The 72089-nt window shown below is 40.3% G+C and overlaps 1 long non-coding RNA gene across 2 annotated transcripts; it reads right to left on the bottom strand.

Annotated features, from left to right (window-relative positions):
• Window positions 1–37827: 37827 nt before the first annotated feature.
• LOC120309706 lies at window positions 37828–70438 on the bottom strand. Of its 2 annotated transcripts, none has more exons than XR_005557161.1 (3): window positions 69765–70438; window positions 39420–39503; window positions 37828–39011 (listed from the first exon to the last, which is right to left on the bottom strand). It is a non-coding gene; the product is annotated as an uncharacterized LOC120309706 (long non-coding RNA). The 2 variants fall into 2 exon arrangements; XR_005557160.1 differs by lacking the exon at window positions 69765–70438 and adding an exon at window positions 42661–42720.
• Between the last annotated feature and the right edge of the window lie 1651 nt (window positions 70439–72089).

Here is a 72089-nt window from a genome sequence, read left to right as displayed (position 1 = left end):
GCTGCGCAAGATGTTATAATCTTAAAGGAGATTCCATCTAAAATTTTAAGAAGAAGAAAAGAGTTTGCCTTCTTAGCTGATGAACTTAAAAAAAGGTTGATGCCATTCAGATGGGAGATTCCAATTGGCATAGTGGTGAGTCATGCGGGGACCCGTTATAGACTCAATACTGTTTCTAAAGCTAAGGAGTTTTATATGTCGGTCCTGGGAGCACGCTCATCACCACCTATGATGATGAAAGTTTTGGATGGCAAGGAGGTAGAACAGCAGTCCGAAGAAGTAGTATTGATGGAAGCTGGAAAACTACAGGCTGAGTGGTTGCAACAAGCAGGGATGAAAGAGCAAAGAATGACCTGGGCAGCCCACACAGACGCAAGGAAAAAGAACAACAGAAGAAAGATGTTAAAGAAGTTTTACAAGAATCTGTTTCTGAGCCTGTGGGAGGAGCAAGACCCAAGAGTTCTGTGGTACATTCTTCAATGGCAGATCTTCAAGCAGTCTTCTCTAGGCTTTTGGTCAAGGGAGATGGTAAAGCTCCTGACATGGAATGCTAATGGTCTCAATTTCCCTCAAAAGAGAAAGAAAATATTTCATTATTTAAAGCAACATAACAATGACATTATTTGTTTGCAGGAAACACATATTATCTCTAAGGATCAAAAATATTTAGTTAATACCCGACTGGGATCTCATTTTGCATCCTTTGATCTTGGAAAAAAAGGGGGTATAGTTATTTATGTTAAGCAAAATTTATCAGCTTGTTTAGTAGATTCTGATCCTCAAGGGAGATATGTTATGATTGAAGTGGGACTGTATGACAAGAAAGTTCTTATAGTAGGTTTGTATGCACCAAACCAACAACAGGAACAATTTTATAGACTGTTACATCAAAAATTAATTTTGCTGGACTATAGATCTGTTATATTAATGGGAGACTGGAATGGTGTTTTAGATACACAAAGAGATAAAAAAGGATCTTCTACTTCTTTCAAACAGGCTAAATTACCTAAGGCCTTTTTTGATTTGAAAGAGGACTGGGAGTTGCGAGACTATTGGCGTGAACATAATTTGGAGGAGAGAGACTTCACCTTCTTCTCGGACAGACATCAATCTTTTTCAAGAATTGATTTTTTTTTTTATTACAACGGATTTATATTTTAGGGTAAAGAATGTTAAGATTTTTTCTAGAACACTGACGGATCATAGTCCAGAATTGGTTAATGAAAAAGAGGAGAGGAGATCCTGGAGGATGAATAAAAATTTATTTAGACAAGAAAAGAATGTTCAGAAATTAAAGGAGCAATTAAAGGAATATTTTGCTTTAAATATGTATAAGGGAACTTCAATGCCAATGGTTTGGGATGCAGGTAAAGCTTACATGCGCGGGGTCTTGATACAAATGAATAAGGTTTATAGACAGAAGCAGGTGCAGAAATGTAAGGAGTTGGAAGATGAGATTAAATTAAAAGAAAAAGCTTTAATTTTGAATCCTACAGATGAGAAGATTAAAGAATCTATAAAATTGTTTAAATTACAATTTAATATGTTGATGGCTGATCAAACTGCAATTAACTTATTGTATATGAAACATAATACATTTTGCAATGCTAATAAACCAGGGAGATGGTTGGCTTATCAATTGCGAAAGAAGCAGAGGTTGAGAATTATAGATAAAATAAATTATAATGGTAAATTGGTATATCAGAAGGAGCTGATTAAGAAATCTTTTTTAGATTATTATAAAAAATTATATATGGGAATGAAAGTACAGGCTTCAGATATAGATAAATATCTGATGCTCACTTCCCTAAATTAACAGAAGATCAGAAACAAGAAATTAACGGTTTGATTACCATCGAGGAAATTGAGATAGTAATTAAAGAATTAAAATTAGGTAAAGCACCGGGTACTGATGGATTTACATCTATTTATTATAAAACTTTGGTAGAAGAGTTGATACAACCTTTAAGGGAACTTTTTAATAATATATTACAGGGTTCAGAGACCCCCTTATCATGGGGCAGAGCTTTCATATCTTTGATTCCAAAAGAAGATCAAGATCTCACTTTACCAAAGAATTATAGACCCATATCTCTTTTGAATGTAGATTATAAGATTTTTTCAAAAATTTTAGCTAATAGACTTATGAGGGTGTTAAATCAATTAATACATATGGATCAAATGGGTTTTATAACTGGAAGGTAGATGAAGAATAATGTCAGACAAATTATTAACTTAATAGAATACCTGGATAAAAACAACCAAGTTTCTGCAGGATTGATATTTTTAGATGCTGAAAAAGCTTTTGATCAGTTAAATTGGCAATTTATGTTAAGATTAATTGAGGAAATGAATTTTGGAGAAAAAATTTTACAAGCTCTTCGTGTTATTTATCAAAAACAAATGGCACAACTCATAGTTAATGGAGGTTTGTCAGAGGTGTTTTCAATTGAGAAGGGGACCAGACAGGGTTGTCCACTGTCACCATTGCTGTTTGTCTTAACTTTGGAAATTTTGCTGATTAAAATTTGGGAATCACAAAAAATAAAAGGAATAGAAGTCAATAAAAAAGAATATAAATTAAGGGCTTTTGCAGATGATTTGGTAGTTACTTTATCCCAACCAACTCATTCTGTAATGGAGCTGTTACCACTGATATATCAGTATGGACAAGTTTCGGGTTTTAAAATTAATAATAATAAGACTAAGATATTGCTCAAAAACATGACCAATTTGGATAAGGAGACTTTAGTTAGGTTGACAGACTTTGAGGTTGTCAATAAGGTAAAATATCTGGGAGTTATTTTATCTGCTTCCAATGCAAAACTGTATAAAAATAATTATGAAAGGTTGTGGGTTAAAATACAAAAGGATTTGGAAAATTGGAAGAAGTTGCAATTATCCCTATTGGGGAGAATTGCAGTGATTAAAATGAATGTTTTGCCAAAGTTTCTCTTTTTGTTTCAAATGATACCTATTTTAAAGAATGAGACCAACTTAAATGAATGGCAGAAAGGTATCAATAAATTTATTTGGGCAGGGAAAAAACCAAGAGTAAAACTTAAAATTATACAAGATATTCATGAGAGAGGTGGACTCAAGGTACCGAACCTGAAATTGTATTATGATGCTGTGGTGTTAACGTTAATTAGTGATTGGGTTAACTTAACAAATGTAGATGTACTCCTCCTGGAGGGATGGGATTTACTTTTTGGATGGCATGCCTATTTAATTTTCAATAAAAAAGTTGACAGGGTTTTTAAGTCTCATATTTTAAGAACTTCTTTACTTTGGGTTTGGAAGAAATATTATAGAAGTGACTCTAGAATCCCATTATGGGCTATCCCATGGCATGCGATAGAAGGGATAAGGAGAGGAGTTAAGATGGATAGTATTTCTTATACACAACTACTTAGATGGGATGGTAAAAATTGGCAATTAAAATCTATGGAAGATTTAATACAAGAAAACATTATTTGTTCATGGTTTCAGTATAGACAATTATTGGAAAGGTGGAAGATAGATTGCAAGCTGGGTTTGCTCAGAGAGGATGAGAATTTGTTAAAACAAATAAAAGATCAAAGATGAACCCATATTAAAAGAATTTATGGGGTGTTAGTGGAATTGGATTCAGAAGCAGAATTAGTTAAAGATTGTATGGTTAAATGGGCACAAAACTTTAATGAATCAGTTCCATTAGATACTTGGGAGATTATTTGGGTGAGGAATGTTAAATTTACACAAGCCCAAAACTACGGGAAAACTTTTATAAAATGTTTTACAGATGGCACCTTGATCCACAAAAAATGTCTCGTATGTATTCAAACTTGCAGCCTAAATGTTGGAGATGTGGTTGCTTGGATGCCACTTATTATCATGTTTGGTGGTTATGCAAAAACATAAAAGCTTTTTGGATTAAGATATGGTGGAATATTCAAAGAATTTTTAAAAGAAGGATAAAATTTACTCCACAATTGTTTTTGCTGGGTATTGTTTCCGATTGTGACAGTAAAGAAACTATATTAATGTTAAATTTAATTACAGCGGCTAGGTTGTTAGTAGGGCAATGTTGGAAGAAGGAATCTTTGCCTACTTTGCAAGAATGGTTTCTTAAAGTTTCTTACTTAGCGGAGATGGCAAAGATTTCGGCTTTCTTGAAAGATCAGTCGCAAGAGAAGTACCTTTTGGTATGGAAAAGATGGATAAATTTTATACAATATAAGTATGATATAAAAAAATATTATTTAGCTTTTGAATAATTTATATTTAAAGTTTAAGATATTTTTTAGATATTATTTTCTTTTTTAATTTTCTTTTTTCTTCTTTTTCTTGTTTCTTTTTTTTTTCTCTTTCTGCTTTTCAAATATTGGTGTTAAAGTATTTTATATTTTTTTTAATTATTGTAACCAAATTTGTATATGGTTTATTTGTGTTTAAAATTTTTTCTTTTAAATCTTAATTAAGCCTGTATTCAGCTCTGGGAAGGTTGGGGGAGGGTTGGGGTGGGTTGGGAGGGTTTGGGGAAGGGAACTTTTTTGCAAAATTTTAAAAATTTTCAATAAAAAAAAATACCACTGTGATAAATTTGCTTTCTTAGGATAGCAGATCGCACAAAGCAGTGAACACAACCCAGAAATAAAATGTCAGATTGCAATGAGTTGTATAGCAATGATGAACATGAGCCAAATATGGAAAAGTAAGGACATCAGCCTGGCAACCAAATCTATGTTAATCCACACTCTATTGTGTTCCCCATAGCTACCAATGGTTGTGAAAGTTGGACCTTAAAAGACAAGATGGGAGGAAAATTGACTCGTTTGAGCTGTTGTGCTGGAGAAGGCTCCTGCATATTCCTTGGAAAGGTGATTAACAGGCAAGTATTGAAGTGCATAGCACCAGCATTCCACTGGAAGGAAAAGTCACAAAACTATATTTCACTTATTTTGGCCATGTCATGTGGGGGAATTCACTGGAGAAAGCAATTATGTTCAGAAGAGTTAGTGGTAAAAGGAAACCAGGCCACCAAACAACATGATGGCTAGACACCATCAAAGCGGACACCAGCCAAAGCATAGAACTCAAAGAAGTAGTGCAAAATCAGAAGATGTGGAGAGACCTGGCCCATAGAATGACCAAGATTAGACATGATTGAATGGGTAACATCATCACCACTATGATACTTTTACCATTCTGCTCCACTCTTTGTCCCCCATGGACCCATGATTGTGTATTCCTAGTTTCCTCTCCCCAGATTTTTTCAATTATTTCCCCAAGCATCCTATACACGTGCTCCTGTGCCCCTTTTTAATATAAGTTTGTGATTTTTTAGTTGGTTCCAAGTACTTTTCACATCCTCTTCCACTGCATACATTTTCTATTTATTTTCCCTCTTTGAGTGAAATGGGTAATTAAGAAATAAGAAATATAAATAAAATTCTATTGAGAAATTATTTTCTTTTTATACTAGTCTTAAACTTTTTCTTTCTGTAACTATTTTTCCAAGATCCAGTTTTTACTACCAAATAATAGTCTGTTCCACATTCTGAATGTATTATCACTTATAAGTGCTAATTCTTTTATTATTTTTAAAAATAAGGCAGTGAACATACCTATTGTAATAAACCCTCATGGCAACCTAGAAAACAGCAATTTATACTTCCTGTCACATGTGTTAATGCTTTCATTCATAATTAAATCTATCCTCTGACTTCCCAGCATGTATTCATTGAGTCCACATGATCAGGCTACTTTTATTCAGACGGATGATATTCCTCCTCTTTCTCCAAGTTTCATAGATAAACAACGTATCTATTTTTCTTTCCTTTCATTTCATCTCATCAGTTCATTAAATATATACTTTATTCTTCATATAGGCTGAGTCACAGTTTTTCATATGCCATGACCATCACTAGACAGGCCCCTTAATAGCTTTGGTCAATCAAGGTGTACAATAATAAAATACAAAATACAGGTTAAGTTCCACCTTTAATTCTACCTCTTCCAAATGCAGACTTTCTTCTAAAAGTAAGGACAGGACTAATCAACTTTGGCATATTTTGACCAGTATGCCATAAGGGCAACTAAATCCTACTTTTATCCCAATCATGTTCCATTCAAGCCAGGATCTTTGATCTAGACACTACCTTGCCAGCTAATTTAATTTTGTCTACATTCCACCAAACTGGAGGTACATCCAGTGTGTTGACTCCCCCCCCACCAAATGCATGCAGGACATTTTAATCATTTATACAAGCATTTACTTATTTAGGAACATTTGTATTACAGTGTCTCTGCTTTGAAACTTACCACAAGATTGAGGATTATTTAAGAAGCCTGTTTGTTTATAAAATGTTCTGCCTGCAATTGTGCAAATATGTATGCCATTGGTTTCCAACATTCTTTTGTTCAAATGAAGCTAACTCCTGTAGCCTTGCTTCCAAATATGAAGAAATGATGAACATGTAGCAATATTAATTACCTCTTTGGAATACTACTCTAACAATTTACCAAGCTTTGTTTTCATAAACTACTGTTTCCTTTCATTTAGTTCAGAAGCATTTCCTCATTAGAAGCTTCAGCAGCATTAATTGGCTCTCTTAATTTTAATTGGGACAATTTATTTTAGATGTTCTAAAATCTTGCACTAGATAACTTGACAGGTCAGAGAGACTAAAAACCTAATCACTTTCCTTTTTTCACTTTAAGCCAGTTAAAATTACTGCAGAGATCCAAATCTCTAAACAATGGGGAATATAGCACAATGGTGGAAAACTGTACAAGAAGGGATGCACTGCGTCTTCTTTAATTAAGGGCTGATTGTGAAAAGAAGTAATTAGGCTTTCTGTATATATTTTGGATGGAAAATAATTGTCACAAAGCTTGGGAACTGAAGTCATGAACTCAAAGTCTAGTTTTGTATTTTGCTGGTGAGGAGTTTGCAGATAGTAGCCAGCTTGCAAATCAGCTGATTCCTTCAGTATACATGGTTCATTGTTGCAAATGACTATTCTAGAGTTCATGAAGTAGAATTTTGACCTGTCTTTGCTGATAAACTGTAATGGGAAAATGTTGTATTTGAAAATCAAAACATTGCAGTTTACATATTTATAGTTTGTCAAATGCAAACTAGTCTCACGAGGAAATGTGGATCAATTTATTTATATCTTTAACTAAAAATAAGAATGGAGTGAAGGGGTAGGGATAAGATAATAGCATTTCAAAAATTAATGTCAAAATCATATTTTAAGATATTGCTATTAACAGTGGATGAATTTGACCATTAAATTGAATTTGAATTGAATTGAATTTGAATTAAATCATTAAATGACTTTGATCATTAAATCAAACTGGAGAGCCAGATTGGTCTAAGTGATTAAGGCACCAGGCTAGAAACTGGGATACTATGAGTTCAAATCCCACCTTAACCATGAAAGCCAGCTGGATGGCCTTGGGACAGGCATTCTCTCACAGCCCAACCTACCTAACATAGTTATTGTTGAGGGGAAAATAGGAGGAGGAAAGAGTATTAGGTATGCTCACCACCTTATTTGTAAAAAATAATAAAGGCAGAATACGAATAAATAAATAAAATTTAAAAGTCTTTGGTCTATTTACATAAAATATATCTCCATATATTTCATATACTCATAGTCTGAAAATGTTTTTCTTATTATTGGTGTCAAATTGGCAATAGTTTATTAAAATTTCAATAGATTTCTTTTTGTTCTTTTGCTTTCTGACAGTGAACACAAAAGCTAACACATTAATCAGAAATTGCCCCCTTGTCTTCTCTCTGTTTTGATTTTTCTTTGAAGCTTTTGGACCAATAGTGTCAAATACTATATCTTGGAAAAAGAAAGAGAAAGAAAGAAAGAAAAAAAGAAAGAAAGAAAGAAAGAAAGAAAGAAAGATCATTATCCTGTTGATAATTGTTTCCAATAATGATACACATTGTGATATTATAAAGATTTTTTAAATTAACTACAACTCTGAAAAAAGACAGAAACATGAGTTTCTAATCTGAAAGTCTAAAATTAAACATCTATAGTCTAGAGAAATAATGTTTTCTCCAAAACTTTTTAATTTATTCTCCAGTTATTTCTACCTAGCAAAATTCTGGTTATTACATGAGTGAATACAAATAATATATGTAAATAGCCAAGATATCAAGAGAATAAGTTGTGTTTAATAATCATTTATTCTTTCATCTTCAAATTTTGATTAATTTTATTGGTGATAAATACATACACACGCAAACACACACACACACACACACACCAATTTTTTGAATGGGACTTACTGATACATTTTTTCTTTAACATTTAATGTAGATGATAGTAATTCAGTTTGTATCAAAATGTGACAAACAGGAAATTAAATGGCAACCCAATATGCAAGTAGCAGTTTTATTTTAATGGACCTAGTACTAAAGCTCATATGAACATAGTTTAATAATGCTGCAAATTTTCTCTCAAAGCAGTATTCAGCACTGTAAATGTTGGAGCCCAGTTTTTCTAGATTCAGTTGGTTTTTCTTTGAGTTCAAAAGTCTACCTTGTTAAATGGATCAATGTCAGGAATTTTTGAGTCCATATCTATATGAAATTGGCAATCCTTGTCATACACATAAGAGGGTTACCAACCTGCAGGTGTAAATGGACTAATATTAAAATTTGCTGTGGTCTACTTATTGTACTGATTGTGTGATTTCTGAAATTAGATTTTAAGATTACAAGTGTGATGATTGAAAAATTGCTATTGTTCCTATAAAAGGAGAGGTAAGTGAATGTAAAAATTATAGAGGATTAATTTGTTAAGTGTGCCTAAGAAGATATATGGTTGACTTTTGATTGAAAACATATGATAGGTGAATAACATTTAGGAAATGTGGTGCACTAAGAGTTATAGAGCAGACTTTTATTCTTTTTGCTGGTCAATAACAATGTATGATAATAACAAATAAGTTGAACAGCTGTTAATTTAGAGAAAAAAGTATGATAATATAAGTAGGCTTGAATTATGAAAAGATTTGCACAAATGGAAGGCTGAACATTGAATGTACTAAGAACAGTATGTGAGATAAGTAAAATCTGTTTGAGAATAAATGGAATACTTAGGGACAGGTTCAATATTAAGCAGAGTGTCAAGCCCCCAAAGGCTTGCCATATGAATGGGGACGGGGGAGCACAGATACCAACCCACCAGCCCGGCCGGCAGCTGCGCAGTGTACCGCCACACCCCACGGCCGCACCGGGCGAGCCTCCACCGCACGGCCGTTTTCACAGGATATACGACTGACACCAACAACATCGGGGGTGTTACCGAACTCGGGAGCGCCCGAGGGCCGCCTGCTGTCGACGAACCTGGAAGTCTGTGAGTTGCGACGGCTGCCTGCAAACGGAATACCGGCGGGCGGACCACCTGCGGACCAGAGGGCCATACTCCGGCGGGCAGACCCAGCGTGGGAAAGCAGGGGGTTGTTCCCTAGCAGCCAGGACGTTCGGCAGGGCGAGTTTAGCGGTGGGCAGCTGGCGCGCGGACCGGACGCTCGGGCGACGGGGTGTGGGGGCGATGCTCCGTCGGGGAAAGGGAGAGCACAGGGAAAGGGTGGAGCATTTATGCATATCGACCGGATGTTGGTTTGGGATCGGGGCCGGGTCCACAGGGTGGAGCACGTCGATATATTGCGTTGGGAGGAGACCACTCCCACTGCTGACTTTGCCTTACTTGCATAATAAAGTGCTTGTTGGATGTCAGTGTGTGCCGGTCTTCTTTGTTCCCGCTCTACCGGCGACGGCGGATACACTGATATAAAGTCAGCAGTCATCACTAACTTTTCTCCAGCCTCCAGCTCCCACGTGCAGTAAACGGCTAAGGTATGGCGGAGGGGACGCAGGGGGCCGCCTTGGTTGAGGGAGAGGTGGCGGCTGACGGGGCGGCGGATGGCGTTCCAGTGCCAGAGCCGGCAGCAAGCCAGCCAGTGGTACGGCCAAAGCTGCTACTGCCTGCAGTTCCGGGACTTGATGTGGGGGAGGCAGGGGCCACTAAGCCACAGGAGGAGTGGTGGCAAAGCCCAGCGGTGACTGGAATGCAAACCGAACAGCTCCTAACACCCAAGCCCAAGCTCGGTCATTTGGGGTGGAGAGAGAGGCGTGCCACCATGGAGGACGACGAGGACTGGAGCTATTCGACGGCTCCGGGCCAGGACACCATGGAGATCTTGCGTCATCGGTTTGGCGAGGCAAGCTACCAGGGCGCTACCAATATGTGGCAGGCGGAAGGGGATGCTTCGGGACGCACCCCCTCGTCTAGGTTTCGCCTCAGTAGTCCGCGGCTGCGGTTACCTAAGCCCACAAGTGGCCCTGGCGTCATGGGTCTCCCTTCGGACGGACCGCCGGGTCAGTCGCATCCAACCCAGCCGGGCGGGCCAAGGAATGTGGCGAGAGGTCCGGCGAGGACAGGGAGTGTGGAGAAACAGAGCTTTACGGCCGGATGTCCTAACATCGTGCCAGGCCAACCCCAGGGGCTGTGGGGGCCAGGATATCCGTGGGGGGTTCCCCCTATTCCCGTCACGTTTGATGGTAACCCCGACCAGCTGGCAATGTTCCTGGGACAGGCCATAAGCCACTTGGACCAATTTGCACAACTATATGTCTCCCAATGGGCTATGGTCGCTGTTATTACCGCCGCCTTGCGCGGAGAGGCGGCCGCGTGGGCGGCCGACCTGTACAGTGACCATGCCCGGGAGCTGGGGAGTGCGGGCCTGTTTTTGGACGCCCTGCATGGGCGGTTTGAGGATCCTACCCGGGCACAGAGGGCCGAGGCAGACCTGCTAGTGCTCCAGCAAGGGAACCGCCCGGCCATCGAGTACGTGCGGGAGTTCCGGAAGTTAGCCGGCCGTTTGCAGTCTTCATGGCCGGAGCGGATGTTGGTACATCAATTTAGGGCAGGCTTAGACACTGACCTACGGCAAGCCTGCGTATACCGGGGTGTGCCCAACAGATTGAGAGACTGGTTCAGGGTGGTGGTCGAACTTGAGACAGGCCTTAAAGAAGTATATCGGGGGGCCCGGGGACGTCCTGCGGCCGCGGCGTCCAGGAGATAGGCCCCGTGAGGGAAGCCAGGACCAGCAGCGGGCAACGCCAAAGCCACCAGGGTTGTCAGGAGAAGCCGGTTTCCGTTGCTTCCGCTGCAACCAGCCGGGCCACCGAGCAGCCAACTGTCCAGCGCCCAGCCCCCGTAAAGGCACAACAATTGGTAGAGCCACGCCCATAAAGAAAGCCACGGAAAGCTCGAGGGCTGTTGCTCAGCAGCCACCCCTCGGGTCGAGGAGAGGGTCTCCGGCCACGCCGGAGTCTACCGCCATGGCACGCTACCAGACGGGGGATGAGGAGGACAGCCCTGACGACGGAGAAGCCGATCCAATGGTGAATGACCCCATTAGCCCATTCGTCCTCCCTATAGTCCTCACGAGCCCGGTGACAGGCGCACAGAGGGCATGTCAGGCCCTGATTGACACCGGATGCACGCGATGCCTGATGAGTAGAAAGGTAGCAGGGGATTGTGGGTTTCGGATATATCCATTACCACAACCGATACGGTTCGAACAGGTGGATGGGTCGTTGTTGGGAGGAGTCCCCGCGACCCATGTGACGGAACGGGTACGCATGGACCTGGGGGATCATTGGGAGGTGTTACGGTTCATAGTGATGCCCGTTATGACGGAAACTGTCATATTGGGGTTGTCCTGGTTGGACAAATGGACCCCAACTATATGGTGGGAAGGGGGGTACCGCAAAGTGCGTCTTGGGATGGGTCCAATACCAGCGGCCGATGGTAATGGCGGTCAGGTCCCTGAGGTCCCAGAGATCACGGCGCAACTCCGGGAGGGGGCAGGGGAAGTGTCGTACCCCGAAGAATACAGGGATTTAGCGACTGTTTTCAGCGAGGAGGAGTGTAATCACCTGCCTCCTCACCGGTCAACGGATTGTGCTATAGAGCTGTTGCCGGGGGTGAAGCTTCCGAAACCCCGGATGTACGCTATGACCTCGCCGGAAGTGCAGGAACTCCGTAGATACATTGACCAAAATTTGGCACGAGGGTTCATCCAGCCTGCTAGGTCCCGGATAGCGGCTCCCGTGCTCTTTAAAGAAAAGAAAGATGGTTCATTGCGCTTATGTGTCGACTTTCGGGGGTTGAACGCCGTATGCGTCGAGCATGTATACCCCCTCCCCCTTATGAAGGACTTGTTGGCACATTTGGGGACGGGCCGCATATTCACCAAATTGGACCTACGGGAGGCGTACTATCGGGTACGGATCAAGGCTGGCGACGAGTGGAAAACGGCGTTCAACTGTCCGTTGGGCAGTTTCCAGTTTCGCGTCATGCCATTCGGGTTACAAGGGGCCCCTGCGGTGTTCATGCAGTTAATCAACCAGGTGCTGCATGAACACCTATCCCGCGGGGTACTTGTGTACCTAGATGATATTCTAATATACACTGCAACGAGGGAGGAGCATGTCAGTCTGGTGAGGCAGGTGCTGCAGAAATTGCTAGAGGCCCAGCTTTATGTGAAATTATCTAAGTGCGAGTTCCACCGGGAGCGACTGGATTATCTAGGCTATCGTATCTCGGGGAGTGGGGTGGAAATGGATCCGAGCAAGGTGCAAGCAATCCAAGAGTGGCAAGCGCCCCAGACTAGACGTCAGCTGCAAAGTTTTCTCGGATTCGCGAACTTTTATCGCCAGTTCATTCCATCATTTGCCACCGTGGTGCATCCCCTTACGGAACTGTTGCGGACGAAGCACCTTACGGGGAGGCCTCGCCCAAGCCAACGGCTAGAGTGGACCATGAGTTGCCAAAAGGCGTTTGAGTCATTAAAAGCGTTATTCGCTAAAGAGCCCGTGTTACGCCACCCAGACCAGAGTTCCCCCTTTGTGGTACAAGTGGACGCAAGCGATGTGGCAGTGGGGGCAGTGCTGTTGCAAAAGAACAATGGGGGAGCGTTACAGCCATGTGCCTATACTTCGCGTAAATTCACGACGGCCGAACGTAGCTGGACCGTCTGGGAGAAGGAGGCCTTCGCGATTCGTTGGGCTCTGGCGACATGGCGGCAGTTATTGGAAGGGGCCCAGGTGCCTTTCGAGGTGTGGACAGACCATAAGAACCTGGAGGCGCTTCAGACCCCAAGACGTTTAGCCCCCAAGCATGTCCGCTGGGCCCAAGATTTCAACCGGTTTAAGTTCACACTGAGGTATGTGCCGGGGGGGAAAAACTTTCTGGCCGATGCGTTGTCGCGGATGCCGCAGTACCGTAGCAAACGGGAGGAGGTCATACAGGCACTAATGCCTCCTTCTCGGCATGAGATCGCTAACACTGTAGCTCATAGGTCTCCGGTAAGTGAACTAGAGGCCATTAAGACCGCCTTGCTGACGGATACATGGGCTAATGAACATGCAGGGAGGTTAACTACCTGGGATGGAGTGGCATGGAAAGGTGATAGGATATACGTGCCCGAGAGTCTACGCCTATCCGTTCTTCGAAAGTGTCATGACGCCAAACAAGCGGGCCATTTCGGGTATTTAAAGACCCTACATTTATTACGACGGCAATTCTGGTGGCCCAAGCTGCGAGTAGATGTGGAACGGTATGTCAAAGGGTGCCACGTGTGCGCCAGTGCAAAGCCCCGGGTGGGGAAGCCCATGGGATTATTACAACCAGTGGCTGATCCGTCCAGACCGTGGGAGAAGACCGCCATGGATTTTGTTGTAGAACTACCCGACAACCGGGGCTACAACGTAATATGGACCGTGATAGATCTATTCTCCAAACAGGCGCATTTTATCCCATGCAGAGGCCTGCCATCAGCGCGACGTTTGTCACGGTTATTTATTCAACACATTTATCGGCTTCACGGCACGCCCAGGAGAATTATATCAGATAGAGGGGTGCAATTCACCGCGAAGTTTTGGAGGGAGTTCATTCGTTCACTAGGGTCGTCCCAAGCGTTGAGTTCAGCGTATCATCCTAGCACCAACGGGGCGGCAGAAAGGGCGAACGCCATGGTGGAAAGATACCTCCGGAGCTATGTGTCATTCCAGCAAACGGACTGGGTTGACCTATTGCTGTTTGCTGAGGTGGCATATAATAACACCGTTCACAACAGTACGGGGTACACCCCGTTCAAAATAGTGTATGGTATGGAGTTTAACCCCATCCCTGAACTGTCACCGGAGGTGGCTGGTGGCCAGACTCCTCAAACATGGTACACCAAGATCACAGGGTTGTGGGACCAGGTGAAGGTAGCACGGAGAAAGGCCGAGGCAGCCATCAAACTCCAAGCTGACAAGAAGAGGGCAAAGCATAAACCATTCAAGGTGGGAGATTGGGTGTATTTGGCCACTAAATATCTACGCTTGCAAGTGCCGTGCAAGAATCTGGGTCCGAAATATGTGGGTCCCTTCCAGATCCTCAAGGTGGTCAACCCTGTTACCGTTCAATTACGATTACCTGCCTCTCTAGGCAGGGTCCATCCCGTGTTCCACAGCAGCCTGCTCAAACCAGCACATAGAAGTCCCTATGCTGACGGGGTACCAGGACCGATCTCGGGGTCCCATTATGAGGTGCAGGAGGTCCTAGACTCACGAAAGCGGTATGGTAAAATCCAATACCTCCTTCGGTGGAAAGGATACCCGCTATCAGATGCAACCTGGGTGGGGGAGGAGAATATAAACGCACCTAACCTAATCCGAGCCTTCCACTGTAAGTGTCCGGCAAAACCAGGGCAGAACAGGTGTAACACTGTGCATTCAATCCCTTCCTTTTCTTTTCCAGGGGGACCCGTGGTAGAGGGGGCCGCATGTCAAGCCTCCAAAGGCTTGCCATATGAATGGGGACGGGGGAGCACAGATACCAACCCACCAGCCCGGCCGGCAGCTGCGCAGTGTACCGCCACACCCCACGGCCGCACCAGGCGAGCCTCCACCGCACGGCCGTTTTCACAGGATATACGACTGACACCAACAACATCGGGGGTGTTACTGAACTCGGGAGCGCCCGAGGGCCGCCTGCTGTCGACGAACCCGGAAGTCTGTGAGTTGCGACGGCTGCCTGCAAACGGAATACCGGCGGGCGGACCACCTGCGGACCAGAGGGCCATCCTCCGGCGGGCAGACCCAGCGTGGGAAAGCGGGGGGTTGTTCCCTAGCAGCCAGGACGTTCGGCAGGGCGAGTTTAGCGGCGGGCAGCTGGTGCGCGGACCGGACGCTCGGGCGACGGGGTGTGGGGGCGGTGCTCCGTCGGGGAAAGGGAGAGCACAGGGAAAGGGTGGAGCATTTATGCATATCGACCGGATGTTGGTTTGGGATCGGGGCCGGGTCCACAGGGTGGAGCACGTCGATATATTGCGTAGGGAGGAGACCACTCCCACTGCTGACTCTGCCTTACTCACATAATAAAGTGCTTGTTGGATGTCAGTGTGTGCCGGTCTTCTTTGTTCCCGCTCTACCGGCGACGGCGGATACACTGATACAGAGAATAAGAAAATGATGTCTCCTTATTTATTTATGGATAAATTAATAAAGAATTCTGGTAACGTTGGTGCTATTTGGATGGAGATATGAATATGCCAATACTACTGGATTGTTCACTAAAGCCCAAAGGATTTACAGCAAACATGGGATAGAATATGTGATATATGAATATATGATACAATGAAGAGTATTGTGTGACAGAGAGATTGGAATGAATGATTCCAAAGTACACATAAATGGTGAAAAATTAAAGATAGTAGATGTATTATTGTAACAAGATACAATTTTATTACAGATAGGGAAATTGAGACATTTCAAGACACATAAATACTGGTGGAATGGTAGTCAATTGTCTACTGCAAGGAATGAATGCTTGTCAAAAAAGCATGAAAGGCTATGCATAGGATTATGCTTCTGCTCACTTTGTACTATGAAACAGACTTAATCATGCCAGGTGAAACATAAAAGTAAGTTGAAGGCAGTGGATAGAAATAGTATAGCAAAGTGGTTTGTTTGATCATATAAAAAAAAATGAATGAGGACCGAATCACAAAACAAATAAGCGAAAGACGAGTAAATACAAGAAGAGGCAGAGGAAGCTGGTAATGCAGTTAGATGAAATAGATGAGATCATCAATAAGAATTAAGTGAAAAGTTTAAAAATTTATCAAATTTAAATAGCCATCCATCTCACCAAAGGCTATTCTAGGCAGTGCATATATGAATTGCTGTATGAACATGGTGAAAACAGACAAGATTCACATGAATGACAAAATGGAATTGGGTATGTCTAGTTTAATGAAGAGAAGGACGAGGGGGGACATGATAGCAGTGTTCCAATATCTCAGGGGCTGCCACAAAGAAGAGGGAGTCAAGCTATTTTCCAAAGCACCTGAAGGCAGGACAAGAAGCAATGGGTGGAAACTAATCAAGAAGAGAAGCAACCTAAAACTAAGGAGAAACTTTTTGACAGTTAGAACAATTAACCAATGGAACAACCTGCCTCCAGAAGTGGTGAATGCTCCAACATTGGAAGTTTTTAAGAAGAGACTGGACAGCCATTTATCCAAAATGGTACAGGGTTTCCTGCCTGAGCAGGGGGTTGGACTTGGTGACCTCCAAGGTCCCTTCCAACTTTATTATTATTATTATTGATCATCGCACAGTCAGCCAGATGTTCAGACTGGATTTGGCATTTTGTCTATCTATCGAGTCCTTACCCAGAACCTGGGATAGGTAGATGTGGATGTTTGATCGTATTACAGATATCGTCGCAGGATGGAAGCATTCCTAGTAAGGCCACCTTTTGCAATTGACTAATAGTGAATTTGTCAATGCCAGTAGTGTTCAAGTGGTGCTCCAGTTGTTTTGGGATTGCACCCAAGGCGCCTATGACTATTGGTACTACTGTTGCTTGCTTTTGCCACAGTCTTTCTATTTCTATTTGTAGGTCTTTGTATTTTGTTATCTTCTCCAGTTCTTTCTCGTCTATTCTGCTGTCTCCAGGCACTGCCACGTCCACTATCCAGACTTTTTTGTCTTTCTTATCGACAATTGTTAAGTCTGGGGTGTTATGTTTCAGGTGCTTGTCTGTTTGAATTCTGAAGTCCCAGAGCAGTTTAATTTTATCATTTTCTATGACTTTCTCTATTTTATGATCCCACCAGTTTTTGCTTACAGGCAAATGTGGTGGTCTCCCATGGAGAATGAGACACGCACGCAAGTATCTTGGGATGGGAGCCCAGAGCTGACTCTTGCACCCTATTTTATTGTTACTAAGGTTTTTACATCACACAGCGTAAGCAAAAGACGTATATAGGGGTGGTTACAATGTATCAAATAACAGACACTTTCCAGATGCAAGGCTACTGCAGGTGTTCTTATCAGAGTCTGTCCAAATGGTTGATGAATGCATCCTGTGTCTAGAGCGGTTCATTTGTTATCTCAAGGACCTTGTGGGAGATGTCCATGGGCAGATGCCCATGGACATATTTGTGCAATTAATCCCACATCTCCTGCTTTTGTGTTTTTTTAATGTTACTCACTTCCAGTTCCAGAAGGGATCTTGATTCACTGATTAAGGCGTCCTTCCTAGTGGAGGGCGTAACATTTTTGCACATTTGCAGGAGGGAGGGAATACATTGAATGCAACAACATACCAATACAAATAATATCAAAATGGTTACTATAATAGAAATCAAAGATCGTAGCCAGGATCCATCCGGTAGCCAGGACCAAAGGGCACCCCAAATATCCACAGTGCCTGATCCATCGCTGTGTAAGGGATTATTTTGTAGCAGAAATTCCATTTTCCTGACTGTAGCAGAAATATTAGGTTGAAAATCATGTATATACATACAACAATGAGAATGAATTAAAGCACACACACCGCCTTTTGCTGCTAAAATAATATCTAAAACATACCGATTTTGCAAAACTACTTCCCTTATTTCCCCCATTTCTTGATTAATCATTTTAATGCTGTTGATTGTTTCATTAAACATATGAACAGTCCAATTTTTAAGCAAATGAAGGTCTCTATAGTTCATGGCAACTCCTAGATTGGGTAGAATCCCTCTGCTGATTTGAGTCTCTAAACTACCACCCAATGTTAGGGGTGGATCCGAGGAACCAGTATCACGTTTGTTCCACAGGCATCCATCAGGGAGATGAGGCAAGGCATATACAGCAGGGGTCAAAAGGCCCAGTGTACAGGTGCCTTTCCAATCCTTAGGCACCTGGCGATAGGCTCTACGGCCACATAGTAGCCACATATCGGGTAACTCATAATAACCCTGGTGAGACTCATTAGCAAATGGTATTATGGATTCCATGTCAAGGCAAGCCATGTAGGTACTGATGTTTGTCCATTGATTGCTTCGATAAGTGTCATTTATCTTAGTAAGGTTGCTTTTGATGGATATGCATTTCTTTCCTGAATTCCATATAATAACTTGTTGACAATTATTATAAGTTCCCAAATAAATGGCAGTACGGAATAGTCCTGTGCTATAAAAACAAAATCTGGCACGTTCCATTATACGAGCGCCCACAGCATATGTCTTATGCAATGTCTCTGCAGTTATGCTCCACAGCTGCTTCCATCCTGTTTCATTGAACGGAATGGCATGGAAAATAAGACCACCACGACTGTCACCAGGAATTTGCATGCAAATCCAACAGTTTGTGACGCTAAGTGTAAGAGCAGTGCGCCTGGCATCCCGTACAAAAGCATTAAAAGCCCACAGTCCCTGATCCTCATATGCCTGGCTGAGGTGGTGTATGTTGAGCCATATAAGGACGAACACAACGAGCTGGAGTCCAAATGATCTCGCCATGGTTATCTATTGCAGCATAGCCTCGACCCCAAGCAATGAGGGAGGCAGGCCCTTTCCAGGTGGGATCAGGAAAATGTCGATAGTATACCTGGGGGCGTGAAGAATCTGTGGGAGAAGCAGAAAAATGCCTACTTGCGGCAGTTGAGCCAGGGGTGCCAGAAACATTCAAAAAGTTTAAGGTAAAAAGTACAAGATTAAGAGTGTTTTGTATCCCAGGCAAGCCGGGGGTATTTTCCCCTTTCTTTTTTGCATGCATAATTTCTTTTGGATTGCCCAGGATAGAAAAGGTACGAATACAATGATTAATAACATGTTTAGCAGACTCACCCCTTTGGGGGGTGGCCATAATAAAACCTGAATAGGTGTCAATGGAAACATGCAAATATTTCCAGGGGGCAAATGGCAAATATTGAGTAACATCCATTTGCCAAAGTTGACAGCTCTGCGTCTCTCTTGGGTTGACCCCTTGAGGAACAGAGTGTGCTTGGAGGCTGCAGGTGGGACATTGTTGTATGATAGCCGCAGCCTCTGTAGCTGTTAAAGAAAATTGTTTCATTAAAGCCTTCTTATTTTGATGAAAATATGAATGGCTGTCCCGTGGAGTTATGGGAGATAAAACAAGGACAGAAACATCCTGGTGAGTGGAGGTGGCCGAAGCGGCAGCATCCGCCTTGGCGTTGCCTTCGGAGATAATACCAGGGAAAGGTTGGTGACTTCTAATATGAGCAGGAAAAAAACAAGTAGAGCAGGAATGAAGAAGGGATTGGAGTGTGAGAAATAGACTGAGGAGAGAGTCATCCAGTGAGGGTGATACATATGAATCAGATAAAGAGGTGAGAACTTTATATACATAAAGACTATCTAAAATAAGATTAAAAGGTTCAGAAGAAAAAGTTTGTAAAGCCAATATTGTAGCAGCAAGTTTAGCAGGCTGAGCAGAAGTTTGAGGAGGAGTAATTTTTGTGTGCCATTGTTCACCCTCCTTCCATACATATGAACCATAAGTCTTGCTGCCATCAACATACAGGCTGACAGCGTTAGGAATGGGAGAGGAGGAAATGGGAGAATGCAGAAAAATTGAAACATTATTAAGGAGTTGGAAGCGAGGGTCAAAGGGAATATGACAGGAAACAGATCCTGCCCAGTCAGCAAGAGAAAGTTGCAATACATCTGAAGAGTACAATTGAAGCAAGTGCCTTGGGGTTGATTCCCCTTTTGGATTGCAGCTGCAAGAGTGTCCATTTGAAAAGCATTGGTTCCCACAATGAGACAGGCTTTAAGAAAATCTGCTAAGGTGGCCGTGGGAGTGGAAACAATTGGTTTAAGAATGGACTGGCAGTCTGCATTTGCATGTTCATAAGCCAATTTTATGAGGATTTCATTTGCTGCATCTCTGTTTGAAATTTGACGCTCAATGGCAACTTGCAGGCGATTCACAGAGTCTGCATAGGATTCAGTTGCAGTTTGGCGAAAGGCAGAAAAAGATTGAATCGGGGTGCCAGACTCATCAACACGAGCCATGGCAGAAAGAACACAAGCATTAATGATAGGAAATGCAAAGGGAGTAAAAGTTTGAGCCTGAGCATTAAGGGTAGCAAAATTGCCTTCTCCAAAGAGTTGTTCTGCTGTCCATTGTAAACCTGGGTGATTAGCTCTGCTTTGTGCCTCTCTTTTATATTCAGATTCAAAAACTACGTATTGTGTTCCATTAAGAAGCATGCAGAACAGGTCTTTCCAATCTTGAGGCAACATTCGATATGCACTAGCAACTGAATGTATTAGTCCTCTAGTATAGGGACTGGTTATGCCATAATCTTTTGTAGCCTTTTTCAATTCTCTGATCATAGCCAAGGGAAGTGCTTCCCAATCAACTACTAAGCCTGTTGCAGTCTGTTGGTAAGTAACAGGGAACAACTCTGTCTCGGATAGTTCAGGAACGCTTAAATCACCATTGTTTAAAGCCTTTTGAAAAGCACCACAGATGATTCCGGGCCGGGAGAGAGGCGGCAACGTGGCAGGAACAGGAGAGGCTGTTTGTTGTTTTTCAGGATCCATAAAATTTGCAGGGGCAGAAGGAGGGTTAAAACCAGCTCCAGGGGGTAAGGGAGTGGCCAACATAACAGACGGATTTTTATACGGTGTAGGGTCTAATAAAGGCTGATGAGGCGAGTCAGCATGGGTTTAAATCAGGGTATAGGCAATTTTCCAAAGGCACAAAATCTCTACAGGGGCTCTTGGAGACTGATGGAGAACGATGCCAATTTTCCTCCATGTATCTACTTTTAAAGATCCAAACTCCGGATAGGATGAGCAGTTAGTCCATACGTAAGCAAGCAATTTAACAGCCTCAGATTTAGAAAGGTGACGGGTTAATTTCTGTTCCTGATCAGTAAAATATTTTTTCCTGCCAACTAGCCTCAGCTCTTCCACATGCTGCTTTTGAGGGTGAGACATTCCACCCCCCCATACTTACGAAGAGGAGTCAGTTGCTATCAACTTCGTCGGGTGCACCAAGCCTATTCCAGGCGATAAGTAAAGGGTCGGCAGGGACGTATCCCTCAGTGGATCACGTCGGGGTCACCAGATGTGGTGGTCTCCCATGGAGAATGAGACACGCACACAGGTATCTCGGGATGGGAGCCCAGAGCTGACTCTTGCACCCTATTTTAGTGTTACTAAGGTTTTTACATCACACAGCGTAAGCAAAAGACGTATATAGGGGTGGTTACAATGTATCAAATAACAGACACTTTCCAGATGCAAGGCTACTGCAGGTATTCTTATCAGAGTCTGTCCAAATGGTTGATTAATGCATCCTGTGTCTAGAGCGGTCCGTTTGTTATCTCAAGGACCTTGTGGGAGATGTCTATGGGTATTTGTGCAATTAATCCCATAGGCAAATGATATTTTTTGCAGATCTTCCAATGCACCATTGTTGCTACTTTGTCATGCCGCTACTTGTAGTCAGTCTGTGCAATCTTCTTGCAACAACTTACCAGGTGGTCCACTGTTTCTTCAGCTTCTTTGCATAGGCGGCACTTACTGTCTGTTGCTGTCTTCTCAATTTTGACTTTATATGCATTTGTCCTTAAGGCTTGGTCTTGTGTAGCCAGAATTAGTCCCTCGGTCTCTTTCTTCAATTTTCCTGCTCTTAGCCATTGCCAGGTCTTCTTATTATCTGCTTTCCCAGCTATTTTTTTTCATGTATTGGCCATGTAGTGCTTTGTCTTCCCATGCCTCTATTCTGTTTTTCATTTGGTCTTTCTTGTAGGCCAGTTTGGTCTCTCCAGTAGTCAGTAAGCCTTCCTGATATACTAATTTCAGTGCATCTTCATCATTGTTCTTCAGATATTCTTCCAAAGCCATTTTTTGTTCTTCAACCATCTGATGTACTTGTAGCATTCCACACCCACCTATTTCTTCTTCTTCTTCTTCTTCTTCTTCTTCTTCTTCTTCTTCTTCTTCTTCTTCTTCTTCTTCTTCTTCTTCTTCTTCTTCTTCTTCTTTCTTCTTCTTCTTCTTCTTCTTCTTCTTCTTCTTCTTCTTCTTCTTCTTCTTCTTCTTCTTCTTCTTCTTCTTCTTCTTCTTCTTCTTCTTCTTCCAGATATATAATGAATGTTGTAAAGTACATTTACATAGATTTCCTTCCTCTTATTTTCTGCCTTTTCCTTTGCTTGCTATTCTCTTCTGAGTTGTGCAAAATTTTGTTCACCCTGAAAGGGAAGTATTATGCAAAACACATTTGTACGTTTGTACGTTCACTTTCTGTTATTATACATTTTTTTCTGGCCAAATTTAAATAGTTGTTTTTAAATATTCCAAAAGATCAATATATATCCTTGATCTCAAAATGTTTGCCATGAAATTCTTGTGTTTACTATGGAAAATTTTGAAGTAAATGTTTCATAGAATTCTGTATTCATTGCAATATACTAGATTTTATTTTATTTTTCTTTGAATTGAGCAGCAAAATCCAGAGTGAAGGCAAAAATTTATCACGTGTCTGGATGAATGAATAATCAAGTTTTTTCCAGATGTCTTTCTAAGTTCTTTATTACAGAACAAGTGTTTCTATCTATTACATTGAAAATTATAATAGGATTATGGAAAGAAATATGCAAATTGGAAGTAGTTTTGAGAGAATGTGTAAAAGGCAGTGCTTTTTTTTGTCATAGAACGCACCAAAACAGAGTTCTGGCATTTTTTTTCAACAGATTTTCCAAGTTTTAAAAGTAACTTTTAAAAATTTGATGTTTGGTCCACATGGACTTGAATCACCCTGTCGAGTGTAGTAGGTCGGCGGCAAAATCATGGAAATGGTGCAAGCAAGCTGCTTGTGTGTTAAGTCTGATGGATGCATACTTCATCCACATTGGTTGTGATGGCACTGCTCAGCTTGTGGCACTGCTCGGCTTGTGATTGGTTGTGTGGTCGTTATGTTTTGTTACACAACTGACATGATTGTGTGTGTTTGTACAGTGATTGACTATGTGCGAAAGGTAAATAATTTCTTTATTTAAAAAAATTGTAGGTGAATTGAAAATCTTTCTTAAATTTTTAGTGTAAAAGTCCCAAATTTAAAAATGACAATATATTACTAATTACTTCTCAAACACCGGTCCTGCTAAGAACTGAATATATATTTTTTTAAATAAAAGATTAACAAGATCTGAGTTCTGGCACCTTTTTTCTTACAAAAAAGCACTGGTAAAAGGTAAGATCTTTTAAAGTAATTTTAAGCAACTTAAACTCCTATATTAAACAGCTCAGAAATAAACATTTAATTCCAAAGCAAATCTTTCCATTTCTCAAATCTTAAATATTGACATTAAAAAAAGTGAATACATTCAGTGGAGTGACTTAGCAGGTTTTTTTGAGCATATAATTTATTTCTCAAAGTTTTCACATATTCCCTGTTTAGCTTCAACTCTCTGAGTGTAGGTGATTACCAAGAAATAAAACTGCCGGTGGTTTATGAAAAATTGGGCCAACTCAGTATTAAAATAAACTGGTACTGTGGCAAAAGAAACCTTGGTATAGAGAGATTATCTAGCTATATTGTCTGAAATAAATGTCAGCAGAAGTGGCCTTGGTTTTGTTATAACACAATGTCGCAGTGTAATTTATTTTTCACTATTTCAATTCACAGTTGTCTTTAAAAAAAACACCCCACCCATACCCTTTTATTTTGAAAAGTTAATTACCACATTCCAATTCAGATTTATTCATTGCACACATTTTTTTAAATAATTCTAGATATAGATATGGCCCTCATGTTTATATGGATGGAGTAAATCTTTCTTAAGAGAGTATTTCGGGAATTCCTAACTTATAGTTCAAACATATTGAAAAAATCAGTATTATTTGTAGAAAAAGAAATAAAGAAATAAAAGAATGCAGATGCTTATCTTATCTTAGAAGCACGAAGCTGAAAAAACCAGCCTGAAGATGACGAATGGGACTTTGTCAAAACGTCGGCAAGACACTTCCAATTTTACGCAGAAAAAAACCCAAATAACCAAAGATCTACATACAAACACCCACGAAAAACCTCAGAATATTATATATATATATACGCGCCAAGCTTTTGCCGTCCCTGCCGGCATCATCAGGGCTAGAGCGCCAGAAAGTGAGAGAGTCTTTTATAGGCAAGTCAAAGTCTGCGCCCGGCTCTTCGATCTCGTCACCGGGCCTAATTGATTCAACTGCGCTTGGCTGGTTTGTTTCTTCCTATTCCTCTTAGTTACGTGTGTGTCGTCGTCTCTCTTCCTTTCTTTAGGTTCTGGGATGGGTGAGGTAAATCCCCTACCGTTCTGATTGTCTCTATTCTTTAACCCATCTTCCCCATCAGGTTTGAGTGGTAATATGCGTTTCCCCTTTTTTTCCCAATCCTCGTCTGCCCTGCTGTTCTTTTTGCGATAGCCTTCTCTTTTGACTTTAGTACTTTCCCTTCCTATCCAACTGTCATCCGGGTAATCCTGTAAGTTGTTCTGAGTTGGCTGCGATATGATGGTGATCTGGGATGGGTTGATGGATTGTTTGTCTACTGGGAGGGCGGTCCCCTGGCTGTAGTTACATCCAGCCATCTTACTTCTCCTCCCCCTTTCCTGAGTATCCTGCGTTCCTTTCGCACGCGCTGTAATTCGGAGGCTCGGTCTGGGAGAGGTGGTGGAATTATGGTTTTCTCGAGTATCACAGTGCTTTTCTTTCGCTCTCCTCTTCCTTCTAACGCTGCTCGTATTTGTGTGCGTATCACGGGGGTCTTCGGAGTCTATGGGTGAAGGGCGTAATGGTTCGATCTCGTGAGTCTCACCCTCTCGCGTACTCCTCCATCCAGATTCACCCCTCTCCCTACTCCCTGAGGCGTCCACGAGTCCATCATTGGCTTCGCTCCGCATTTCACACACCCTCAATCCAGCTGCCCCAGCCGAGTGGAGGGGTCGTCTCTTCCTCTCCAGGTTGGCTGCTTCGCTTCTTTCCAGACACAAGCAAGTTGCCGGGTTTAACGATCCCCCCCGCCTCTATCTGCCATGTCCTCCTGTGTGTCGGTTACAATGTCTCTGATATCCGTGATGTGGGAAATCCGGGTCCTAGTTTCTGTCACCCTCCTGTTCCTTTGGGTCCGTGCCAACGTTGTAAGAGTGGTAGGAATGCTCAGCAATTGCTCTTCCTCATCTAGACTACACCGAACCAGTTGGGGGGTTGGCACGTTCTCCTTGGTATTGCTGGAGTTGTTATTAGGTCGTCGGTAACGAGGCAGCTGGTTGGTCGCACTCCACGATCTTAACGCCACATATGCTGGGCACAGGTCAACATGTCGATTAATAGAATTACTATTAGAGAGCCACGCCTCCCTAAGTAAGCGGCCTCCCTTGGTATTGTCACTTGCCAACACGCTAACTTCACTGAAGTTGAATCTATGACCCAGTTCTGCCATGTGAGCCCATATCTGGGAGTATTGATCCCCCCTTCTTACTGCCAATTTGTGCTCGTGGACCCTGGTCTTTACTCGTTTGGCGGTCTCCCCAACATAGTTACATGGGCAGTCCATACAATCAATCTTGTATATCGCTGCCGATCTTTCCATGCTGGGGAGCGGGTCTTTGGAACGCATAATGGCTGCCCGTAGTGTTTGATTTGGTTTATGCGCTACTTGTATGTTATATGGTGCCAAGATTCTCGCTGTAGCCTCTGAAATATTATGGATATAGGGGAGGGTAACTCGTACAGTTGTCTGGGGTGTAGGTTCTTGGGGTGCGGGGTTACTCCGGGGTTCAGATGGTTTGCTGAACCGGTTAACAAATTTTGCCGGATACCCATTGCGCTTACATATTTGGAAAAGGTGGTTTCTCTCTTCCCTCTTTGCTTTGGCAGTGCTGCAATGTGACTCCACGCGCTAAAATAAGGTTCTGACACAGCTGACTTTATGGGCAGTCGGATGGTTGCTCTCAAAATGGAGAATCCTATCCGTACACGTTGGTTTTCGGTATACCTTGGTGGTCAAACATCCATCCAGTTGGCGCTGCACCAGTACATCCAAGAATGCTAATGTGCCCTGATTTTCTTCCTCCATGGTGAACTGAATGTCTGGGTATACCGAATTTAAGATGCCCATAAAGTCAGTCTTGTGCTGCTTCTTGATGACTACAAACGTGTCGTCCACATAGCGGGCCCAAAACTTTGGTTGGTATTGGCCCATCGCTATGTGTTCCAAGCGTTGGAGCACCACCTCTGCTATTACGCTGGAGATCGGCGACCCCATTGGAGTTCCCTTAATCTGCTCACATATAGTGCCCTGAAAGGTGAAGTAGGTGTTTAGGCAGACTCCCACCAGTTTTATAAGGTCTTCTGTCTGGAGGGAGTCCTGATGTTGTTCCTGGTCTCCTTGACTCAACCGGTCTCTTAAAACTGTAATCGCAAGTTCTTGCGGGATAGAAGTAAATAAAGAGACCACATCAAAGGAGACCATGAGTTCATCTTCCTCCACCCTCAGGGCCCCAATTTTGTTGAGGAACTCGTCTGCCGATCTCACAGTGGTATTGCTATTATTGGTCAAGTGGTAGATACGTACGCTCAGCCACTTGGCCAGTTCAGAGGTGGGCGTGCCCTTGAATGCGACAATGGGGCGGAGGGGGACGTTGGGTTTGTGTATTTTCGGTAAACCATAAAACCTGGCAAGAGCTGAATCGCCAGGGCGTACCCTTTTCAACACATCTTCCCCCATCTTCCCATTCCGTTTTAAGTCATCAAAAAGCTTGTTGGTACGGTTCCTTAATGTGGTGGAGGGATCTTTACTCACTACTCTATAAGCAGCACTGTCTTGAAGCAATTCCAGCGCCTTATTTATATACACCCCTTTATCCATGACAACAGTTGCCCTCCCCTTATCGGCTGGAAGTATGACAATAGTGTCATCCTTTCTAAGTTGATTCAGGGCTGCTCCTTCTTTCTCAGACAGTGTTTGATAGCATCTATGGTTCATGACCAGGCTTGTGACCTGTTGCCTAACCAAGTTCTTAACTTCTTCACCTGCTCCTCCACCATGGAGGAAGAAAATCAGGGCACATTAGCATTCTTGGATGTACTGGTGCAGCGCCAACTGGATGGATGTTTGACCACCAAGGTATACCGAAAACCAATGTGTACGGATAGGATTCTCCATTTTGAGAGCAACCATCCGACTGCCCATAAAGTCAGCTATGTCAGAACCTTATTTAAGCGCGTGGAGTCACATTGCAGCACTGCCAAAGCAAAGAGGGAAGAGAGAAACCACCTTTTCCAAATATGTAAGCGCAATGGGTATCCGGCAAAATTTGTTAACCGGTTCAGCAAACCATCTGAACCCCGGAGTAACCCCGCACCCCAAGAACCTACACCCCAGACAACTGTACGAGTTACCCTCCCCTATATCCATAATATTTCAGAGGCTACAGCGAGAATCTTGGCACCATATAACATACAAGTAGCGCATAAACCAAATCAAACGCTACGGGCAGCCATTATGCGTCCCAAAGACCCGCTCCCCAGCATGGAAAGATCGGCAGCCATATACAAGATTGATTGTATGGACTGCCCATGTAACTATGTTGGGGAGACCGCCAAACGAGTAAAGACCAGGGTCCACGAGCACAAATTGGCAGTAAGAAGGGGGGATCAATACTCCCAGATATGGGCTCACATGGCAGAACTGGGTCATAGATTCAACTTCAGTGAAGTTAGCATGTTGGCAAGTGACAATACCAAGGGAGGCCACTTACTTAGGGAGGCGTGGCTCTCTAATAGTAATTCTATTAATCGACATGTTGACCTGTGCCCAGCATATGTGGCGTTAAGATCGTGGAGTGCGACCAACCAGCTGCCTCGTTACCGACGACCTAATAACAACTCCAGCAATACCAAGGAGAACGTGCCAACCCCCCAACTGGTTCGGTGTAGTCTAGATGAGGAAGAGCAATTGCTGAGCATTCCTACCACTCTTACAACGTTGGCACGGACCCAAAGGAACAGGAGGGTGACAGAAACTAGGACCCGGATTTCCCACATCACGGATATCAGAGACATTGTAACCGACACACAGGAGGACGTGGCGGATAGAGGCGGGGGGGGGATCGTTAAACCCGGCAACTTGCTTGTGTCTGGAATGAAGCGAAGCAGCCGACCTGGAGAGGAAGAGACGACCCCTCCACTCGGCTGGGGCAGCTGGATTGAGGGTGTGTGAAATGCGGAGCGAAGCCAATGATGGACTCGCGGACGCCTCAGGGAGTAGGGAGAGGGGTGAATCTGGATGGAGGAGTACGCGAGAGGATGAGACTCACGAGATCGAACCATTACGCCCTCCACCCATAGACTCCGAAGACCCCCGCGATATGCACACAAATACGAGCAGCGTTAGAAGGAAGAGGAGAGCGAAAGAAAAGCACTGTGATACTCGAGAAGACCGTAATTCCACCACCTCTCCCAGACCGAGCCTCCGAATTACAGCGCGTGCGAAAGGAACGCAGGATACTCAGGAAAGGGGGAGGAGAAGTAAGATGGCTGGATGTAACTACAGCCAGGGGACCGCCCTCCCAGTAGACAAACGATCCATCAACCCATCCCAGATCACCATCATATCGCAGCCAACTCAGAACAACTTACAGGGTTACCCGGATGACAGTTGGATAGGAAGGGAAAGTACTAAAGTCAAAAGAGAAGGCTATCGCAAAAAGAACAGCTGGGCAGACGAGGATTGGGAAAAGAAGGGGAAACGCATATTACCACTCAAACCTGATGGGGAAGATGGGTTAAAGAATAGAGACAATCAGAACGGTAGGGGATTTACCCCACCCATCCCAGAACCTAAAGAAAGGAAGAGAGACGACGACACACACGTAACTAAGAGGAATAGGAAGAAACAAACCAGCCAAGCGCAGTTGAATCAATTAGGCCCGGTGACGAGATCGAAGAGCCGGGCGCAGACTTTGACTTGCCTATAAAAGACTCTCTCACTTTCTGGCGCTCTAGCCCTGATGATGCCAGCAGGGACGGCGAAAGCTTGGCGCTTTTTAATTAAACTTTTATAGTTTTACTACCCTGGTGTTCATTTTATTCTTTGATATGAATACTCCCAGGGTTCATATTTTTAGCATTATTAACCATGGATATAATAGAGCAGTTTTGCTCAAAGCCAGAAAGTGGGAGAAGTTTGCACGGCGCGTTTCAGCTAACTACTGTAAGCTGGCATTTCTTCATGGCTGTATTAAGGAGAACCTAATTCCAAAGTCACTGAGAAGAAGACCAACAGTTGACTCCTTAGAATGCCGGCAAGCAGTCCGCCAATTTCAACGGCGCACTTTGTACGCGCTGGTTAACGACCAACATAGGAGAATAAGGAATTTAAAAACGTGGATCCAAGACCATCGGGACCTTTGTAACACAGAGCTGACTAACCAGCATTTTTGGATGCTAGACCAGCATATTCAACGAACTATGGACCAGACAACTCGGCATATGACTGGGATATTCCTAAGGAGAACGAACTCGTTACGGGACTCCTGCAACAACACCCCATCGGGAAGAGTGGTATGCAATTTATCCTCTAAAACGTTAAGTCAGCCGCAAATCTCCCTATTACAACGGGATGTGGGTTATAACCTTACAGATGCGAGCACTCTTGACTTTGTGGCAGCGTTAGAACCTGCCTTACAGCGCACTGGAGCAGGTGAAGAAGTTAAGAACTTGGTTAGGCAACAGGTCGCAAGCCTGGTCATGAACCATAGACGCTATCAAACGCTGTCTGAGAAAGAAAGAGCAGCCCTGAATCAACTTAGAAAGGATGACACTATTGTCATACTTCCAGCCGATAAGGGGAGGGCAACTGTTGTCATGGATAAAGGGGTGTATATAAATAAGGCGCTGGAATTGCTTCAAGACAGTGCCGCTTATAGAGTAGTGAGTAAAGATCCCTCCACCACGTTAAGGAACCGTACCAACAAGCTTCTTGATGACTTAAAACGGAATAGGAAGATGGGGGAAGATGTGTTGAAAAGGGTACGCCCTGGCGATTCAGCTCTTGCCAGGTTTTATGGTTTACCGAAAATACACAAACCCAACGTCCCCCTCCACCCCATTGTCGCATTCAAGGGCACGCCCACCTCTGAACTGGCCAAGTGGCTGAGTGTACATATCTACCACTTGACCAATAATAGCAATACCACTGTGAGATCGGCAGACGAGTTCCTCAACAAAATTGGGGCCCTGAGGGTGGAGGAAGATGAACTCATGGTCTCCTTTGATGTGGTCTCTTTATTTACTTCTATCCCACAAGAACTTGCGATTACAGTTTTAAGAGACCGGTTGAGTCAAGGAGACCAGGAACAACATCAGGACTCCCTCCAGACAGAAGACCTTATAAAACTGGTGGGAGTCTGCCTAAACACCTACTTCACCTTTCAGGGCACTATATTTGAGCAGATTAAGGGAACTCCAATGGGGTCGCCGATCTCCAGCGTAATAGCAGAGGTGGTCTCCAACGCTTGGAACACATAGCGATGGGCCAATACCAACCAAAGTTTTGGGCCCGCTATGTGGACGACACGTTTGTAGTCATCAAGAAGCAGCACAAGACTGACTTTATGGGCATCTTGAATTCGGTATACCCAGACATCCAGTTCACCATGGAGGAAGAAAATCAGGGCACATTAGCATTCTTGGATGTACTGGTGCAGCGCCAACTGGATGGATGTTTGACCACCAAGGTATACCGAAAACCAATGTGTACGGATAGGATTCTCCATTTTGAGAGCAACCATCCGACTGCCCATAAAGTCAGCTATGTCAGAACCTTATTTAAGCGCGTGGAGTCACATTGCAGCACTGCCAAAGCAAAGAGGGAAGAGAGAAACCACCTTTTCCAAATATGTAAGCGCAATGGGTATCCGGCAAAATTTGTTAACCGGTTCAGCAAACCATCTGAACCCCGGAGTAACCCCGCACCCCAAGAACCTACACCCCAGACAACTGTACGAGTTACCCTCCCCTATATCCATAATATTTCAGAGGCTACAGCGAGAATCTTGGCACCATATAACATACAAGTAGCGCATAAACCAAATCAAACGCTACGGGCAGCCATTATGCGTCCCAAAGACCCGCTCCCCAGCATGGAAAGATCGGCAGCCATATACAAGATTGATTGTATGGACTGCCCATGTAACTATGTTGGGGAGACCGCCAAACGAGTAAAGACCAGGGTCCACGAGCACAAATTGGCAGTAAGAAGGGGGGATCAATACTCCCAGATATGGGCTCACATGGCAGAACTGGGTCATAGATTCAACTTCAGTGAAGTTAGCATGTTGGCAAGTGACAATACCAAGGGAGGCCACTTACTTAGGGAGGCGTGGCTCTCTAATAGTAATTCTATTAATCGACATGTTGACCTGTGCCCAGCATATGTGGCGTTAAGATCGTGGAGTGCGACCAACCAGCTGCCTCGTTACCGACGACCTAATAACAACTCCAGCAATACCAAGGAGAACGTGCCAACCCCCCAACTGGTTCGGTGTAGTCTAGATGAGGAAGAGCAATTGCTGAGCATTCCTACCACTCTTACAACGTTGGCACGGACCCAAAGGAACAGGAGGGTGACAGAAACTAGGACCCGGATTTCCCACATCACGGATATCAGAGACATTGTAACCGACACACAGGAGGACGTGGCGGATAGAGGCGGGGGGGGGATCGTTAAACCCGGCAACTTGCTTGTGTCTGGAATGAAGCGAAGCAGCCGACCTGGAGAGGAAGAGACGACCCCTCCACTCGGCTGGGGCAGCTGGATTGAGGGTGTGTGAAATGCGGAGCGAAGCCAATGATGGACTCGCGGACGCCTCAGGGAGTAGGGAGAGGGGTGAATCTGGATGGAGGAGTACGCGAGAGGATGAGACTCACGAGATCGAACCATTACGCCCTCCACCCATAGACTCCGAAGACCCCCGCGATATGCACACAAATACGAGCAGCGTTAGAAGGAAGAGGAGAGCGAAAGAAAAGCACTGTGATACTCGAGAAGACCGTAATTCCACCACCTCTCCCAGACCGAGCCTCCGAATTACAGCGCGTGCGAAAGGAACGCAGGATACTCAGGAAAGGGGGAGGAGAAGTAAGATGGCTGGATGTAACTACAGCCAGGGGACCGCCCTCCCAGTAGACAAACAATCCATCAACCCATCCCAGATCACCATCATATCGCAGCCAACTCAGAACAACTTACAGGATTACCCGGATGACAGTTGGATAGGAAGGGAAAGTACTAAAGTCAAAAGAGAAGGCTATCGCAAAAAGAACAGCCGGGCAGACGAGGATTGGGAAAAGAAGGGGAAACGCATATTACCACTCAAACCTGATGGGGAAGATGGGTTAAAGAATAGAGACAATCAGAACGGTAGGGGATTTACCCCACCCATCCCAGAACCTAAAGAAAGGAAGAGAGACGACGACACACACGTAACTAAGAGGAATAGGAAGAAACAAACCAGCCAAGCGCAGTTGAATCAATTAGGCCCGGTGACGAGATCGAAGAGCCGGGCGCAGACTTTGACTTGCCTATAAAAGACTCTCTCACTTTCTGGCGCTCTAGCCCTGATGATGCCAGCAGGGACGGCGAAAGCTTGGCGCTTTTTAATTAAACTTTTATAGTTTTACTACCCTGGTGTTCATTTTATTCTTTGATATGAATACTCCCAGGGTTCATATTTTTAGCATTATTAACCATGGATATAATAGAGCAGTTTTGCTCAAAGCCAGAAAGTGGGAGAAGTTTGCACGGCGCGTTTCAGCTAACTACTGTAAGCTGGCATTTCTTCATGGCTGTATTAAGGAGAACCTAATTCCAAAGTCACTGAGAAGAAGACCAACAGTTGACTCCTTAGAATGCCGGCAAGCAGTCCGCCAATTTCAACGGCGCACTTTGTACGCGCTGGTTAACGACCAACATAGGAGAATAAGGAATTTAAAAACGTGGATCCAAGACCATCGGGACCTTTGTAACACAGAGCTGACTAACCAGCATTTTTGGATGCTAGACCAGCATATTCAACGAACTATGGACCAGACAACTCGGCATATGACTGGGATATTCCTAAGGAGAACGAACTCGTTACGGGACTCCTGCAACAACACCCCATCGGGAAGAGTGGTATGCAATTTATCCTCTAAAACGTTAAGTCAGCCGCAAATCTCCCTATTACAACGGGATGTGGGTTATAACCTTACAGATGCGAGCACTCTTGACTTTGTGGCAGCGTTAGAACCTGCCTTACAGCGCACTGGAGCAGGTGAAGAAGTTAAGAACTTGGTTAGGCAACAGGTCGCAAGCCTGGTCATGAACCATAGACGCTATCAAACGCTGTCTGAGAAAGAAAGAGCAGTCCTGAATCAACTTAGAAAGGATGACACTATTGTCATACTTCCAGCCGATAAGGGGAGGGCAACTGTTGTCATGGATAAAGGGGTGTATATAAATAAGGCGCTGGAATTGCTTCAAGACAGTGCCGCTTATAGAGTAGTGAGTAAAGATCCCTCCACCACGTTAAGGAACCGTACCAACAAGCTTCTTGATGACTTAAAACGGAATAGGAAGATGGGGGAAGATGTGTTGAAAAGGGTACGCCCTGGCGATTCAGCTCTTGCCAGGTTTTATGGTTTACCGAAAATACACAAACCCAACGTCCCCCTCCACTCCATTGTCGCATTCAAGGGCACGCCCACCTCTGAACTGGCCAAGTGGCTGAGTGTACATATCTACCACTTGACCAATAATAGCAATACCACTGTGAGATCGGCAGACGAGTTCCTCAACAAAATTGGGGCCCTGAGGGTGGAGGAAGATGAACTCATGGTCTCCTTTGATGTGGTCTCTTTATTTACTTCTATCCCACAAGAACTTGCGATTACAGTTTTAAGAGACCGGTTGAGTCAAGGAGACCAGGAACAACATCAGGACTCCCTCCAGACAGAAGACCTTATAAAACTGGTGGGAGTCTGCCTAAACACCTACTTCACCTTTCAGGGCACTATATTTGAGCAGATTAAGGGAACTCCAATGGGGTCGCCGATCTCCAGCGTAATAGCAGAGGTGGTCTCCAACGCTTGGAACACATAGCGATGGGCCAATACCAACCAAAGTTTTGGGCCCGCTATGTGGACGACACGTTTGTAGTCATCAAGAAGCAGCACAAGACTGACTTTATGGGCATCTTGAATTCGGTATACCCAGACATCCAGTTCACCATGGAGGAAGAAAATCAGGGCACATTAGCATTCTTGGATGTACTGGTGCAGCGCCAACTGGATGGATGTTTGACCACCAAGGTATACCGAAAACCAATGTGTACGGATAGGATTCTCCATTTTGAGAGCAACCATCTGACTGCCCATAAAGTCAGCTATGTCAGAACCTTATTTAAGCGCGTGGAGTCACATTGCAGCACTGCCAAAGCAAAGAGGGAAGAGAGAAACCACCTTTTCCAAATATGTAAGCGCAATGGGTATCCGGCAAAATTTGTTAACCGGTTCAGCAAACCATCTGAACCCCGGAGTAACCCCGCACCCCAAGAACCTACACCCCAGACAACTGTACGAGTTACCCTCCCCTATATCCATAATATTTCAGAGGCTACAGCGAGAATCTTGGCACCATATAACATACAAGTAGCGCATAAACCAAATCAAACGCTACGGGCAGCCATTATGCGTCCCAAAGACCCGCTCCCCAGCATGGAAAGATCGGCAGCCATATACAAGATTGATTGTATGGACTGCCCATGTAACTATGTTGGGGAGACCGCCAAACGAGTAAAGACCAGGGTCCACGAGCACAAATTGGCAGTAAGAAGGGGGGATCAATACTCCCAGATATGGGCTCACATGGCAGAACTGGGTCATAGATTCAACTTCAGTGAAGTTAGCATGTTGGCAAGTGACAATACCAAGGGAGGCCACTTACTTAGGGAGGCGTGGCTCTCTAATAGTAATTCTATTAATCGACATGTTGACCTGTGCCCAGCATATGTGGCGTTAAGATCGTGGAGTGCGACCAACCAGCTGCCTCGTTACCGACGACCTAATAACAACTCCAGCAATACCAAGGAGAACGTGCCAACCCCCCAACTGGTTCGGTGTAGTCTAGATGAGGAAGAGCAATTGCTGAGCATTCCTACCACTCTTACAACGTTGGCACGGACCCAAAGGAACAGGAGGGTGACAGAAACTAGGACCCGGATTTCCCACATCACGGATATCAGAGACATTGTAACCGACACACAGGAGGACGTGGCGGATAGAGGCGGGGGGGGGATCGTTAAACCCGGCAACTTGCTTGTGTCTGGAATGAAGCGAAGCAGCCGACCTGGAGAGGAAGAGACGACCCCTCCACTCGGCTGGGGCAGCTGGATTGAGGGTGTGTGAAATGCGGAGCGAAGCCAATGATGGACTCGCGGACGCCTCAGGGAGTAGGGAGAGGGGTGAATCTGGATGGAGGAGTACGCGAGAGGGTGAGACTCACGAGATCGAACCATTACGCCCTCCACCCATAGACTCCGAAGACCCCCGCGATACGCACACAAATACGAGCAGCGTTAGAAGGAAGAGGAGAGCGAAAGAAAAGCACTGTAATACTCGAGAAGACCGTAATTCCACCACCTCTCCCAGACCGAGCCTCCGAATTACAGCGCGTGCGAAAGGAACGCAGGATACTCAGGAAAGGGGGAGGAGAAGTAAGACGGCTGGATGTAACTACAGCCAGGGGACCGCCCTCCCAGTAGACAAACAATCCATCAACCCATCCCAGATCACCATCATATCGCAGCCAACTCAGAACAACTTACAGGATTACCCGGATGACAGTTGGATAGGAAGGGAAAGTACTAAAGTCAAAAGAGAAGGCTATCGCAAAAAGAACAGCCGGGCAGACGAGGATTGGGAAAAGAAGGGGAAACGCATATTACCACTCAAACCTGATGGGGAAGATGGGTTAAAGAATAGAGACAATCAGAACGGTAGGGGATTTACCCCACCCATCCCAGAACCTAAAGAAAGGAAGAGAGACGACGACACACACGTAACTAAGAGGAATAGGAAGAAACAAACCAGCCAAGCGCAGTTGAATCAATTAGGCCCGGTGACGAGATCGAAGAGCCGGGCGCAGACTTTGACTTGCCTATAAAAGACTCTCTCACTTTCTGGCGCTCTAGCCCTGATGATGCCGGCAGGGACGGCGAAAGCTTGGCGCTTTTTAATTAAACTTTTATAGTTTTACTACCCTGGTGTTCATTTTATTCTTTGATATGAATACTCCCAGGGTTCATATTTTTAGCATTATTAACTATATATATATATATATATATATATATATATATATATATATATATATATATATGTAGGTCTTTGGTTGTTCGGGTTTTCTCCCACGTAAAATTGGAAGTGTCTTGGCGACGTTTCGACGAAGTCCCATTCGTCATCTTCAGGCTGGTGCTTTCAGCTTCGTGCCTCGAGCAGCAATGTGTGGTCTTAGCTGTTTCTTCCTTTTAACTGCCAGGAAGAAACAGCTAAGACCACACATTGCTGCTCGAGGCACGAAGCTGAAAGCACCAGCCTGAAGATGACGAATGGGACTTCGTCGAAACGTCGCCAAGACACTTCCAATTTTACGTGGGAGAAAACCCGAACAACCAAAGACCTACATACAGATACCCGCGAAAACCTCAGAAAACATATATATATATATATATATATATATATATATATATATATATATATATATATATATATATTCGCGATAAAGAAAGTTAAAAATGTGAACCCTGGGGGTATTCATGGTAAAAAGATAAAATGAACACCAGGGTAATAAAAACTGTAAAAGTTTTTAATTAATTAAAACTATAAAAGTTCAATTAAAAAGCGCCAAGCTTTCGCCGTCACCTGCCGGCATCCTCAGGGCTAGCGCGCCAGAGAATGAGAGAGTCCTTTATAGGCGTGTCAAGGTTTGCGCCCGGCTCCTTGATCTCGTTATCGGGCCTGATTGATTCAATTGCGTACAGTTAACCTGTTCTTCCTTGTTCTTTTTGGTTACGTGTCTATCCTCATCCATCCTTATTTCTCTTAACCTTGAGGTGGATGGATGACAACTCCAGTTGTTTCGGTTGTCTTTATATTCTAACTTCCCCCCAGGTTCAGGTGGTAATACACATTCCACATTCCTTTCACAGCCATATCCTGTCAAGTTGTTCTTTTTGAAGTAATCCCCCCTTCTGATTCCAATACTTTCATTTTTAGTGCACTTATCATCCGGGTGGGCCTGCAAGCTGTTACGAGTCAAGTACGACGTGCGTGTTGTCCGACATGGTGATAAATGGTTCGGTTGTAATATAAATATTCAAATTGTAATATAAATATTCAAATAGAGACACTGGCGTTTCATGCAGCTTACATTCCATATAAATTTATGGCAAACTTTGAAAAATACATACTATAAGTAGCAGACAACTTTACACAGTGGAATTCCAGCATCTTGATATCCTGCAGTGCTGGCTTCTGTCCTAATCCTTATTCTATTTTATTCCACATCCATAATCTCCAATTGGAATATGCTCTCTTTGCATCCTCCATTGTGATTTGATACTGATTTTTCCCAGGCTTTTAAGCATTCTGTTGCTGCAGGAAGGCGATATTTGCAGACTCCCCCTCATCTGCCATTCACTTTTTGATCCAAATATTTTCAAATGTTACATTCCAAAATCAATATAAAGCCACTTAATGCTTGGTCAAACAATATATTCATCAATCTCAGTGTTATCTGCTCAAGCAGCTGAACATCAAAGCCTCAAACAATACTTTTTTGGTCTAGCTACCTACGATCTTTTTATCTGGAGATGCCAGGATTTAACATGCAATGAAAACATTATGCCACTCAGAATTGCTTTCTTCTCATGAAACATTAGGAAATGATATTTTTAGTGAACCTCTTGTCCTTCTCTAGCCTATATTATTTGCTCATAAAGCCTTTTCAGAACAGGAGTAAATAAGGCACATCCTAGTAAACCCAATTAATTAGGATCCATCTCAGGTTTGAGACCTGAGCACCATGCAATGGGTGAGCTCCATCCTCACCCCAGCTCCTGCCAACCTAGCAGTTTGAAAGCATGCAAATGCGAGTAGATAATTAGGTACCACTTAGGTAGGGGGGGTAACAGTGCTCTGCGATGTCATGCTGACTACATGACCATGGAAATGTCTTCAGCCAGCGCTGCCTTTCAATGGCCTTTCAATGGAAATGAACACCGCCCCCTATAGTCAGCAATGGCTAGTGGAGTAAAATCCATAGGGACTCCTTTTACTTCTCTTTTTACTTCATTGAGAATGTGAGTTAATGACTATGGATCTCTGGGCAGTTTGTGCTGGAACTGTGGACTGCAGAAAAGGAGCAGGTATTTTGTAACCCTGTGTAATATTTGCTGACTATGTCCCATTGAATCTGAGGCTAGTGTGTTGGTTTTAGACATAGATTTTATTATGAATTCCAGTCCAAGAGCAGCTGGTGATCCAGGCAAAGTTGAGCAAACGGTTTCTCATGATAGTCTTCACAGGTCTCTATCCAACAGAGAGGAATCCTTAAGAAAAAAAATCAGAGTTGACTGAGAGAATAAACAGCAAGTTTGTCATGCTTAGGTTTAACTTTAGTCGGTTTCATTCCCTTTAGTCTGTCACAGTATTTAGAACAGTATTTAGAACTGGCAATCTAAACCTGATCCTTGCAAAATGTTTACTTTATTAATCACACACACACTAAAACATGCTAGATTCTATAGTAAAATATACTGGATTCTAAATAACATTACTTTTCATAAACATCTCTGTATTCACATAATTATGCTTTGTTTATCATTTTTTTTCACTTGTGCTCTCTCTATAAAGAATTTATTAGAAAATGGAAATGCAGGGGGAAAGACTTATACAATCTCTCTCTACCCCATCTTTTCTAAGCTTATGTTTTTTTTCAAGGACACAAAAAGACTCACAAGGGATGTTAAATGTTGATGTTGATATTATCGCACAGTGATCTTTTCCCATTAATCTTCATACGTCAGTATTATATTCAGATCCTGAATGTATGAATGGGATAGGATGGAGAAAAGAAGAAGAATATAAAAACATAAGTAGTGCACTGTTGGATTGGACTCTCGCTCATTCCCCCCCCCCGCTTTTAACATTTTTATTTGTTAAATGCCCAGAGTTGTTGGGAGTAAGACAGTATATACAGTACATATGGTTAATTTATATTGATTGTTTCTTTTGTTCTATATTTAATCCTATTTCTCAGAATCATATTTTGCTAGTTGGGCAGCCATATACATTGTATAAAGAAATATAAAAAACAGAGCCATTGTTGGGAGGAGTTCATGAATTTTTAAGAGTGAAATGGTTGTCTTACCCATTTAAACAATTCAAAACTCCTATTTCCCCCCTGGAATTCTCCTCTAAATCCAAGATTTTTTTTCAGCCCTCTTGTTAGACTTCATACAACCCTGAGTTCTGTTCTCTCTTTCTCTCTCTCTGTCTCTCTCTGTCTCTCTCTCTCTCTGTCTCTCTCTCTCTCTCTCTCTCTCCCTCCCTCCCTCCCTCCCTCTCTCTCTCTCTCTCTCTCTCTCTCTTTCCCTCACTCCCCTTTTATATATAGTACTCTATATAAGACAAACTTCAGGGCTGAATATTGAATATACTCTATCATTTCTATTCAAAGTATCTTCCACTGAAAATGCATTTTAATGTGCTGCTTGAACTCAGAACTGGATTAGCATATTGATAAAGTATGAAAGGTGATGGATAACTGAATTCCAGCGTGCGTGTTTGTTCTAGTCATGTGGATCAGATCAATTATTAGTGGAATTCACAACAGGGGATTCTGCAAGCATTTCTTAAGCCACTTTCACTGCTTTGCATTTAATTGGGTTTACTCCTATCTCAGTCAATATAGTTAGATCCAGTAATTGAATATAGTTGATTACTTGTGGAATATCCTGTCCAAATGATTTTTTTTTTGAAGAGGTCACATGAAATTCAAGTTGACTTCAGTTTTAGATATAAAAGGATTATTGAGCTTTTGGGGGCCAGTTGCATAGGTATCTTTAAAGGATCATGTAAACATTTCTATTATTTTTTTTAAGATATAGTAAAGGTACGTGTTTCTCAAAGCAAAACTTTTAGAGTGCTATGAATAGTTAGTAACTAGAGCAGGATATTTAGTGATGATGTTAGATTTATGTAACAATATTTGTGAAAGATGAAAAACAAGACAGCTTCCCATGAGGGAAAGAAATTGTGTTTCAAAATGTTGAAATATGGAAATCAAACAAATGCTTTTACTTTGCAAATTTATAGTTGAAGATATTTTTTAGAAGAAATTCATTTGGCTTATATTGTTATACAGCATGTATTCTCTTTGGAAATGCTATATAATCTGGTATATAACTGACATTTAGATCATAAATGCCACGGATATTAGTATTTCATTTCTTTCCTTTCAGTATGATCTACACAATCTGAATTGTTTTAAAGAAAATATTTTTTTTTAAAAAGCACACTTACACTGGATAAAGTGTTTGAACACCATAAAACAACTGACCTCATTTTTCTAAGATTCTTGGCATTATCCCACATGTATAGATGTATTAAGCTATTGTGGGAATTTACTTATAATCAACATTACCTTTGAAAAATCCAAGTATTACAAAAGCTTACTAAGACTGAAAATGATTCCCTTAAAAAAAAATTACATTGTTATTAGCCACTTAACCAATTGCTAAATTCTCAAGATTCTCATCAGGAAGTTGTCTTTTTTTAAAAAACAAAACAAAACAAAACACCCATATGTTGTTTATTTGATTCTCTAGTTTTACTGACAACATAAATAATAATCAAAGGGATATATTTATTGACGTCTGTTATAACTTGTACAAGATATTATCTGAAAACCGGTTTGTGAATTCCACTAATCTGTTTACAAATGCCATTTTTTATTTTTCTATTAATATTAACAGAAATTTAACAGTTGATGCATACTTTTCTAATTTCTCTTCTCTTGTTTTGTCTTTAACTGCCTATTTACTGGAAGAAAAATTATTCTGGCAATATCTAGTTATGCCCCCGTTTTAGATCAGAACACTGCAAATTATGATTCAAAACTAAGACATTAAATATTCTCATGCTTGCCACCCTTTATTTTTTTTATCTTTTATGTTTTATTGATGTTGCTGTAATTGTTTGATTATTGTGAGCCACTCAGAGTTGTGAGATTCTGTCAGCATACAAGAAATTATTATTGCTACTATTATGGTTGGTAGCACAGTCACCCAGATATTTAAATTGGATTTGGCATTTATATCCACTTATTAACTCCTTTCCAAAGAGCTGGGATAGGCAAATGTTTTTGTTTGATGGTGTTAAATGTATAATGAAAGGATGTAAGTAAAGCTGCCTTTTGCAACTGATTGATAAAATAAAAGATTGTTTATTGGGAAGGGAATGTATAATTTCAGAATTTGTTAATTCAAAGGGGAATAGAGTTTACTGATGATTCTTTTTCATTTGATAGCAATTGGAAACTTTTGAGATCAGAATGATCATACTACATCACCTATATCTTGACTTCCATCCACTGGCTAACTGGATTTTTGTAACCTTACTTTATATAAGGTGTTCCATGGATGGAGAGAAAATGGAACAAGGAGTCAAAACTTCAAGGAAGGAAATTAATATAGCATTATTCATTTTATCCCATTTTTTAAAAAAAAACAATTTAGGGTAGATTACATATACAACATTTTTTGTTTTAGCATTTTGCCAAGTGAGGTCATCTGGGTTTCAGAGATAAATCAATACTTTTCCCATGCCTGTCAAAATGCACATTCTGCCTCATTTTTTTATATTGGAAATATGGATGGGCATATCTGGAGGTATTGTAGATTTCTAAAATTGAAAGCAAAATTAATCCATATTCAGAACTGAAAGAAGCAGAAGTAGTTCAGATTTTAGAGCAAGGATCCTCACTGTTTTTGTCAACAATACCTTAAAGGAGCAATATTTTTCTTGGAGCTCTGTGATGGCCATATAAATGGGCTTCTACAATGGCTATGTAGTTTTAGAATAACAAAATAGCAGAGTTGGAAGGGTCCTTGGAGTTCTTCTAGTCCAACCCCCTGCTCAGGCAGGAAACCCTATACCATTTCAGACAAATAGTTGTCCAATCTCTTCTTTAAATACCTCCAATGTTGGAGCATTCACAACTTCTGGAGGCAGGTTGTTCCACTGATTAATTGTTCTCACTGTCAGGAAGTTTCTCCTTAGTTCTAGGTTGCTTCTCTCTTTGGTTAGTTTCCACCCATTGCTTCTTGTCCTGCTTTCAGGTGCTTTGGAGAATAGCTTGACTCCCTCTTCTTTGTGGCAACCCCTGAGATATTAGAACACTGTTATCATGTCACCCCTCATCCTTCACTTCATTAAACTAGACACACCCAATTCCAGCAACCATTCCTTACATGTTTTACCATCCAGTCCCCTAATCATCTTTGTTGCTCTTCTTTGCACTGTTTCTAGAGTCTCGGCATTTTTTTTTATATTGTGGCAACCTAACTAGATGCAATATTCCAAGTGTGACCTTACCAAGGCATTATAAAGTACTAACACTTCATGTGACCTTCATTCTATCCCTCTGTTAATGCAGCCTAGGACTGTGTTGGCTTATTTTCACAGCTGCAACACACTGCTGGCTCATATTCAAGTGATTGTCCACTAGGAATCAGGAAAATATTCATCGGAGTAAAGAAGGCATTAAGGAGATGGCCACATGTGGTTGATGCCAGCTGCTAGTGCTGAAATACAGCTCAAACTCAAGTACATATTTTCCTGATCCCTCACAGACAGCAGAAACAGTTATGAAGAAATTATCAGCAGGTTCACTGAGGTTGATCCTGCCAGATCCAAGGCACCATTGGTTGTTTTAGATCTTAATATTGAACACTTTTAGATGAAAGGCAAGCTTCTGTTTCAGAAATATCTTGTCTGCATTATGTCTATGGCTTCTTTTCTCCTTAAAAAGCAACTTGTAAAAACAAAAATTATGTAACAGATGTGATGATCGTTTCTCTTTCTTTATACTTATTCCTATAAAACAAATTTTTTTTTAACCATTATGCTCTTCTCCCTGGACTCATCTAAGCAAACCTTTGTGTAGGCATTGCCATCAGCAGGAGATAAATCGGGTTTTCCCACACATTTTGTTTTATCTCGAGTTATTATGCAGTGTGAAATATGTACTGTAATTGAATCATGATCCATGAAAGAACCAATCAAATTCTAAAATGTGACTGTATTCATCAATTGATTTAAAAGCTATCAGTTTATATCTGTCTATTTATTCATACATACTGCCCTAATATGATTCATATAAAACAATAAAAGAAACACTATTTAATGAAGCAAAAAAAAAGAAGAAGAGAGAAATACATTTGGCAAGCACTTGCTAAAATAAACATTTCTTCAATCCTGGAACTCAGTGGAGGAAAAACAATGCCAGAAGTTCTACAGGAGTTAATTCTTCTGGTCAATGACATTTATGACCTTTTCTGCACATTAAATACACAGACATAGTACAAAATTTGGCTTGAATAATCTATGAATTCAGATACAGAGATGTCTTACACCATCTCACAACTGAGGTCACATCTTGAACTCAGCCCCATTGTCTGGAATTTCTAACTATTCTTATTTTTTTCTACTTCACTAATCTCACCATCATTTCTTTGCTTAGCATTTTTCCCTTCAGCCCCCAGTTGGATTCTCCTTATTTCTAGAAATGAAAATAAATATAGAAAGAGAAAAATAGAACAATGTACCTTGCTATTGGCAAAGTTGAATTTCCATTTGAACAGGTACAGGTGGACAAAAGATCACAAGAGTTATTACATTCTTCTTCCATTTGAAGAAGTGTATGGCATTGTTTTGTTTCTGATGTATTTTTTCTATAAAAGTGGTTTTAAAATTCATAAACAAGAAGCCGGTGATCTCTTTTACAGATACATTGTGAAATGATATGGTATATATTCTGATGTATTGAAAGTAAAAATGCTGTTCAATTTGACAAGCAAGCCCAAACTGTTCCATGCTACAAATGCACAAATCAAATTTAATACACAAACAAATCTATTCCACTATTATGTTACAATGATTTCCAATCTTTTCTGTTTTTATTGTTCCATCTCTTTGTAATGCATCCTAAGTTTCTATACAGCTTAAGAATGGACCTTACTGGCTTTGCAGAATAAGTGGTAACTCTAAAAGCAGGATTACAGACATAACAGCTCACTGTTTAAGTAAACTTAAGTAAGCTTACTATATATTACTTATGCATTTGCCATCTTATATGTGATAGTTAAATACTATACAGAGAACAGACATATCCTTTCTTTCTTATTTTTATAAATAAATTTGGATGGCAAACATATCTAATACTCTTTCTTCCTCTTATTTTCCCTAAAACAACCACCCTGGGTAGGGTTGAGACAGATATAATATTAAAAAAAATATGTAAATACTTTTTCTGGTCTTACAATTATAGAATATAGTAATCAATTAAAATTGTGTATGAGTAAATTCAGAGAAGACTTTAAAAAATAAAAATTGGTATAATGTATTTTTGCTATATGGGGTTACCTCTACAAAATGTTTATATTAGGATATCTTGAACATCTTGATATTCATGAGTAACCAAAACCTGGTTAATAGAAATTGTTTTGTTGGTTTCATACTTCCCAGTGCAACAATTGGTAAAGCTTGGTTCCTTGGTTTGTTTTTTTAAAATACTGAACCTGATACAGAATACATAAGAATGTCTATCTGGAAAATGCTGCAGAAATCTTTGTGGAAATGTTTGGTACCTTTCACAAGGCATTTCAAGAAGAAAAAAAAAATGAAGAAAAAAAATTAATGCAAAAATCCCCCACCAAAGAATATTAAAGGCATCAGGAATATCAAAGTCATAATAACGGTGGACTATTTTTTAAATGAAAAATTCATCTAGATACAGTAAATAGTTCTGAAAAACAAGTCATCTTTGGCAATAAAGAATTGAAAGGTTGCATTGAATACATTTGTGAAAAGAGGGGCAAAATCCCCACTGAGAACTAACTTTTTAAGAGAATGGTAATAAGGAAGCATTGACAGTTTTAAGGAAAATAATTCAAGACATGTTCTGCTCTGTCTCTACCACATGGCAATTAAACTAGCAGAGAAGGAAAGCAATTTTCTTTGATTTGCAGGAGGTAAGCTCACTGGTGAACCTGATTAAAGCAAGCTGAAGAAACATTTGGCCAGCTAAAAAGGCATGGCAATGTAATGATAATTCCCTTGTAATGTAATGATAATTCCCTAACTTTTTTTGTAATGTAATGATATTTCCTTAACTTTTCTTAAAAAAGAGGAACTTGAAGTTGCATCTATAACATCTGTATGGATAACCCCATCTAAAAGAAATAATAATTACAAATATTTGTTTTAATGCTGAAACAGTAAGGGAGCAATCTAGCTGGAAAACACAATCCCATCCCATCAATAAGAATCGATCTACAGCAATCTTATACCGTAGTTGCAGAGGTTCCCTACACTATTAAGGTTAATGAGGGAACAACATCATGATGAATCCAGAAGAACATTCCTTCTGCATTGAACACTTTGTCTGGTGTTCTGGGATGACACACATCATTAAAAGATGCGTGGAGCTGAAACTCCATCTGCCACATCAGCAGAAGGCAAGTGGATAGGGTGTCATATGAAGAGAGAGAGGTAAAAAAAACCCTCACGTTACTTTTTTATTATTATTCTATAGGCACATATAGGCAAATTTCTTTCTTACAACCATTCATACCTTCAGTGAATTAAACCTACTTCTAGGGACACTTGTCAACTGCATGTTCTGTCTTTTTCTGCATGGCTGTAACCTTAAATAAGAACTAGTGATCTGATTTTTGGTAAAAATTACAGTTACATGAACATGAATATAGGAAGTATGAGTCTGTTATGGTCATTACAATATTGGTCTGCCATATAGTTTTCTTATAAGTAATACTAAGTATCCATGTGAAGTGCTATGAGTATTCAACTAATATTCACTGTTGCTTCAATAAGTTAGGACAATATAGTACTCTTCCACCCTCAGTGAATACCAAAAGTGTATGTTATCATTGCATATCATTTAACAGAGAAGATGGATATATCTGGCAATCTAAATGCATACCTTTATTTTCTCAAATCTGATAGCACAGAACGATTTACTAAGATACTTTATCTTTGCAGGTATAATATTACCCATATCACATTTGCATTCATACTGGAAGCACCTAAGGTGCTTCTGGGTTGAAAGGATAGCTGGTGACATCACCGTTGCCCAGGAGAATGCCTGGTTGGGTGCTCCTTTCATGTCCCCATTAATGTCCCCACCAAAATGGTACCTATCTTTCTACTTGCAATTACTCGCTTTCAAACTGTCAAATTGACAGGAGCTGGAGCCAATAATGGGAGCTTACTTTGCCATACAGCAACACTCAGGTCTCAAACGCAGGCTTGCTAATCATCAACCCAGCATCCTAACCATGTGAGACATTGCACTCCCTGGGTAATATGGGTTATATATTACCCATATATTAACATTTTATGCTCTGTTTCATATTTATTGCCTTTTTTTCAAAAGGAATGTTTTGCTCTTCCTTATGAAGATATATAATACAAAAGAGAAAATATGAAATGCTCAAGATATTTAATGAACTCTATTAAAAGCCATTATTTTGATACCAACATTGCTTCACATTTATTTAATCTTGATAATTGGAAATATCCTATACTCTAAAAGTATGATTACAAGTAGTCTAAGGCTCTTCCTGATTCACTTTTTTCCCATCTTGAGAAAAGTGGATATGTACACAAAGGAAGGATGAAATTGTCAGTTTTATTTTCTTTTTCTTTTCTTTTTTTGCAGGCTCTTATTTATTTCACACCAGTTAGTGATTTTTTTAAAAAAAAAAACCACTCCAAAATATATTTTCTTTAGTACTAAAAATTAGAGAAAAGATTTGCAGATAGCTCATATTATACCTTAATTTCTGTGTTTTATGTGAACTAAAGCATCAGAAATCTAAATATTGAACAAATTCATTTGACATACTGCTTTAGAAAGTGTGAATTTATTTCAGAATGTGAAATAAAATTCTGTTCCCTTCCTAATATGGGCCAATAGGTATATGGAAATTTCAATTAGTAGTGGTTTATGTCAGAAGGCTTTGACATCAAAATCCATAGATAAAAAAGTCATTTCTTGTAAACATACAATATATCCCACAAAATTGTAAATACTAATGCCAGCTTTCATATTACATATTATTTGTGTTTGATATATATGTCATTTTTTATTTTCCCTGCATTTATTATCTTTAAAATTACGTTTTCTCCCCTGTCGTTTTAAAGAAAGGTGAAAAATTGGTAAATGATTACTAAAAAAAAAGTCACAGGATTCCTGATTAATATATGAATTATAAGCTTACATATAAAGCATTTCAAAAATTTAAAAGTGAAATTATCTTTTAATTTAAATCAAGCATAGTTTAACTAGCAATTTTCTGTACAGTTTAGAAAAACAAATACAAGCCAAAGCAAACAATGCGTAAATAAACATATTTGTGAGCAAGGAGCTTACAATAATAGTTCTGTATCCTTATGTATTAACTCAGGGATACAGAGAATAGTGTTAACTCCTTAACTGTCTTTGGGGAATAATCTCATTTTATATCTTCCCTCAAATATTCTTTGCATCACTGCATGACCTAATTATACTTAATTACAATTCTTGTAATGTTTTAGGGCTACAGACATGGAGATTCTAGCACACTGAAATACATGTTTCCTCATTTTTTTAAAAGGTTATCTTAAGTGTCCTAGCCCTGGTGACACTTTTTTTACTCATCCTTTACCCTATTCTGTTCATATGTGTGGAATTACAATTCACATTCTCCTCTGTCAGCATGGCTATTTTCCAATACCACAGCATTGTCCTGCACTTTTCCTAGTATGTGGATATAAATGTGTTTTGATAATTTAAGAATGCCTTTTTCATCAAAAGTAACATTTTACTTAAACAATGGTAGCAGAATTTTTTTTCTATTAGCAACTTCTCCTATCACTTCCGAGAGACTGAAAGAAAACATAGGGTATACAACGTTAGGCTTCTTTTCGTTAGGTTGCTGATATCTATACTTAGAAGATAAGTCTGTGTGGAAGTGTGTACTCATTTCCAAGTTTCTCCCAATGAGGTACAAAATAGATAAAAAGATTTGACAAGTGCACATATAGTAGAAGTAGATATTCTCTCAGGTCCATGCTTTCATTTGTCAGGAAATAGGGTTATACCTGGTGTTATTCTGGATCTGATTTTTTTAAAAATTGACTTGAGCAATGCTAAGTACTTGTATTCTACTTGATATTCAGAGAGTATCCACTTTAAGTTATTATAGAAAGTAGAATACTGTATTTCAGCTTGACACACCTCACTTTGCTATCATCCATGCCTTATCCAGCGCTGATGAACTTTGGTTCTTGATTGCCTATTGCCTTCCTTTACAAGTAGTCCTTGACTTACAACAGTTCATTTAATGACCATTCAAAGTTGCAGTGACACTGAAAAATGTGACTTATGACTGTTTTTTTCAGTTACAACCTGTTGCAGTGTCCCCATGAGCATGTGATCAAAATTCAGATCCTTGGCAACTGGTTCATATTTATGACCGCTACTCTATCTCAGGTTTATGTGATCCCCTTATGCAACCTTCTGATGAGCAAAGTCAATGGGGAAACCAGATTCACTTAACAATTGAGTCAAGAAAGGTCCTAAAATGGGGCAAAGCTCACTTTACAAATGCCTCACTCAACAACAGAAATTTTGGGCTCAATTGTGGTCATAAGTCAAGGACTACCTGTATATGAGGAGTTATGGGACTATCACATTTCAAGCAAATAGCAACATCAGGTCTTAGTAGTCAACTTCAATATCACACAACATCATTGTGATGTCACAAAAACTATTCCATACTCTCAGGTAGGAGCATCAATACAGAGCCAGAATTTTTCATTGAAACATATAGACAGTATCAACAAGAGATTTTCATTTCATCAAGCATCATCCAACATCCAGCAAAAGGTAATGCCAATCTCTTTTTATAGGCAGATGTAACAGTGCAGATTCACAGTAAGCGTTCCTTCACAGAATTTCAAGGATGAAATTTAAATATATTTCCTTCATCATGAACAATTTTAAAACATTAAGCAAACATTGCCTTCAGTATTTTTTTTTATCTGTATCTTTTGCCAATAAAATGCCATCCAAAAGATGAGAGAGATTCCCCTTTTTCCCAACTCATTAACAAACACATACCTCAAGTTCTCAAATAATACTCTTTAGTAAGTACATCTTGATTCTAAATGTTATAGAAGGTTAATTTCTATATTATTGATGATGAGATTTTTCTCTCAGAAACCAACAAAATGCTAATCACACTTGGAGATTAATAAATTTAGGAGAAGGAAAAAAACCCTAACCAATATTTTCTGTAGAAGCAAAATTAAATCGGAAGATTATGTGCAACCATTATAATATTTTTTCATGTTTTTTTTCTGAAGCAAGCATGCCTATAATATTTAACTAATTAAAAATGTCATCCAGAATCTTTAAGAAAGGAAATATGCAAATCAGTTTATTCTTTAAAAAAAGAGAAGAAATAAACCTTAGAATATCATTCTAACCATCAAAAAATCAAGAAAATGGAGCAAATTATGGAGCACTCTTTCATATAAGAGAAGATTCACAAAGAAGATAACTTTTAAAAAATCTTGACTAAAAACATTTTTCTGTTCATTGTACAAAATACCACAGAGATGAGGTTCTATTCCAAGGTGCAAAAGTTCTTGTAAAAAGTTTGTCTTTGTAATAAGACTTCTAAAGAATATGTGAGGTGGCCACAAGGTTCTTCATTTCACAGATGTGATGCACTTTGGTGTAATAAAACTAAAGGCAAAGGAGTTTATACATCCAATGCTCTTCATGCTGCCTTAGCTACTTAATTGGAAAGACTGGGAGAAACTTCTGTGCTTCCTAGATACAGTTACTTATTCTAATTACTGGGACTTCCCAAGAAGGCCACAGAAGCAAAGTATAGAGAAGGAATGAAGCTCTTTCTCTGTAGTTTGGAAATACTGAGTTCTTTGTAAAATAAAGGAGCTAGCATAAAATTTCAGTGAAGAGAAGTATTTACATTGGTAAAGTTTTCAGTTCATTGAAATGGGAGAAATGGACATAGAAGGCATACAAAAGTAGAGTTTGTTATTTTGATAGTCCATAGTTGACAAATGCTCCATTTAATTCAAAATTCATAATTTTAAGAATGACCATCCCAATAAATCAGAGAAGTTCATCAGTTAAGCTATAAGAGCATACCCATAATCTCTAGTTGTAGTCTTATTGCTGTCTTCCATATTTCCCCCACATTTTCCTAGTGCTCCCAGTGAATAACCCAATGAACTGATAACTCCATTATGAATATCAATTTTTTTTCTCAGATTATCTAATTTTCAACAATGATGCAGATATTTTCTGACCCCAAACACCCATTTTCACATTATTGCATTTATGTTGATAACTAGAAACTTGAGTCATTTTATGTAAAGTATATGAGTAATGACTCATATATTGCCCAGTATGCAGAGATTCACTCATTTCAACATTTACTTCCTTTTTTTCTGAACTGTTCCAAAGAAACATTATTTTTTCCCAGGACATTTGACTGAATCCCTTAACTCAGGGGTCTGCATCCTTGACAACTTTAAGACTTGTGGACTTCAGCTCCCAGAATTCCTCAGCCAGCTATGCTGCCTTAACCCTTATCTCCAGATGCAATTAAACTGGATTATTCATATTCCAATCCTTTATTATTTTGGGGGATTCTGCCATATGTTCTGTTCTTAGTTCAACTAGCTTAATTGTTTTCAGAACTGAAAAACATATGGAAATTTTGCACAATTCTTTTCTATTACTTGCTTTCCATGTGTATGTGGACGTTAATACAATACTGGAAAGTAAACAGCAAAACAATATTAACAATATGTGTAAAAGGGTTAGGATTGTTAGGATTTCAGTAGAAAATAAATGCTATGTTTGTCCCAAATAGACTAGACAAACCCAAATGATCTTCCCCAAATCAGCAACAGATATTTGAGAAAGTTGCATGTATAATACTTGTGATATATTTTTTGAAATGCTTTCCATGGAGATTTACACAAAACATAGATTAATAAAATTTCAAAATGATATCAAATGTTCACTTTCCAATTATTTTTCTTAAAAAAACAGAGGCACAATTTTGATTATTGGAGTTATGATTCTGTGACTCTGACAGAAACCTATTATTCTTTTATAATTCTAATCTTAAAGTAATTCATATGCATATAATATGTTTCCCTCCATCCTGATTTTTAACAATCTAATAATGCAGAAAGGCAAGGAAAGTCATATATATGAATTAAAGGGATTAAAATCTTTTAAATGACAAATTCTGGAGGCAGAGAAAAAATGTGGAATTTAAAAAGCCAAACATTCCACCCCAGCAATGGAAGTTTTCTAACACACAAGTTTTATTTCACACAATTACAATTCAGGATTACAAAATCCATGGTGTAATCTCAAGACATCCTTAAATCAAGTTAAATGCATTTGTTCATCTTTATTCCTTGCTACACTTGACTACCCATCTCCCAGTGATTTTCGTCATCTCTTTGACAATAGGCTTTTTGGACCAAGTCACTCTTTAATGGTTTTGTTTACAAAATTCTGCAGTGCTATGGGCATGCATAGGTTTATATTTAAAACAACAAAATTAATATAACATAAGCAGTCTAAGCTTGGTGGAATATGGTATTTTGACAGATTGTATTATTTCAGTGAAAGACTGAGGCAGTTTGAGATAGCAATATTTAAAAGTGCTCATACTGCAAGTAATCCATTACAAAACAATATTCTGCAGTAATTTTTGAACATACACTGTACATGCAGAGAGGACACATCATCTAACCAAACTGGCTGTCCTCTGTGGATGAGAAGTAGCTAATATTCCATAGAGGCATTTTGAAAGATTGTTTTTCTCAAATTTTCATTAAAGTGATGAATTTATAACTGATTCTATTATTGCTCCATAAGAACAGTCTCTTCTTTTGAAAAGTATAACATTTGTCCAGAAGCTCTAGAACAGGAGTCTTCAAACTTGGCCCTTTTATGACTTGTGGACTTCAAGTCCCAGAATTCCTCAGCCAGCATAAATGGCTGAGGAATTCTGGGAGTTGAAGTCCACAAGTCATAAAAGGGCCAAGTTTGAAGATCCCTGCTCTAGAAGAAATGTTAATGAATGGACTTCCCTGAGGAACCATTTATTTCCTTGAACTTGAATTTTTTTCAAAGCATTTCTGGAAGAGTAAATGAGAAAGGCAGGGCTAGATGAATCAAAAGTTGGAATTAAGATTGCGGGGAGAAATATCAACAACCTAAGATATGCAGATGATACCACTCTAATGGTAGAAAGTGAAGAGGAACTAAAGAGCCTCTTGATGCGGGTGAAGAAGGAGAGTACAAAAGTTGGCTTGAAACTCAACATTAAGAAAACCAAAAATCATGGCATCCAGCCCTCTCAATTCCTGGCAAACAGATGGGAAAGAAATGGAGGTAGTGACAGATTTTATTTTTCTGGGCTCAAAGATCACCTCAGATGGGGACTGCAGCCAAGAAATAAAAACACGCTTGCTCCTGGGGAGGAAAGCTATGGCAAATCTAGACAGCATACTAAAAAGCAGAGACATCACCCTGCCAACAAAAGTGCATATGGTTGCAATGTATGGCAAAAGTGGCAAAAGTGCCATGGTTTTCCCAGTTGCAATGTATGGCTGAGAAAGTTGGACCATAAGAAAGGCTGAGCACCAAAGAATTGAGGCCTTTGAACTATGGTGCTGGAGAAGACTCCTGCGAGTCCCTTGGACTTCAAGGCGTTCAAACCGGTCAGTCCTAGAAGAGATCAACCCTGACTGCTCTTTAGAAAGCCAGATCCTGAAGTTGAAACTCAAATACTTTGGCCACCTAATGAGAAGGAAGGACTCACTGGAGAAGGGCCTAATGCTGGGAAAGATTGAGGGCAATAGAAGAAGGGGACGACAGAGAATGAGATGGCTGGATGGAGTCACTGAAGCAGTAGGTGTGAACTTAAATGGACTCCAGAAGATGGTAGAGGACAGGAAGACCTGGAGGAATGTTGTCCATGGGGTCGCGATGGGTCGAACACGACTTCGCAATTAACAACAACAACAAATTGTAATATCCAATTACATTCCAAGCAATTGCAACAGAAATATTTAGAGAAATACAAAACTCATATTTAGCAAGTAAGCAACTGAATAACGTACAATTGGAAACAACTGAAGATCCATAGTTTCCATAGGTAAGGTGCAATTGCCTGTAGTAAGAGGATTTCATACATAGCACTGTTTTTATGAAATTTTCCCTACATTAACATCCCTTCTTATCATGATACCTGCTCATGTTTAACTTGAACAAAAGCTACATGTTCAAGAATAGCATCCCAAAAATGTTTTTAAATTTAGTAAAGAATAACAAATCCTATTCATAGCTCCTTTCAGTTGTTCAATTCCACGTGGAAAGCCGCAAGCCTTAAATGACAATGATTTCACCAACGTATTACATGCTGGGAAAGCTGGATTATAGTAATGAGATCTGCATTATGCAGAAAAGTCAGTATATTTTATATAACCACCATTCTTTCTCAGAAAAAAATGAAACATAATCATCACTAATTAATGCATATAGTGTGTTACTCCCATTACTTCTTAAAATCAGACCACCAGCACTCTCATAGGAATCATTTCAATGTTCCTAACTGCTAAATGGACTGCTCCTCAAAGATTGCATGCTTAGCATTCTTTAAAGGCATGGCCTCATAAAATGGTGCCTTACTATCATCCCTGGCCCGAGCTAAAATTGCTTAACTTAACTTCATGTTTTCTGAGATGATGCTAAAGCAGCGGTTCTCAACCTGTGGGTCGCAACCCCATTTGGGGTCAAACGACCATTTTACGGGAGTCGCCAAACAACGTGATCCGCCATTTTTTCTGTCGGGGGCGCCGCCGCGCATGCACGCCACGCCCTTATGACCGGGGTCACCGTATAAAAAGGTTGAGAACCAATGTGCTAAAGGGTATGATCTATCATCTTCCAACACAAAATTTGCTGTAGATTCAGGCATAAATTCAGGCACTTCAGCAGTGGCTGTAATGAAGTGATCACAGACTGGAATCCACCCAGGCATTCTTCTATCTGATCATTTGGTTTGGGCTGCTAGAGTGCCATGATACTGAGAGAACAGGAGGAGAAGCAAATTTCCTGGAGGGTATGGTAGAGCTCTCTTTTAAAAGAGGTCTTTAAAGCAGTTGAAAGAAACAGCTGTAACAAGAGCTCTGTGAGAATCAAGTGCCACCTGAAAATTGGCACAGGATATTTATTTTCTTCTGCATAGAATTGTTAAGGTAGCAATTGTTAAATTAATAATTAAACTAGCAATAGTAGTTGCTGCTGGAGAAAGAGTGCCAGGTTTTCAGGTTCCCATTGCTCAAGAACTGAAATGGCTATATATACCCAGTTGATTATGGGATGCAAGAAGTCCTTGACTTAGGACCACAATTGAGCCCAAAATGTCCTTTCCTAAGCAAGAAGTTGTTAAATGAGTTTGGCCCCATTTTATGACCTTTCTTGCCACTGTTGTTAAGTTAATCTTTACTGTTAAGTTAGCAACAAGGTTGTTAAGTGAATCTGGCTTCATTTGACTTTGCTTCTCAGAAGGGCACAAAAACTGGTCACTACAACAATCATAAATACATGCCAGTTGCCAAGCATCCAAATTTTGATCACGTGACCATGGGGATGCTGCAACGGTAATAAGTGTGAAAAATGATCATTTTTTCAATGCTCGTTATAACTTCAAATGGTAACTAAACAAATGGTTATAAGTCAAGGAGTACCTGAATATTGTATCCTTATTATTAGAAGTATATTGGTACCATGTTTGTTTCTAAAGATCATTCAGAGTGGTGGTGTTAAGTATTAATGGTTTAATTCCACAATCATGAATTATTTAATATTCTCATATTATTTGATCTGAAATGTAAATAACGGAGGTATGAGATGATCTTTTTGGGATGCCTTTGTTAAGAGAGATCACCTGGCTGAACGCTTGTTTCTGGAAGGGAAAAAGAGGAAATGAAGTTGCTGTGATCATCTGAATAAAAGCATACAATTAATGTTCCATGGGTTTATATTAATTTATTTCTGTTTATTTAATTTGTCACTGTTTAGAAGTATTGCTACAATTTTGTTAGATTATGATAACATAGTAACTTTTATCATTTCCATGAGTTTTTCAAAATATTATAGTTTGTCTGCTAGATCATGGAAACAATTTTCCGGTAATATAGTCAGTTGCTACTAAGTCCTGCAAATGGATACAAAGTAAGCAGCTGAAAAATGCAGATTGCTGTTTCAGTCTCATTTTTAGAAAAAAAAGTATCATAATTCAAAGGAGAACATTGTTTTTAATGATTGCTATACTTGGTGGCAGATTTTTGGCAATAAAAGTTTCCTTATTATGTTGATATATTAATGTACTGAGAGACTTTTCACAATACATGTAGCCGTATTGTTCATCTATCCAATTATGAATTTTTCTTGACTCATTCAGCAGAGTTTCCAAATCATCAGCATACCTTCAAAATGTTCTTTGTCAGTTTTCTTCCAAAACATACTGTGGCATGGACTATGCATGAGGATTACTGGAAAGAAATCTGCAGACTCTTTGAGACATGAAGTTACACACCGCTACAGTGGTTAAATAGACTAGAATAGAGGAAGATAAATCATATGTGACTGATACAGAGGTGCACAAATTAACCAGCCTGGGACTTTACTACTGGGTGCATCTATTGGGTTGCAGGTGGTAAGAGGCCCATTAGATAAGACAGCTGCTAGACAAGCTTTGCCAAGTAGGCAGCTGTGGATAGTTAGCAGCAACACTAATTGGATGTAGTAACAGTAACATCTGGGAAATGTTACTGATTTGACAGAACTACTACATATATCCCATGGATAGTACTGGGCAAGTAACACTGCTGGAAATATGCCTACCACTGATAGAAGTCAGCTGTTCTACCAGTAACAAGTGACAGCATATAACCTGGAACAGTTGGAGGGGCATATATAGTGGCAGGGATGAGATTAATTGATGTGTAAATATTATTAGTGGTGGGACTGCAATGAAAAACCAGTGCAATATGTTTCCCGAAGAGAATTATCAATAGTTGAAAATATCAAAAAGACAAACAGAACAGATGATTTCCCATCTCTGGTAAAGATATGAAAGAAGGAGAAAACTGGGCAGAGGCAGGGGAGAGAGAAATTCCTGATTGAGACAAGCACAAATATATTATTTATATATTATAATTAATCAGATTTATATAGCCTTCCACCTCACAAAAACCCTGGGAAGCATGTGATAATTGAATAAAAATAACATCTAAACAGATATAAAAATCCAGATTAAGAGAGAAATATTATAAAAACAAATATACAGATCCTAGGCAAAGAGTTGATAAAAATGGCCACTTCAACAATGGAGTCATCTAAGCATGTCTTGGATTCTGTATCTCAAGCCTGATAACCCATGTCTTGGGTTCTCTGTCTCAAGCCTGATAACATAATTAGGTCTTGAGAGACATTAAAAGGGATGGAGCTAGAAGAGAATATTTGCAGCTCAGGGTTGAACTGCAGAGTCCTTTAATTACCGACATCATACATATATCACCTAGTTTGGTAATGAAATGTCTGCAAGAAAATAAGTAGACTCAGAGAGCAGCAAGCGCCCTGCATAGATGGTGCTCCATAAAGTGGGCACCATGCAGAGAAGACGTCTTGTGGGACCTGCCATATGTATAGCTATATCTATATTATTTTATATAAATAAAAATGTAAATGTTTGTTTGTTCAAAATCTTAAATCTCCGAAAGTTCTTCACTGATTGCTTTGAAATTTTGACACAACGTTGCATTCGAATATGCACGTGTTTTTATATACCTACTATTATATAGATGTCACACCTGTGACAGGTAAAAACATGCTTTTTTTAAAAAACAGCGCCGGCAAACCAGACAATCTCTATATCTGCACAGACAATGGAACAACAAAAAATATTGTATACTCACACGCATTGTGAAATTAAACTTTCCACAAACATGCGCGTTCTCTTTTCTTTCTTTTTCATTTAACCAGACTAAGCCACAGCAACGCATGGCTGGGTACAGCTAGTATTTTTATAAATATATAGTATTATTTCTTTATATAAATATATAAGTTTGTGCATATCTATGGGATATAAATTTTAACAACAATATCCATTAGTTTTACTTTGTTGTTCAAATACTGTGTGTTTTACATCTCTCTCTCTCTCTCTCTCTCTCTCTCTCTCTCTCTCTCTCTCTCTGTGTGTGTGTGTGTGTGTGTGTTGATATCTTGCCCTAAAAATCTTGATGTATATAGGCTTTGTCCTCAAGCTTTTGACATTGATCTGATTTGAAAATCTGAAGTGCAATTTTGAGTACATTTGCCAGAAGGCACTTTATATTTTTGCTAGGAACCCTGCATTATTAAGACCTCTGAAGATGTACATGACTCCTTCAGATCTACCTCTAAAGAGGGAAATGCAGGAGGTTAGTGTTGATTAAAATGCCCACTTTATGCCTTTATATTATTCAACGATATCTGTCTAGATGCTGTTTATATTATACCCTACAGTTTTCTGATAATAAAATCATTTATACATCATAAAAAGTATATTTGTCAATATGTACATATGTATGTAATAATAGAAAAAGGAACCTTGCAGAGGAAGCCCATAATATGGCAATATGGAGCCTACTATGTATTCCAGTGGATCACCTTTCCCTAAATAGAATTCCTTAGAATAATTCTATTTCAGCATATGCCACACAGTTGAATGATAATATTCCAATATCCAATAATGTACAAAAGAACTACTATATATAAAAATGATGTCTTATCTTTAGGATAAAAGAGTGATAAGCAGTCAGGGAAACTGGTTGAAAATCAGGGAGGTATCATGCTGATCACCAGTATTCTCCAGGTAGAACTGATCAGAGAATGTAATCTAGTGAGCAGTACATCACAAATAATTTAAACATTGATTGAAGTGATTGGTAGGATACCTGTGTCTACACCATTAGAGAAAATGCCACTGAAATTCAGCCATAGATTGGGTTGACTCCAAATGGGAAGCTAAGGTGAATTGGCTTGGGAAAGAAATTGATAATTCCATTGCTACTTAAACTATAAGTTTATCCTCAATGCTCTTGTGTCATAACACATATTGAGCTATGCATAAGGCAACTCTCTCCTATTTTTATGCATGAACCTTTTAGACACATTCTCATATTTTTGGTATGTATTCCTTATCATGTATTGACTCTCATCTCTATTTTCTTTTCAAAGAAAAGAAAATCTAAAAACATTCAGCAAGAAGGTTTATGCTTCAGCTTCACCTCCAGTGATCGTTTGCCTCTTTCCAGAAGTAAATTTAAAGAATTGATTTATTCTGATTTAATCAAATATTGCATCTGGATATCTTCAAAGTGCAATTATGCTTCACTTACCCAAGTGGTTCCTTTTTAGGCTATAACAGGCAATTACATTTTCTTAATTTATTATAAGAAAGAAAAAAGGAGTTATCAGCTTTCTAGCATCTGCTTGAGAAGACACAGCAGGCCTCACCTTTTGAAGAATGAATTAATAGAGCACACAGAAGTCAAACCTATAGCCACTTGGAATCCAAGTACAGTATAAATGGAAATGGTCACCTACTGCTTCAAGTTATTCTAGCTGTCATTGCAGTCTCTCCTGCAAATTAGTTCAAGAACAAGCTGTGCATGTAGAAGGTCAGATGCAGTCTCAGCATTTCTGTAAGGGTCTTTCTTTTCCACTGTTTTCTTTTTCCAGCCTTGAAAAAGAGGGGGTGGAGCAAAGAAATTGCTCAATGTCTTTCTTCTGGCCAGACAGCATGGAGTTTCTTTGCAGCTTCTCAACCAATGACTCTAATAATTTCTGAAAGTTATTATTGTTGAAATTGTTAGAATAAGACCTAACCCAGCACAAAAATCAACTGCATAATAATCAGGCTTATAGTTCCATCCATGAATGTAACATTATGAATATGTTTCTTAACATATTCTCTGCTGTATGTTTATGTAACATCCTTAGGAATGGAAGTCTTTATTAGTGTATCAAGCTGTGCCTACTAACTCATTACACAGTTCATGCCTTGAGAGGAGGCAGCTGATTCAAAGCATTTCCTTATCTCTCTTCTTCCCTTGGTAAAATCCTGGGACTGCTTGTTAGAATAAGAATTAGAGCCTTGGGTAAGTCATACATCAAAGCTGTGAAGTTGTATTTCAAGTACAATTTTCACATTTTGTAGTTCTCTTATTCCTTTATCAGTTGTAAATTGTTGTAATTGTTTCCTTATTTGGTGGTATGTCTGCATGCTCAAAGTGTCTGAACAACATTCTGTGTAATGTCTATAATGTACAGATGGCTTTTTCAGGTGCAATAGACCAGTGACTCACTGTAACCTGCTAGCTTTGAATGAATTGATGATTGTTTGAACCCTCTCCAATTGTTGGCATTTTTGGTGAGTTATTTAGTCATGCCAAATTCTTTGACCATCTAATGCTGATGTATCCCCAGGGGAGTCTATACGGAGGGTCAAAAAAGTTTAAAATGAGGTTGCAACATCTGAAGCCCTATCCTTTTTGACATGTACCGCCCGTTTGTCACCACAAAAAGTATGAGGCTTTGATTGTGCAGTTGTGGTTACAATATTGACTTCTCCACCCTCCTGTGGAACACCCCTGGGTATTCCTAATTGAGCGATTTTATTTTATTTTAATCTCCTATTAAAATAAAATTAGTGTTCAGCTGTTAAAATGAATGCAAATGCAATATCCTTGTGTTTGCTTCTCTATTCAAGGTATGCAAAAAGTATAGTCATGACCCACATATAACTAAGCAGTATTCATTTTAGGGCCCCAGAGTTCCTGCCAAGAATTGGCCCAAGAGTTCCTGCCAAGTAACAAATTGTTACTAATTTGTCTTCTTACCAGAAATGAATTTGTGGAGTTTTAAAGGCTAAGACATTTACCATAAGCTTTGAAGGAGTTCAAGGTACCCTTTTCACCTTTTACAACCCCTGAAGCCTCCTCTTAAAAGAGGTTGTGTCTCCACTCATTTTTGGAATGCAGCCTTTACATGTCGACAAGAAATTGCATACCCTTGCTTTATTTAATGAGGATGGATGGGGGAAAAAAAAGTTGCCTGCACATCTATCTGAACACATCTTCAATTTCCTTTGCTGGGAGGTGAGGTTGCCTAAAACATTTAAAGATCAAGCTTATTTTTAATGTAGGAAAGGCTATCTGGTGTATCTAAATTCTCAGTCTATTAGGAGCCCGTGGCTTGTCTTTAAAAGATAAGAATTTAGATGATTATTTCTCTGTAAAGCATGGATTGGGTAGTAAAAGTACTTGTTCTTGAAGATACCTGTTCTAACTGTAAGAACGTGTTTATTGAAAGTTCTGACATCTACTCAGCAAATGAGAGCAATTTTAACCACTACATAAACATGGGTATTATCTTCACATTGTTTTAGATATCTTTATTATTATAGTTCAAATGTAGGATTGATAAATTTGAGTCTCAACTGTTTCTGCCCATTCGCTCTCTTGGATGCTAACATCCTGCTTTTTAAGACAGGATGATAATTTTATATACTTTTCAAGAATACAACATTAGTTTAAAATACCTGGTACCAACACACCGCTGAACAAAATCACTATCCCTTTTTCTTTGCTGACATAAAATTTAGTAGCCACAAGAGAAAGTATTTATAAATATATAAACACTGAAGATGGTCAAGAGATCACAGGGGTATTTGTAGAGGCTTGTAAGTTTATGTTATTTATCAAAACTTCAGAGTTCATAAAGAATACAGCATGTATATTGCATATTTTTACATAAAAAAGAATATCACATGGCTTTACATTACATTTCCCAATCTTTGGCAATTATATAGAGCTCTTACTCCTTGGATAGAGATCAGTGAGAATTCCAAGGAGGATGAATTTTTGGTAGGATGAAAACCACTTTAGAAGAAGCTAGTGGCAAATCTAACAGTATCTACTGTATATAGCAGGTCAAAAAAATCAAGATAATATTGTGGCTGTGCAGTTGAGGTCCCATTACTTGGTATTCACATGATTCACTATGAAAGAGGCAGGGCTTTGATCATAATCACCACTTTCATAACATGATAAGAACATTGCAACAAACCAGTCAACAAATTTAACTGGAGGATATATTTATTTTTTACTAAAGAGTTCATCTCACTACAAGTCCACAGTTGAGTCTGCAGAATTATTTAGGTATTTTGATTACATATGTATCTTAATTATAGTCTAATTTTGATTAGCTTCCTATTGTAAACAAACTAACAAACATTATCAATTACTCTTTCTTAGCCCTAGGAAACAGGCAAGGATAAACAACTTCCAAGAAAATTGCATGGACTTGTCCAGGCAATCATCAGGAGTCAATAATACAAAATCAATCAGGAATACAAAACTAAATATAGTGGGAAAATGATTAAATATGCATGTCTGGTTAAGAAGCATTTATGAGATAATGTATGTAAATATCTTTAGCTTTTAGATATGTTGGCAGCAAAATATCCGGCTGCAGAATGAAATTATTCTGTATTAGTAACCTGACAATAAAAAAATCTGACAACTTTAGGAAACACTGACAAGTTTCTTTAAAAATTCTTTGCCTAGTTTCTAAATTCCTATAGCTCCAATTCAATGAAATATTATTACACTGAGCATATATTTCATATTAAAAAGTTAATCGATGGAAAGAAAAGCTAGATTCATCAAGCCTTTTCTAGGAACAATAGCAACAAAGACAGTGATTAGATGGCAAAGGCAACTATATGTCCATGTTGACTGAAAAGTGCATTAAAAATAATTCTTTGGAAAACTAAAGCATTTTGTTATCTCTGTGCAGGAATTGGTCCCTTTGTGTGGGCACAAAATGCAAATGGGGAGATTGTATCAATGGTATTTTATGACAATCATCATCAAGTGCGGAACGAGTATTTTAATATCTTCAGTTCAGTGCCTCACATCATTCAGCAGGATAGAACATAGGCCTTTAACAATCCCTTAAACCTTTAGCCACATTACCAGTTGGTTGCTAAGCAACAACAAAATAGTTATTGTCACAGTTCTGCCAAAAACAAAAATAATCTGCCATGAAAATAAAGAATTGAAAACTAATATAATATGTAATATATAATATAATATATAATATAATCATCCTTTATCTTTTAAAATAAGTCAGTTGATCATTTTACACTTTCATATAAAAACATATGAGCAGATTGCAACATCTCAATCGCTGACATTGTCCAAATGTTGTGTGTGTTCAGACAGACACAGAAAACATAGAATTAATTTTTGTTTGTACATATTTTATTTCAACCTTAGAATAGTTTGGGCCAATCATTATGATACTATTAAAATGTAAAATATACCAAAAAACTCTGAATTATTTTATGTACCGCAGTTTCAGTATGGGTAATCCTCAATTTACAACTATTTGTTCAGTGACTGTTCAAAGTTACAAGGGCACTGAAAAAATGGACTTAAGATTGATCCTCATATTTATGACCACCACAGTATCCCATGTGATCAGAATTTGGGCACTTGGCGACTAGCATGTATTTAAAAGAGTTGCAGCATCCTGGGGTCATGTGATTTCCATTTATGTCCTTTCTAGCCAGTTTCCAACCAGCAAAGTCCACGGGGGAAACCGGATTCTCTTAATGCCCACATAATCCATAACTGCAGTGATTCATTTAACAACCATGACAAAACAGTCATAAAATCAGGTGCAACTCACTTAACAACTGCCTTGTTTAGCAACTGAAATTCTGGCCCCAGTTGTGTTTGAGGGCTGCTTGTACATAAAATTATACGTGAAAGTGATTGGTTAATTTAAAAATGGAAAACTTTTAAAGCCCTATCATCATTTTTCCAATTACCTATGGTAAAATACTAGCTAGTTCAGGAAAAGAAAAATAATTATTTCTAAAAATTGGCCATATTTCAAATCAGCTACCTTGCAATAAATTTTACTTAGTAAATACCTTGCAAGCTATTGCCAAAGTGTGTTCAAAGGACCTTCTTAAACTGGATTAGATATACAGTAATGCAATGGCATGAATTAGATATAGGTGGACAAGGGCAGTTCTCTATGCACAGTGCCCAAACTGAATGCAAAGAAAGTGTCCCCCATCTCAGAGAGTATAGCAGAAGCAGCCATGCAACACCTAGAAAGTATTGATCCTCCCAAAATTTTATTTATTCATTTATGATTTATCCATTCCATGTTCTATACCAGTGATGGCAAACCTTTTAGAGACCGAGTGCCCCAAAACCACCTGGCCCCCCATTCCATGTCCACCCGCAGGGCCACCCACTGCCTCCACGACCTACTGCAGCAGATCACCCAGGCAGCCCTGCAGTGCCATGGTGGTCATGATCTCCACCCGCACCCCACAGCATCATCTGACATGATGAGGAGTGAGGGCAGAGTTTTGTCCCTGCTGCATGGCTGCCAGGTCCTTGGCTGCGCTGCTCTGTGTGGGCCACGCCCATGGGAAACTCTCCTCTGGGGGGGCTGCTGGTGAGGAGGGGGCCATGGGGGGAGGTGGGGCTGGGGTGACAGCACGCATGTCCACAGAGAGGGCTCCGAGTGCCGCCTCTAGCACATGTGCCATAGGTTCGCCACAACTGTTCTATACTAAAACATGCATCAGATAGACCAATGACACATTTGTCATCCTAAATTAAAATAAAATCAAATATATAATTCCACGTCCCCAAGGATGTTCACCATAGAGATTGAGAAAGAAAGCAAACTCCCATTTCTTGACTTTTTTCTCGCTAAATAAAATGATAATGAGGAAACTTGGGTTTATTGAAAACCAACATACAGGAAGAGAGCCAGAGAATTCCTAGAAGTCCTAGAATTCCTAGAATGGAACTGGATACAAACCACCCACCGTTTAAGTCCTGATGCAAGCATACATAACATGCAATTATGGCAGATAAAATAAAATAGAGACACCACTATTTGTAGCAACCAATTTATTGAATCTCTCAGGAAACCTCCAATCACTAACCCATCTCTCTTAGTTCAGCTCTTATACAATTCTCAGTTCTGAACAGGGAGGAAACCTTGTTAAGCTTGAAGCGATGCTGAAATATCTGTGAGAAGCCTCATCAATATTTATTTCCCAAAGTCTAAATGACCTGACCACTAAATAAAGGAAGCCATTTACCATTTTCTAGCAATTGTAGTCTAATTGTGTCTTTAGACTATGGTTTTCTACTACAATATATAGTTTTCTCTGATTTTTGAACTGAGTTAGGAAACACTTCAGGCAGACATACAAGGTGACTAGAAACGTCTCTCTTTCTCTCTCTCTCAATACATACTGTATTTTTTAAAAAATGAAAACTAATACAGAGAAATAATCTCAAAACACGTCACAAATGTTCAAGACCTTTTCCTGCTTTTGCTGTTTCCCTTTCATTATGCAGTCACTGTTTTTGAGAGAGGAAAGCCTGAGAAAGCATTTTTAGTTTAAATACCCAAATGTTATTGCTGGATCTTTTTTCCCCCAGCAATTCAACTCATGGGAATTTTGGTCAAAATATGATGTGAAGGATCACCAGGAATTTTAGATCTGCTCATAACTGTTTGCAAGTTTTTGGATTTTCTCCCTGAAGATCTAAAATTACACAGTGGATGAAATATACTGATTAAGGTGCTAGACCAGAAGAAGCAATGCCTAGTTTAACCTCAGCTAGAAAAACTTACTAGGAATCTTTGAGTCAGCTTCTCTCTCGTAATTTACCTCACAAAGTTGTTGTTTGGCAGAAAAGTAGGGGCTAAATACTACATATGTTGCCTTGAGCTCCTGAATTAAATGTATCATATAAATCAACAGCTTAATGAACAAACAAATAAAATATAAATTCTATCTCTATATTGTATTAATAATTTAAAGTTTAAATCCACAGGGGATTAAAAATAAGAATAAAAATACCAAGCCTTGCTAAAATATGCCTGAGCAACTGGTGACTTCCCAAGACTCCAAATTACTATCACTCCTGATCTTGGATGCCTCCTCTCATCAACATTTACAGCTTTGGCCATTCAGGCCAAGTTAGCCACATGTGGAGGGCTGCCATATGTGGTGAACTTGGTAGGTCCTAAATTATCTATGTCAAGTTGGAATTAAATATTAGATCAGTATGTCAAACTCTAGCTTCGCAGAGTAATTTTAGCTGGCAAATATAATGGGAAATCCCTTCCTGAATCTCTCTTTGAAAGCTTTCAAGTGCCTCATGAACTTTAATTAGGATTCTTACCACTGCTGAGAGACAGCTAGCTATGTATTTAGCTTTTCCACTAATGGTGAGCCTGAGACAGCAAATAGAAGAGTACACCAGAGTACCTTTCAGGTTCTTCTCTGTTCACTATAGTAAAAGGTATAATTATCCAAGATGCAGAGCACACAATATGGCATTGATAAATGAATTCCAGTTATCTGAGTTAACAGGAGCAGGCATAAATTACTGAATATTCAGTCATCAATCACTGTGATATTTTGATAGAAATCCTAAAATAAATTTGTTTTTAAAGAGATCCAGACAAATGGTCAACATTAACCTAGACTGTCTATTTGGTAATTATTCATTTGGACCTCCCTATCGGTAACCAAGTTGGATTTATATTGGCTTCTAAGCTTATGAAATGGCTGGTACACACAAAGCAGCCCCTACTTAATGTGGTCTAACTATTATTAAGTGAATGCATGTTATGCAAAGAAGAGCAACACAGATTGGAAGGCTTTATTGTTGTTTTTTACATCTCTATTAAGATTTTTTTTTTCTTCCATTCAATCATGTCTGATTCTCAGGCTGTCTGGACAAGTCCCTGCAGTTTCCTTGGCAAGGTTTTTCAGAAATAGTTCACCACTGCCTTCTTCCCAGAGCTGAGTACATTCAGGAGTATCTTTATTTATCTATCTTTATTGTAAGGTTATATTAACAGAATTTTGCAAGGCTGAAAGTATTTCTTTCCTCCTTTCCTTTTACTCTCTGGAAAACTAGGGAGGGCTCCTTCTGAGATATTTCCCTCATCCTCCCTCCTTCTATAGACTGAAATATATTTTACACATTGGTTGCCGAGCCTAAAGATCATTTATGCAGTCATTACAGTATGCCTGCTTCCTGTTTAGAGGTAAAAAAGGCATTTCTCCTTGTGATTATTCCCTGTCATTATTTTCTTATACCTCAAGAACCTTCACCAGAATGTCCTAATAACTTCAGTTTTTCCGTTCTTGGCTCTTGTCAACCTTTTATATTTTTTAATTTGAATTTTAGCCTTATCTATTCCTCTGCTAACACCTCTCTCTGTGGTTCTTTCTTTTAGTTTGGCTCAGTCTATGACTGAAATTGTCAGTCAATGACAACAAGGACACCATTTCTAGGCAACATAGATGCAGCCAAGCCACGTATCTGCTCCCTAAAAATAAGGATGAGGAACATCATGGTAGGGGGTTATTGTACTATATAAGATAATGGGATAAACCCTGGATAATGAAAATTAAATAAAAATGATTAAATTTAAAATCAGAATTAAAATGAATATAAAAATTAAAACGTCTATTAGAATGGTGAATTATACTGTCTTTAATTTACAACTGATAATATCACAAAATCAAATTGTAAAATACTTTTTTAAAAAGCCAAGTAAATTTATGGTAGAAAATGTTGGTGCTAGAAAAATGATCTCAGCTTGTAGAGATAAATCATGGGGAAATGATCCTGGGGAGTACAATATTATTATAGATTAATGTTTAACTAACCGTCAATACCATATATTCTACTGTGCTAAGATTTGGCAAAGGCCATATTTTAGGTGTTCTTTGCTACCAATATGAACCTGAAACTGGAATCATTCAATTTCAGGAAGGGAGAGCAACCTCCTTAAAAATATTATTTTTTACTTCATTGCAATTATTATTTTTAAAAAATTAGGAAAATGTAAATAAAGGGAAAGTAAGGGAGTAAAAAGGGAAGATGAAAAAGTGTAGGGGAAAAAGGGAAAAAAGAAAGAAAAGCATTGACTTCCAACGCTTTTCAGTGCTGCAGAATAAGATAATGTACAGCTTTAACTTTTTACCTTTACACAGTAATATATACTAGCCATTTCTATAACAATAAATCTATCTAATTAGCAAAACCTAAACTTAATGTTTCATTTTTTTTACCCCAAGCACAAAGTGCAGAAGTGGTTTCCAAGTGGAAACAAAGTTAGTACTTCCATGCAGAATCTGAAAGAAGGCACTCACTATATCACTTGCAAGACTGATGTCAGCTCTTCAGGGGAGACAAATATAGGAAATAGACTCCAGAGCAGTGGTTCTCAACCTTCCTAATGCCACAACCCTTTAATACAGTTCCTCATGTTGTGGTGACCCCCACCATAAAATTATTTTTGTTGCTACTTCAGTAATTTTGCTACTGTTATGAATCATAATGTAAATATCTGATATGCAGGATGTATTTTCATTGTTACTAATTGAACATAATTAAAGCATAGTGATTAATCACAAAAACAAACTGGGTTTGAAGATAAGCAGTAAGATGGAAAGAAAATTAAGCAATGAAACTGAGAGTTCCTGGATTAGAATTTATTATACCATCACATTAAAAATAAAAGTATTTCCAATCTTGTTGGAAAAACAGTGGATTCACTCCTACTGATAATATTATTTAGATCAGGGCTTTTCAACCTTTTCACCGATTGTACCACTTTTAGAATATGGCAACATTCAAGTACCACCAGTCACCTAGCGAGGTGTCAAAAACTTGACCCCCCAAAAATGGGAAAAAGTGATAAAGTACAGGTAGTCCTTGACTTACAACAGTTTGCTTAGTGACTGTTTAAAGTTACAACGGCACTGAAAAAAGTGACTTATGACCATTTTTCACACTTATGAGCGTTGCAACATCCCCAGGGTCATGTGATTTACATTTCGATGCTTGGCAACTGATTCATATTTATGATGGTCACATTGTTCCAGGATCATGTGATCACCTTTTGCAACCTTCTGACAAGCAAAGTTAGTTGGGAAACCAGATTCACTTAACAACCATGTTACTAATTTAATCTCTCTTCCTCTTTCTCCCTCTCTGACTCCCTCTTTCTTTCTTCCTCTCCCTCTCTCTTTCTCTCTCCCTCTCTCTCCCTTTCTCTTCCCTTCTATTTCTCTTTCTCTCTCTCCCTCTCTCCCTTTCTTTCTCTCTCTCTCTCTCCCTTTCTCTCTCTCTCCCTCTTTCCCTCCCTCTTTCTCTCTCCTTCTCTTTCTCTCTCCCTCTTTCTTTCTCTCTCTATCTCCCTTTCTTTTTCTCTCTCCCTCTCTTTCTCTCTCCCTCTTTCTCTCCCTCTCTCTATTTCTCTCTCCCTCTCTCCCTCCCTCTTTCTCTCTCTCCCTCTCTCTTTCTCTCTCCCTCTCCCTTTCTTTCTTTCCCTCTCTTTCTTTTCCTCTTTCTCTCTCCCTCTTTCCCTTTCTTTCTCTCTCTTTCTTTCCCTCTTTCTCTCTCCCTCTCTTTATTTCTCTCTCCCTCTCTCTTCCTCTCTTTCTTTCTTCCTCTTTGTCTTTCTCTCCCTCCCTCTCTCCCTTTCTCTCTCCCTCTCTATTTCTTTCTCCCTCTCTTTCTCCCTCTTTCTTTCTCTTTCTCCCTCCCTCTCTTCCTCCTTCCCTTCCTCCCTCCCTCCCTCCCTCCCTCCCTCCTTCTCTTTCTCTCCGATTGGTGATCGATTTGGAGGCACGGAGGGGAGGGGAATGGCCAAGGGCTGCCCGTGTGACTTTGAAGTGGCCACCTTTGGAAGCACCAAGGCTGCTCCAGCCAGGCTTGAGCCGGGCAGAGTGGGCAATGGGAGAGGAATGGGTCGATCACCTTACCGGCAGCCAGGACTCCAGTGCGCCTTCCCGGCTAGCGGGGCCTACAGTATCAGGAGCCCCACGAGGGGGCAAGCTGGCATAAAGAGCCAAACCCTTTCTGCAAGGGAGGGACACATTGAGGGAGCCAGCCAATCACAGAATGTAGATTCTGACGGACGGCTGGCCTGAGCCAATGAGGCGCCAGAGGACTGGGAGCCATAGTTGAAGGTTGCAACGCCTTCAGCTGTAACTGCTCACACGTGTTTGTGTGTGTGTGAGTGCGCTGGCCCAGATCAATATTGCTTTCCAGGTGATAGGCGCTTCTTCAGGGCTCAGCAGATGCACCGGGATCAATGCCGCTTTCCAGGAGATTGGTACTTCTTCGGGGCTCAGGAGAAGCACCAGGATCAGCTCTGGAAGAAGTACCAATCAGGCAGAAAGGGGCCAAGCTCTCCCAGCCTCGGAGAAGCACCAATCAGGTGGAAAGGGGCGCTGATCTTGGTGCTTCCCCTGAGCTCTCCCGGTCTAGGAGAAACACCGATCAGGCAGAAAGGGGTGCTGATCCTGGCACTTCCCCTGAGCTCTCCTGGCCTCGGAGAAGCGCTGATCAGGCGGAAAGGGGCTGAGCTCTCCTGGCTTGGAGAAGCACCTATCAGGCAGAAAGGGGCGCTGATCCTGGCGCTTCCCCTGAGCTCTCCCGGCCTCGGATAAGCAATAATCAGGCAGAAAGGGGCACTGATCCTAGCGCTTCCCCTGAGCCTTGCCAGCAGGACGCGCGCCTCTTGGTGTCATATGGTTTTCAATGTTTTGCTTGAAGCAGGGATGGAAAAAGAGAGAAGAGCCCCACTCATCACAAATTGAGAGCAGACAGTTATTGGCATTGCAGCTCAAGGCGCGTGATGAGGGAAAGAATATGATTAACACCACACGCACGTGCGCGCGCACGCACACACACACACACACACACAGCGCTTGTCTTCCACCACATTTTATTCATGTCAATCTTTTTTTTCTTCATAATATTGGGAGTTGAAAATAGCGACTGTACACAAACGCACACACAAACATGCAGGCGGGCACGCCCCCTCTCCTCATTCAGTTTCTTTCCTTGGCTCGTCCACTGCATGTTCCTGAGACGGCGGCGGCAGCTTTGGCAGTGTCTCAGTTCCTAAGACCATCGGAAATATGTGTTTTACGATGGTCTTAGGCAACCCCTGTGAAAGGGTCGTTTGACCCCCAAAGGGGTCGCAACCCACAGGTTGAGAACCGCTGCTCCAGAGGAAGTCTAGAACTATACTGAGATATAGCTTAATAAGAGAATCTGGCATACCTGACTGTGTTTAACTACCATCTTTCTTATATCTTAGAGAACCAGGGAGAAGCCTGCCTGACTTTCTTTGGAATATTATATTGTTTTCAAGGACTTAAGGAATATTTCAGTCCCTTTTGCTTATATAACACTTCTTGCCTATTTTCCTCAAGATCATATATGTCTGCCTTAAAAACATAGCTCATTCTTACCTGTGTATGTCTGACCCTACTCCTACAAATATCTCTGGGATATTTTGCCAATTTTTAAAGCAATACATCATTTTAAGCCATGGCACTCAGCATTTCTTCATATAGGGCTGAAAGAAATGGAATGGTCATGGGAGAATACCAGCTATGATGGTATTAGATTTTGTGTTTTAAATCCAAGAGAAGGTAATAAAAGTGATGGAAAAATAATAGCCACGTATTTATCAGAATAATAAATTTGTTCATTTGGAAACATGGCTCATAAACCTAAACAGATTGGATAGTGAAAAACATACATTTTATATTCATTATGGGAAACAATTTTTGCTTCTAAACAATCCCTGTTATTTCCAATGTATCTTTTTTGGGGGGGGGGGCTTGCTTTCCTCCTTCAAAGACACAAGCAATTGCTTCCCATAGCAGTGACTGTGTATTTGCTCCACTAATCTCTCCTGACAGAGCTTTATTAATTGCCATCTGTCTAAAATGAGCTCTGCAAATGCCTCCGCTCTCCAATTCCTTGGTATCTTCCCAAGTTGAAAGTGTAACATAGTTCATTGTTTCAAAGCCCTGATGTTCTGATACAGGATGCTCATGGCACAGTTCTTATTTGCTGTCAGTACAATGGCAAGAATAATAAGAAGTGGGCTCAGGGAACAAAGGCCAAGAATAGCAAAAGTAATAAAGAAGATTCATGTGTTTAATGTACTTAAGAATTAGGATATATTTGCCTCCAAAGGGCAGAAACTGTACAAACTGTAGCATCTGTAAAACTATTCCAAATATTCCAGTCGGTTGCTTTCTGTCTTAACTCAGTTTATATTTCAT

Source organism: Crotalus tigris, unplaced genomic scaffold (assembly GCF_016545835.1).
Source record: "Crotalus tigris isolate CLP2741 ecotype Arizona unplaced genomic scaffold, ASM1654583v1 scf7180000018056.531417, whole genome shotgun sequence".
In the NCBI taxonomy this organism is placed as follows: Eukaryota; Metazoa; Chordata; class Lepidosauria; order Squamata; family Viperidae; genus Crotalus; species Crotalus tigris.
Note: the sequence above shows the minus strand (reverse complement) of the source record. Positions and strands in the feature narration are given on the sequence as shown.